Genomic DNA, 60,948 nt, shown 5'->3' on the forward strand with positions numbered 1-60,948 from the left:
AATAATAGCCTCGGGCCTTGCTCTCACCCCCCCCACACACACACGCACGCACGCACGCAAACACACACACACACCCGCACACACGCACACACACACACGCACACACACACACACACACGCACACACACATACACATACACACACACACACCCGCACACACGCACACACACACACGCACACACACATACACATACACACACACACACCCGCACACACGCACACACACACACACACATACATACACACACACACACAGGGGACTTTGCATCCCTTCGTTCTGCCCTTAGAGAGCTTAACTTTTTAAATATTGGAACAGCGGCTGAGCAGATTTGAAATAAACTGATCAGTGAAGGAGGGAAGCGATGGTTTGATCCCCCGATGGTTCATTTGTTCATTTTCATCTTCACTTCCATGAGAACAATTCTGCACAAACGCAGGTTCTGAGAACAAGCTCTCGTGGGACTCTGAAGATCTATGTAACGTGAGGAGTTCACATTCAAACATATTCATGACATTTACATCGCAGAGCTTCAACAGGAAGTGAAAACACATTCAACATTTACGTAATTCACTGTAACAAAGTACACATCATGCTTTCATAGACAGCGGTGAAGACAAACGGTACTTGTGAGGACCTCTGACGTAATGTTGGCAGCTTTTAGAGGGCACAGAAATAGATGCACGGACAACAGACACACACACACACACACACACACACACACACAGATGTGCACGCTCCACTTAGCTGATAAGGGGCCAGGCTGGTTGCAGGCTTTATTAAATCAAAGTTAAGTCATGTTGCTCTTAGGCTACGGCATCACATGTGTGTGTGTGTGTGTGTGTGTGTGTGTGAGAGAGTGGGGGGGGGGGGCGGTTGTTAAAGAGTTGGAAGAGCAGTCGCTGTAGAACCAGCATTGATGTCGGGGAAGCCCGGCGGCGCTTTCTGCTCAAACACCGGAGAGGGCCGACCCGCGCCAGCCGGCAATGGCGCCTGGGCGCCAGGATTTCCCTGCGCTTCCTGTTTCTGACTTTGAGGAATGTATTTTTTTTTTTTTTTTACGGTGAGCGAACTCCCAGCGCTCCCTTTCACCTCACCACAGACACCTGCCTCAGCAGAACTCGGCGAGGGGGAGAACTTCCCAGGCATCTTCTCCACTTCCTGTCTCTGACTTCCCGTCTCTTCGTGCTCCCGCTGGAAGCAGCAGGAGATGGAAACGAGTCGGTCCTCTTGTACCAGCATCACGGCCAAAGCGATGTCATGAAGGTCATCCAGATGACCTGAAGGCCCGGGGGCTGCCCCCCCCCCCCACCCCCCTGTGTTATGGGGTCATGGTTTTGGTGGCCCTCGTACAGGACACCACCAGGATGCATTTCGGGCCTTCGGCCTTCGAGTATTTGGACTTCTGGACGGAGAGGACGGAGTTCCAAAAGGGCTTGGAGCAGGTTGACGACACTCGGGGAGGAAACAGGAGGAGGCTGGCGGGGGGGGGGGGGGGTCTCGGGCGGAGTGATGGTGCGACGTGCTTCTATAAAAAGAGGAGCGAGGGCGCCGCGGGCTTCATGTAGCATTAATTGCTGCCTCCACAGGGCCTGCAGACTGCTTGCATCAAAGAAACCAGAGCTGAACTTTATGAAATTTTTATTCAATGTGTTCACTCGCACCCCCCCCACCCAGCCCCCTCTCCTTCTCTTTCTTCCTTTTCCTAATCCCCACCTTACCCCCCCTTGTTTCTTTATAGCTCCGCCACCAAACAGACAAGAAAGACTTGTCTGTGCCGTGTTTTTAACGGCTCCACTTCCTTCCTGCCCAGAAGCACTGCAGCATCTCGTTAGTTCTCTCACAGCGAACATCTCCCCTCCATCTGCCAGGAGCAAAACCTGATCCGGGAGGGGACGGGGGGGACTACATGAAGAAGTTTGGTGGGTGAGACCCTAGGTGAGTCACTGTGATATCATTTAGCTACAGTTATTACACAGAGGAAAGAGATGAGAGGATCCTCTCTCTCTCCGTGGACAACGTGCACAGAAGGGCTCAAGTTTCATCAGAACACTCGACACTAGAGTACCAGAGTACAAGAGTACACAAGCCAAGTACAAGAGTACAAGAGACAAGTACCAGAGTACAAGAGTACAAGTACAAGAGTACAAGTAGAGAAGACCTGTAGTATCAGACAAGTGAGCATCATTCTGCATTGATGCTCGTTACCTTCCCTTTTACACACACACTCACTCAGAACAGCAAGTGCCCCCCCTCCCCCTCCCCGCCACACAGGTATGAATCACTGCACCTGATTTCTTTGGTTCGGGGTTTAAATCATTCTAGAGCCGTAATGTATCAGGACGTATCCCCACTCGGACAGATATTGAGGAAACAGAAGGCATTGAGCTGCTCCTCGTGGGGGTGTGACACCTTTTATTTACCTGTCGGTGAATGTGGGACGAGTACAACTCATTGGAAACAACACAGCGGGGTGCAAACAAAGAGAAACATCCAGCAAAATAAATTAGATCAAAAGGAATATTCTGCTTTCTTCACATGCTGTCAGATTATGAGGCAAACAAATATCAGCTATGTGCATTTCTCTCTTCTTTACACAGTAAGTTACATTTAAAGAAATAATCGATAGAGCTGCTTCACCCCATGAACTTGTAAAAGCCTCTGATTACATCAGTGACATGTTCCGTATGCTGGAGGACGGCCAGGGAGAGGTGGAGCTCTACCGCCCCCCTCTGGCAGAAACATGCAAGCCCCCCCCCCCTCACCCAGTGACAATGACAGAAATAAATCACATGGCTCGGTTTTACCCGACTGAACTATTAGCCCTATTAGAGTTTGGAAGTCAGAAACAAGATCTACCAGCAGGCACAGAGACGGAAGGGAGAAACATCACAACGAAGCAAACAGCCGCCGTGCGGCTTGTGTTTGACCCTCTTATTATTTATTCTTTCCAGTAGATCTCTAAAAAACAAACACGATGAACACACTCGCTCTCCCACTCAGAAAATCAGCTTCTAGATAAAATAAAGTTAAACCCTCCACTTCCTGAGAGTGAACATGCGGAGTCACTCACCAGTTCTTACACGTTTTCGGTACTTGAGCGAACAGTTTAACCACCTAGTGGCCGAACCCTCTCATTACATCAAGTATTGACGACGGGGGGGAGATTTAATCACAACTTTTTGGAAGTTTTTTTTGTCTCCGTGGCATCACGGAGTCATAAATGAACAAACATAGTTTAGTAGGTACAACATAAGTCTACAGACTCAACATTTGGGGGGGGGGTAAGACAGCAGAAACACAGTTCACTCCTAAATCAGACAGCACGATATGCTTTTTTTTCCTTTCTTTTTTTAGACAGTATTGCAGAATTTATTTTCTGAATAATAAACCTATAGATCCTTAACGACAAAGACAAGTTCCGTGTGAAGCTGGCCACCCCCAGCAGTACAGTACCACCACCCCCCCACCCCCCCACGGGACAGGACGGGTGGTGGTACGGTGCGCCGCCGCCCCCCCCCCCCCCCCCTCCCGTCGCTTCGTCCAATGTTCCCTTCTCTGCCGCATCGCCGTCAGTTGTCCACCAGGGAGCGCTGTAGAGCCTCCTGGATCATCGTGTGCTCGTCTGTGGAGTAATCCTGCAGAGACAGGCCGAGAGTTAGAGCCCAGAAAGACACACGTGTGACCGGAAGGGGGGGGGGGGGGGGGGGGACTCACAACAAAGGTGTCGTAGGAGAACGTGTGTCGGATCTTCAGGTGCTGGAAAAAGTCTGCACTCCTGTAGCTCGGGTCGCCCCAGGGCATCGAGGCACAGATGGGACACACCTGGACGGATTCAGAGAGAGAGACAATGCGTCCAGGTACAAATCTTTGAGTTGGTGAATCTCACTGCGATACAACAGAGACTCGGATGAAAAGGAGGAGTTATTTTAGAAAGATTATTCACGGAGGAATGAAACACTTTCAATAAAACAAAGCTCTGCACTAACGTTCATTTGTTGTGCTACATGAGGGAGATCAATCCACCAGTATCCCACAATATAGACGACGTGTCGCTAAGAGAAAGAGTTTGCCCCCCCCCGCTGGGGGCCAAACGTTATCCGGTTGAAGTCATTAATCATGTTTTCTAGATTGTGTGGTTTTGTTGCATCCTCCTTCCTACCACTTGTCGTGCGTCCCGCGCGTGCTGAGAGGTGCAGTGTTCCACCAGGCCGTCCTGGTCCAGGTTCTGGCAGTTGCAGTACGGGCAGGTGAAGGTGAAGCGGTTCGGTACGGGACTGAGGAGACAGAGGCGGGGAAAACACTGTTGACAAACTGATTCTGTGTTTGTTCGTCTTTATAACGATTTGAGACAAAAGGGAGCAGGAAAAACAGGTTAAAAAGCATTTCAAGGCAGGCGGAGGAGCTACAGCTGGACAGAACAACGCTCACGAGGTCTGAGGCTCGGAATATTTGTAGCTCGATCACATGACTCTCACGGACAGTTCACCGATGGCGGGTTAGTTTTTAGGTACCATGGAAACACAAAATCTACATTTGAAGAAACATTTTGCAGCCAAATCAAATAGTAGAATAACCGGATACTCAACCTTTAGTTTCTCTATTGACACTTGACTTCTTTTTGCAGTTTATCTGAAGGCAATAAAACAGCTCACAGACAATTCCAATCCCTCCTCGGCATTGTGAGGGTTGGTTTATGGCGTTTTGTCACACCTTCAACCTACAGACATAACTCAGAGTTCCACTTGTCGTGTTTTTCCTTCTTTGCAGTTAATGATTCGGAGAACAACGCACAGATAATTACCTCCTAAGCCGCAAGGATCCATTACCGCTGCTTTCTCATGGGTTTCCCCCCGCAGGGCCGAGCCTGCCACCATATCACATTTGCGTTGTGCAATTATTGCAGACCGTTTAATGCCACGGATAACATAATGACAATATAATATCATAGTAATACGAGGACGCGCTTCCAAAGAACAAAGAGCGTTTTAGTCGTCAAAAAAAATGTGTCCAAAATAAAAGCAACAAAAATAATAAGGGACACTTTGTGCGATGGGGTCGGGTTCGAGAAAATGGGTCCAGCGGGGCGGTTCAACCCGGGGCTTCGACCGCCGGCATGGCGACGCGCTCCGTGGCTGCAGGGAGAGACGGAGCGGCTCGGTGCCGTTAACAAGCGCCGGCCCAAAGAGGCGAACGAGGAGTCCGCAGGAACCGACAGTAGCTCGGGTTAACGACCGGCCGGAGGGTTGTTGTTGTTGTTTCAGGTGAGATTTTAGCTAACTTGCGTGGCCGGTTTTTGTTGCCACTGTTTGTAAACAAAGTTGACGTACCGGATCGTTATTGTCTCTCTTCCCTCATTCGGCTTCAAGCCAAAATGTTCCCACACCGCAGATGAAGATTGCGGCTTCGTAACGAAATCCATTTGGACTTCAGTAGAGGTAACAAAAAATAACCCTCCATAACAAAGCAGACAAAAGGGAAGCACGATCGACTAAAATGTTGGTGACGTTCATGTATGTGTAAAATGAATATTGCACTACCAAAAATCTTCGCACTCATTTTCCTATATTGTGCTATAAGGTATTGCATATGGCGACAGGCCTAGTCGAGCCTCCTGCTCATAAACAACGTGGCATACGCAAGGTCAAGTGTGAGCTATTCCACCGAGTTCAGCAGATGGCTCCTGTGCTTTCGTTCAGGTGTTGGGTTCTCCACACACACACACACACACACACACACACACACACACACACACACACACACACACACACACACACACACACACACACACACACACACACACACACACACACACACACACACACACACACACACACACACACACACACACAATGTGGGTGAGATTTGACTGTCACCTGATGATGGCGGGCTGGCTCTGGGCGGTGGTCCTCACTCCCTCCTCAATGTATTCCTGGAATTTTGAGCAGGCAGCCGTGTGGCCTCTCATTTGAGAAAGGCGGACCTGAACAGCGGGAGAACGCATCGGTAACTGCTGGTGCACAAACCCCCCCCAAAAATATGTAATTCCTCTGAAAACACTGCAACCGTGTCAAATGTAGTTGTGATATGCCCCCCCCCCTCTGCACATTGACCCACGCCACAGCGCCTACCTGTGCTCCACAGCCTTTGCAGGCGGCCACAGACGATTGGATCTTGAGCTCGAGCTCGGCGGCTCGGGTCCAGGGGCCCAGCCCGGCCCGGCACACGGCGCACACCGGCTTCTGGGGGCGCAAGCACTCCTGCAAACAACTGTGGCAAAACCTGGGGATCAAAGGGGAATAACCTGTCATGATGAACCAGGTGATCGAAGGGAGTTAGAAATGTTTGCTAAAACTTAGTTCAATAGCCAAAGAGGTCATTTAGAAATAGGACCGATTTATAATAGAATATGATAAACAAATAAAGAGCAAGTACAATTTGATTTTAAACAATTGCTTTGGAGACCAGGAGCAATCAAAGGTCTGCTTACTGGCAAAAAAACTGATAAAACATAGAACAGGTGTTGTCATTCACTAGATGCGCCTGTAAAGCTTCCTGTAAATCCGATGGAAAGTCCCCCTCCCTCCCCCGCTCGGGAAGGCGCAGGGACTTGTAGTCTTTCAGAGCGGGTGGACGAGTCCCAGCAGCGGATGTGTGGACTACAACTCCCAGGAGAGGCCGCCTCTTTGATGTAAACAAAACTGAAACTGGTTCGGCGAGCCGACATTGTGTTTCTTGTAAATGTCCAAAAGGGGGAAACAGGAATTCGGGGTCACAACAGAAACGGGCCGGCGCCTCGTCGCCGTTTAGCGTCTCCGGCGGCACGACGCGTTCAGCAAAACGAGCCCCCCCCTCCTCCACCTCCGCCGCCCCCCCGGTGGGTTAATTGTCCCACGGAACTATCACGTCGCTCCTGGTGAGATGTGGGTCAAAGGAGGCTGGACGGTCGACGCATCAAACGGCGCAAATACTCACGTATGGCTGCATTGCGTCGTCACGGGACTGTCGAAGATTTCGAGACAAACCGGACAAACGAATTCCGACATGTCGCCGGTACCGTCGGAGACGTTCTTCTTGTGCTGTGCAGCACTAAACCCTCCGAGCGTCGCCATTTCTTTTCTTCACTGAGACAGTGCCCCACGCCTCCCCTCCTCCTCCCCCCCAGTCGTTCTTCTTCTTCTTCTTCTTCTTTAGGGTTTATCGGCAGCTTGCATCCTTTTATGTTGCACTACCGCCATCTTCCGGATTTATTTCTCTGCTACATCATATCCTTATTTCATATTCTTTTCACCAGACCTGTTCTTACTAAAAAATTTAAAATAGTTTCTCTACATTGTTCATTCTCCCCACTCTCTAGTACTTCCTTCACTCCTGTCCCTTTTACTCCAGCCTTTCCTAACTCTTCCATCATCTTTTTCCTATGTACTTCATACTGTTTACAATTCATTAACACATGCTCTATTGTTTCTGCAACCGGACAAATAACACAAAAACCCGTTGGGTGCTTCCTTATAATATGAAGTGTGCTGTTCAAATTACTGTGCCCTATCCTTAACCTGCTCATAACAATTTCTTCTCTTCTATTTCCTCCCCTTTTCTTCACAACCCCAATTTTATTTTGAATAGTGTACAAATGTCTTCCTTTATTTTCCCTATCCCACTGCTGTTGCCAATTTCTAATGGTTTCTTTCCATATTACACTCTTTCCCTCAGATTTTGACAGCTTAATATTTGCCTCAATAAACTCTTTTTTAACAGCTTGTTTGGCTAACTTGTCGACTCTCTCATTTCCCACAACGCCAATATGAGCAGGAATCCAAGCCATTTGAATTTCGTAACTTTTTCCTTTTATTCTAGTATATATTGTCAATATAGCATACAATAAATCCTGATGGCTCTTAGACACCCCAGTCATGAGACTGTATAAAGCTGACATTGAATCACTGCCAATTAAAGCTTTTTTTATTTTGTTTTCCTCAATCCATTCTAGTGCCATCAATATAGCATATAACTCAACTGCATACACACTCAGGTCATTTGTGGTTCGTCTACTTATCTCATCTCTTTGATTCAAAATGTAAACTGCAGATCCGGTCTTTCCCGTTCCTGGATCCTTTGATCCATCTGTATAGATCTGAACATATTCTTTATATTTAACCTCTAAATGTCTATAACATTCCGCTACCAAATCAATATTCTTCCTTTCTTTTTTTGCCCAATTTAATTTAAAATCAACCGTCATTGTTTCTAACTTCCATACCGGAGTGTCAGGCCATATTACAGTTGAGCAGAATTCCTTTTCAAATACTCCCAATTCTCTAGCTGCTTGATCCCCTATCCACCCAAAACTGAGCTTTTGTACTCTCTCCCTTTCCCAATTATCTTGTAATATTCTTTTAGTTGGATGACTATCTCCATGTCCTTTTAGATTAACCCAATAATTTACCATCAATTGTTTTCGTCTCATGCTCAATGGCATTTCTCCCGCTTCCACCTGTAGAGCACACACTGGCGACGTCTTAACTGCTCCTAAACATAATCTCAATGCTTTTGCCTGTATTACATCAAGCCTCCTAAGTAAAGTTTTGGTCGCTGATCCATACACCATACTTCCATAATCCATTCTTGGTCTTATTAACCTCACATATATGTATTTCAATGAGTTATAATCTGCTCCCCATTCTGTTCCTGTTAAACATCTCATTATATTTATTACTTTCTTACACTTATCTTCTATATTTTTAATATGCTCTTTCCATGTTAACCTTGTGTCAAATTGTACTCCTAAAAAACGGAATGTTTTACCTCTCTCTAAATTACTTCCATATAGTTTAACATTTATATTTTCCTTGATTTTCTTCCTTGTAAAAAACATCACTTTAGTTTTCTCTATAGAAAATTTAACACCCCACTTTGTTCCCCACTTTTCAACCTGTTGGACCCCTTCTTGTATCTTTTTAACTATATGTTCGATATTTCTTCCTTTTTTCCATATTGCCCCGTCATCCGCGAATAGCGATCTTCCCATATCCATTGGTATGTCTACATATATATCATTAATCATTATTGAAAACAATGTGGGACTTACAACACTCCCCTGAGGTGTTCCGTTCTCTACACCCTGCTCCCTTGACAAGTCTTCCCCTACTTTAACCTGGATTGTTCTTCCTTCCAGGAAATCCTTAATCCAGTTCAGAAGATTTCCTCTAATTCCCATATTATATAATTTAATCATTAATCCCTCTCTCCATAACATATCATATGCTTTTTCTACGTCAAAAAATACTGCTACTGTTGTCTCTTTGTTTACTTGTGCTTTTCTTATGTTGTCTTCTAAACACAGTATTGCATCCATAGTATTTCTACCTTTTCTAAACCCACTTTGACATTCAGCCATCATACCCCTTTTTTCCATAATATACATTAGCCTCTCATTTATCATTCTTTCCATTAATTTACAACTATGCGAGGTCAGGGCAATAGGCCTATAGCTTGCTGGTTTACTAGCGTCCTTCCCAGGTTTCCTTATCGGAACTATAATTGCCTTCTTCCAGCTCTTTGGTAATTTACCTTTCTCCCACACTTTGTTATACAGCATCAACAATTTTTCTTTCCCCTTTTCACTTAAACATTTCAACATGCTATAGCAAATGTCATCTTTTCCTGGCGCCGTCTTCCCAGCTTTGGCCATTGCCCGATTTAGTTCTCCCATATTAAATAATACATTTAGCTCATCCTCTACTTTTCCCATCTCTGCAAGTGCCTCTACATTTTCAGATTTAGTTTTTTCTCTGCCTCTCTTCTCTTCCTCAGACATATTATGAGAGCTGTGCACCTCGGCAAATGTATTTGCTAACATCTCAGCTTTTTCTTTATTCGTCACTGCAATTTCATTTCCACTACTCAAAACTGGATAATTCCATTCTCTTCTTTCACCACCCATCTTCTTTATCATTGTCCACACCTCTCCAATCTGAGTTGTACTCCCAATTGTACTACAATACTTCCTCCAATGCGTTCTTTTTGCATGTCTAATTGTTTTCCTTACTATTGCCTGAGCATACTTATATTGAATCATATGCATAAAATTATGCGTTCTTTTCATTACTTTAAATGCTTTATTTCTATTTCTAACTGCTTCTTTACATTCCTCATTCCACCATGGTACTATTTTCCTCTTCACATTACCTTTACTTTTTGGAATTGTTTCCATTGCTGCCCTTATTATACCTTCTTTAATTTTACTTTCCAGTGTCTCTATATCATCATTATATTCAATCTGGTTCAGGTACCTGTCACTTTCCTGCTGGAATTTTTCCCAATTAGCCTTCTCAAAAACCCATCTTCCTCCTCTATTTCCTACACTTTGAGATACTGCCATATTAAGTTCACACAGTACTGGATAGTGATCACTACCTATTGTTCCTTCTTTATACACACTCCATTTACATATCGCTGCCATCCTACTAGATACCATTGTTAGATCCAGTGCAGATTCCTTCCCAGTCTTAACCTCTATCCTCGTTTTACTTCCATCATTTAAACACACTAAGTTTTTCTCATCCAATAGTTCTTCGATTACTTGTCCATTACTGTCCATTTTCTCACTACCCCACAATGTATTATGTGCATTGAAATCCCCACACCATACAATATTATTATTATCTTGTCCCTCTATTTCCTCTAATTTGATTAATTCTAACTTCCTACATGGATTGTAATAATTTATAATTACCATTTTTTCCCTTTCCCCCCACGTTTCTACTACTACATACTCTTGCTCCTTACCTATACCTAACACTCTATACGGCATCCCTTGCCTTATAAATGTTATACATCCCCCTCCACCACCATTTTCCCTATCTTGTCTAACTGATATGTATCCATATATTATAAACTCCAAATTTGGCTTTAACCAGGATTCCTGGACACACATTACATCTGGTTTTTCTTTTCTACTCCCAACAAATTGCTTAAACTCCTGCCCATTCGCGATCAAGCTTCTTGCATTCCACTGTAGGATTAACATTACTAAAATGATTAGCCCACCCATGCTGTCTCTTGACTCGACTGTACACTAAGTTCATCCCTCACTTCTTCCCACTTTAATCCTGCCATATCTAAATGGTGTATTGCTGCTTTAACAATAATCTGAATTCTTTCCGTTTTAGACTTAACTTCAGCCGTAGCATTTATCACCCCTGCTATGAATGTCACTATTTTCTTCTTCTCTTCCCATTTCTCCTTCTTTTCTTGATGATCTTCTCGTACTACCCTTTTTTCAGCTCCTTCGCTCTGATTATTCTTTTCCTTTTCCACTCTTTTAGCAGCTTCAGCATATGAGACGTTTCCCTGTGTTTTTATCTGTTGTACTTTAACTTCCTTCTTCATCACTTCACACCCCCAAAAGGCCACACTATGATCCCCTCCACAATTACAACACTTTGGTCTTACGTCTCCACACTTTCCATATTCATGATCCCCAGTGCATCTAGCACACCTTCTCTTTCCTTTACAGACATTAGCCATGTGCCCAAATTCTTGACAGTTATAGCATCTCAATGGTTTAGGCACATACTCCCTTATGGTGTATCTCAAAAATCCATAGTATACCTCTTTTGGTACCTCCTTTGTTTCAAAGTCAATCAACACAGACTCGGTTTCCGTTTTTTCAACCCCCCTTGTCATTCTTACTGCACTTTTTACTGATCTATTCTTCAATTTCAGATTCTCTACAAACTCTTTCATACTCACAGTAAGTGGGATTCCATATATCACTCCCTTACTTCCTCCACTTCTTTTCTCCCCCACTCTTACTACTTTTTCTATTTTTACTTTTCCTATACACTTCATCTTCTTTGCTTTTTCCATTTGCTCTTCATTATTACATCCTACAAGTAGATTTCCATCTCCCAGAATCCTTGCATACTTCACCTCTCCTACTTTTTCCCTTATTATCTTAGTTAGCTTAAGCGGGTCCATTTTTTTAACTCCTTCTCCCTCAAGTCGCACCACTACATTAAGCATTCCTGCTTTAGGGGCTTTCCTTTTATCTTCTTCGCTTTCCGTCCCATTAGAACTAGCACAATCTTTTTTCTTCTTTCTTTTACGACTAACCTCCTTTTCCCTACGCACTTTCCCTACCTCCTCCCAATCACTTTCCCTCCTCCCATCACTTCCATTTTCCTCCATTCCACTATACTCCATACTATCCTCCTCCTGTCTCCCCTGATGCAGCTCCATTTAAGTTTTTATTTATTTATTTTTAATTCAATCAAGAGGCTGCGGGTGTGAGATAGTACCGCTACCGGACCTATACAGGCCGTCGGCCGATACTATCCCACCCCACTTCCTACTCGATTTAACTCACCCACACCGTACACGTATACACTTTGTGTTCCAGCCAGCAAATAGCTGCTTCCTTCCTCTCGCTGTTTTTCCGCCTCAAACACAGCCCAAACCGTAAACTCGCCGCTTGCAACTTCTCGCTTCCGCGATGACGTACTTCCACCCTCCAGCCTCCGCGCGCGACCCAGTCTAACTGCCGCGTGACCCCCCCCAGTCGTTCCTGTCGTGACGTCATCAGGTTCTGGTCCGTTTTTTAAATCATTGTATTAAAAGGGTTTGCGAACGACTTGCAAAAGTGTACATACGAGTACCCAAAAACCAATGTCGACATTTTAAATAAATAATTGTAGTCTCCGGATATTCTGGGATGTAACGTCAAGTCAGTAGTTGGCCTCTGTGGCTCCTCCCCCTCTGACCCAAACCGCACGTGGGCCCTCCGCTGGTGACGAGCTGTCAGAACGCAGGCGCATGCGCGTCGAGACGATGGGAATTTCCAACAGCTGAGGAGGCGTAGCTAGCCGCGGCTAGCACTTGTTAAAGGTAAGATGTGCTCGTCGTGGCTCAAGTAAACATCGCGGTATCTTAGACAATAAATACATTTGGTGTCGCAAGAGTGGCGCCACAATGACGGTACATTCTTAAAATCATTTAATTTAAAATCGCCAACGATTTCGATCCAGCGATGGACCGCCCTGCTAGCTACTGTATCTGTTTAGCTAGCCAGCTGCGCTGAGATGGGCGTTCACTGCTTAGCCGACACTATGTCGCGGGGGGGCAGAAACGGAACCGGGATACGTGGGTTTGAGATCCGTGAAGCTCTTCATGAGCTGTGCTGGTCGCGACGGAGCGACTCTGTTGCGGTCGATGCTCAACGGCAACTCATGGTGATGTGTTAGCTTAGGCGCGTAGCCTGCTAGCTCGCTAACTGTTAAACGGGTGTGTGTGTGTGTGTGTGGGTGCGCGCGCGCGCCTTTGTACCTGCTACCATGGTTCACGTGCATGTTGTACCGCTGGCTCACACATTCACTGGCGACAACACTGAGCCCTGATGTACAGCGTAGTCCCTCTAGTCGTTTTGTATCAGCCTGATAATTCACCAAACTATTAGCTGTACAACAGACATACAAAAACCCACATCAGTGCACGTTCTAATAAAGAGTGATGCTCACACACACCCACACACGCACGCACGCACTCTTCCTGTGTGAGCCTCAGAGAATGCTCTGTCTGATTGTTATTGCATTTACATTTTTCACCAATTCAACAGCGAGTGTATATATAGAATATATGATTGAAAGTTCTCTTCTTCGTGTGTGTCTTAGAAATGAGAGATTTCCAATATGGTGCTCTCCTGTGTCTTTGCAGCTTGGGGGGGGGGGACAGCTCAGAAGAATCCAACTATCACAGAAGCGGGTCGCGGTGAATGACCTTGAACTCTGCACACGCTGAAACCGAGCGTGAAGCAGAAGCTCCTCCAGGCCTCCTCCTGCAACGACGCCGCGCTTCCAGGACGACGCCAGAGATGACCGCAAGAAGGCGCCCCGACGGGCTGCAGCCCAGCTACGCCAACTGAGAGCACCACAACCACGGCGTCTCCTGTTCAAAGGATGTGCGTCTGATTGGATGACAGCGCTCAGTCCTCTTCCCTCTCTCCGAAACGTTATTAAGGTTGCGCTTGTGCCAAACATTCGCAGTGAATCATGGCGACCAAAAATGGTGCTTGAATGTGGCGCCCTGGTGCCGAGTATGCTAAACGGGGTGCGGCTCTCTCAGAAAAGTAGAACGGCCGACTGACAGTCCGCTGGGGATAATGGATGCCAAGCTGAAGGAGGACCTGTTTCGGAGGTACGTGACGCTGCTGGAGAGGCGCCTGGAGGTTGGCGGGGAGTACGCGGCGAACGGGTCCGCACCGGCGGGGGGGGACCGAGGGAGGCACAAGGACAGCGAGGCCCTGCTCTCCACAGCGACGGCTCTGCTGGGGGCCTACCAGCCGGACCCGGGGCAGCGCTTCCGGATGGTGCGCTTCTACGAAGTGGTGGAGAGTTCCCTCCGCTGTCAGAGGGGGGGCAGCATCAAGAGCCTGGAGAGAGCCTACAACACGCTGGAAACCATATGCACCAACCTCCTGCTCTTCCCCTGGAAGAAGGAGTTCCGATGCATCAAGGTGAGTTGGGTTTATTCTGAGTGAACCTGGAAGTACCTGAACAACAAGTGTTTTTTGTTGGGGTCTGATTTAATTAGTAGTTTGGACTGCATCTTTTACTTGGATAAAACAAGTGGCTTCCCTTCAGACGTCCACCTGATTCTCCACACTAGTTTGTGCAAACCTTTCCATCTTAACGAGCTCCCCCCCTGAAGGGCCTCCGCTGTAGAGGCTGCACCACCGGGTCGCAAAGACTGCAGCAATATTCAGAAGCTGCTTTAAATATAATTTCAGGCCCGTGTGTTGGAGTTTACTCTTGCCGTAGTTGCCTGTAAATCTAATGAGTGATTGGATTGGAAACGTCATTCCGTCCCTGTGTTTTATCAGTGAGGTCATCTGTGAAGCTTTTTTAAACATTTCCGTATGCGTATGATATCAAAGGAGTATCACGCTGAGCTGTTTCTAATGAACCCTTGTCCCCTCCAGACCTTCACCGGCCCATACGTGTACCATCTGCAGTCGGCCATCTCTGACGGAGAACTCCGAACTCTGATGCGCACCATCGGCTACGCCTGTGACCACGACGCCCAGTTCCGCTTGCAGGAGCACCCGGGGGGCTCCAACCACCTGCGGCAGCTGGCCTTCGAGCTCTTCCTGGCCCAGGCCGAGTGTCGCCTCCTGGGGGAGGTGGTGGCTTTGGCCCGCGGCTCCGCCTCCGAGCTGGAGGCCCTGGAGCTCCGCAGGGGGTGCAGGGACGACGCGGCCGGCTGCGCCGAGGCGCTCCGCCGCCGCGACAGCCTCGGGGCGGACATGTCCCGGCTGTCCGTGCGGCCGCCGGACATCGAGAGGCCTCATGGCCACCACCTGCGGCGAGGCAGCCGGCCGTCCAAGTCCGTGGACGTGACGGACGGGGCCGGCCACTGGCACGCCGCCATGACCAAGCCCGTCCTGAAGGCCTCGCTGAGCCTGCGCAAGGAGCCTCTGTTCGTGGACGCGGAGGAGGACATGAAGGACGAGATCATCCGGCCCTGCACCTCGGCGTCGCTCTTCTCGGTGGCCGCCGCGCCCTCCTACAGCCCCGTCGCCGATTTCTTCCCCATCCAGTCGCCTCCCCCGCCCGACGCTTACACGTCCTACCACCTGTCCTCGTTGGACGAGATAGACCTGTACACGGAGCGGGGCGTGGGGGCCGGGGGCAGGCAGACCCCCTCCCGCCCTCCGTCCAGGGAGCCCCGTGACGCGAGGGACGCGTGGCTGCTCAAGGCTCACGGCGGCGTGAAGTGCCAGGGCTGCGGGCTGGGCTGCTCCTCCGTGGCCGCCTGCCCGAGGTGCGACACCGTCCTCTGCCCCGCCTGCCACGACGTGGACCCCTCCCCCTGCTGCGGCCTGCAGGACTACCACGCCAAACCCCCGCGGCCCCTCGACGGCTACATCCCCGTCAAGGAGAAGCTCTCAGTCTACTCCAACGCTCAGTCCCACCTCCACCCGCACCCCCTCACGCTGACCCACTCGCACTCCCACCCGCACCCCCACCCCCAGATGGCGGAGAAGCCCCTCATGTCCGCTAAGCTTTTCGCGAGCAAGTCCGTCGCCCTGACGACGCCGAAGGGCGGCGGCGAGCGGCTGAGCCTGGGCGGGTCGCGGTGCGGCTTCTGCAACAAGCCGGCGGCGTCGCACACCTGCGTGAACTGCTCCAAGGTGTCATGTGACTCGTGCATGGGCCTCTACGGGAAGGACATCTGCACGCGGAAGAACCCCCAGCACAGCTTCGTGCCCAACCACCAGCTCAACTTCAAATCCGGCACCATGTCTCACATGGTGTACCGATGAGTGTGCCCCCCCACCGCTACGTAGACTCGCTTCAGCTCTTGCCAATCAAAGCAGCTCATTTCCTCTCCTCCCTTTTATCCGCGGCGGCGGTTCTGCTCTCAAACTTTGTACATTTCCTCTCGCTACGGCCACAGAGAGCCCCCCCCCGACCCCCCCCCCCCTCGCTGCCTTGTAAAAGTCCAGGCCTTTTTACGATCTATTTCTTCTCCCTTTTGACCTACCTGCTATTCAGTATTCACGTGATGTTGTAGTGCTTCCCCCACTTCCTTCTTCGAAAGGGAAACTGGATGAAAGGGAGTTTTACTTCCTTCTCGTTCTGAATGAATTCCGTCCGTATGAATATGTGTGTGTGTGTGTGTGTGTGTGTGTGTGCGTGGAAAGGACCTCCCAGCTTGCATTGTGACACGGGAGGTCTTTTCAAACTTAAACCAATAGGAGAAAAAACAGAGAACCTACACTGGAAGTCAATAGTTTATATTTTTAATCTCTAATCTCTATTCTCTCGAACAATGTGAGACTGTTAAATGGGCATGAGGTCTGGCTTTGGGCCTTCTTTGTGGGGTGGGGGGGTGGTTGTAAACTTGTCTGTGGGGTGGGGACATATTGCCATATATTCTATTTAAAAATGATTATGCCTTGTAAAATAACCCTGGTGTTTCCTGGTCATGTGACAGGTTGAACTGCTGCTGGTGACTTGAGACACTGAAGATGACTTGGGTTTGGTGAACAGCCTGTTTTAGTTGTGTCGGTCCATGCCCCCCCCCCCCAACCCTTCATTACACTCCTTCCATGACGCCGTCGTGCGCGTCAGTCAGTCGGTCGGTCTCGGTGGAGTCGCAGGATCAGCTGACTTGGATTCTCTGACTCGGTTGGTTGGTTTCTACCTCAAACAGCTTCAGCTCCTCAGCATGGCGAGGCCCCCCCCCCACTCCCCCCTAAACGTATTTATTCACCTTACAGGTTAACTTCCTGTTCTTAAAGCAACCTATGATATCGATCCCGGGACAGGAAGTAGTGTTTTCATGCGACTCAGGAAGTGTTGCAGTTTATTTATTGTCTTCTCGTGCTCATTCCAAAGAGTCTGAAATCGACTGATCGATGAGCGAATGAAATCCCACAGAAGCTCCTCTTCATCACTTGAGTTTTACCAGGAAAAGGCATTAAAGTAACTGGAACAGTAAAGGGAAACACACATGGGGGGGGCGCTACTTAACAGTTAACGGTATTATATAATGGAGGCATTACAACCGTAAAACACTACACACACACTTTTATACCTTCACCACGGACTGAGCTCACCAAGCATTCAACGTTTCTGCTGGTGGGGGTTTATTATTATTATTATTTATAACTGATCATTTGTTCCTCTGGATGATTTAAAGCTTCCCTTGCCGTCCTTCCTTCCGTCTGTACATCAACTGGGGGGATTGCGTCGCTTATGTGGTGCCCCCCCCCCCCCTCCTCCCCATCCTACCAGCAACAGAGACGACTCCACGAGTGTCGATCTGCGTTGGAGGAGTGAATGTTTTGCCAAATGAAGAACAAACACCTAAGAGGAGATGTGCAGTTCGCTGCTGGGGGGGGCGGGCTAAGCAGTTGTCTGTCACCTCTGTGCGCACACTACTGATGTTGGGGGGGTAACGTGAGTGCGGTAGGGTCATGGAGCGCATTGAGCCCTTTACACCCCCCCCCCCCCCTCCCCGTGTGGTTTGTGTATTTGGGGAGCCTGTCTCATGCTGTCCTTGGCATGCCCCCCCCCTCCCCCCCCCCATGTCATTGGTTCATTGCACAATATGAAGGGGTGTGGACCTTAGGAACAAAATGTGGGTATATAGAGGGGGGGGGATAGCCAAACTTAATTGGTTTAAAAAAATGAATATATATATATAAATATACATATATTGAAACGTAAATGAGATTTTATAAAATAATTTAAAGAATAAAATTCTGGGAAAAAACGTTTTCTGTGTTTCTGTCTTTTTGAACCACTACAGACGTCTTAACATCACGTCCGAGGTGTGACGTCTTTGGTCTCCAGAGGACAGGGCGGCGTCCTGTGGTTCTGTCCTGTGTGTCCAGTAGATGGGGACAAACATCCATAAATAGAGAGACGGCAGCACGTGGACCAAAGAGATAAAACCTCTTTACTACATCACAATCCCAATGGGGTTTTATTAGTAAATGAATTGGTTTTGCTTTAAAATACATTCTGTATTTATTTTGGATTATGTCCCTCATCTGAGACTAATGTTGACTTGTCATCTACGGAGTAAAGAGACAAACTAGAAGCATCATCGGTGCTCTACATCACGTCTTACTGCATGTAACACCATTACTAAACCAGTTCCCCCCCATGGACGAGCTTTAGTGAGATGGAAGAATAGTTTTGAGGAAAATACAGGACATTCCAAAGACACCTGCTCCCATAGACGTCTATGAGGAAATGACTCTACTTCTGTGTAGTGACCAGCAGGGGGCGACTCCTCTGCTCCCATAGACTTCTATGAGGAAATGACTCTACTTCTCTCTTGATTTATTCCCTCAGTAAACATTGTAAACATAAGTTTATGGTCTCAGTCTCTAGTTTCAAGTCTTCTTCAATGCAGCATGATGTTTAGTGAATGATGGTCCATTTAGAGTCAAACAGACTATGAAGCAGGGGATGCTCTAAGGCGGGGCTGCATGCTGATTGACAGGTCAGAGAGGTGTGTACATTGTCTCTACATCCTCCTCAGCCCTAATATGTTCACTTCTGTTTATTGGTCATCCAAAAAACACTTGATACGAATGTAAATTAACAGGTTGCTTTATGTTTAGTTAGCGACCACTTCCTGTAAAAACAAGTTTTCAGTCTGTGCTGTTCAGCGTGTGTCAATCTGACCTCCTTTCAGGCATCAACACGAACACACTGAAGGAAACCAGCTTTCTGAGTCTTGTTTTGTGTAGTGCTCCACTTAGCCTTGACATCCTTTTGACTGCTTATCCTGCAACACCATTTCCTCCTTTTTGGTCAAATTGGTAAAATCCCAAGGACGGCCTTGGGCCGCTGTTATTGCAGAAGAAACAGTCGAGCACGTAAGTGCTTGGTAGGAGGAACACGACATGCTCAAACGGCCCTGAGCGCGCACACACACACACACACACACACACATAAAACCCAAGTTAACATTTCATTGTGCTGCACACAGTTCTCTGCTGTGATGATACGAGGGACCCTTCAGTGTAACAACCTGCCCTGAGACCACTGAAGACCATCAGCCTCATTGTGGAAACTGAAATGATGATCAATCAAGTATAACTGCAGAATGCAGCAGCTCGACTGGTCTTCAACCTTCCGAAATACTCCCACACCACTTCTCCGTTCTCTTCACTGGTTACCAGTGGCTGCCTCATCCAGTTCAAAACATTGGTACTGACGTACCATGCTGTGAATGGATCGGGACCAGTCTACATCCAGGACATGGTGAAACCCTACATCCCAACCCGCACACTACGATCTGCATCTGCCAAGCTGCTTGTTCCTCCCTCACTGAGAGAAAAGCACTCAGGCGCTTCGCTGTCCTGGCTCCCAGATGGTGGAATGAGCTCTCTGATGACATCAGGACCGCAGAGAGCCTCTACATCTTCTGCTCTTGTGATCTTGTGTGGTTAGATTTAGGAAACGTTTAGAATTAGTCAGCGAGGTCAAAGGTGGACATAAGACAAGGTGTCTCCGCAGCGCTCTGAGACACGAACGCACGTCTCCTGGGTGAAGGTCCTTGTTGTGTCTCACTGTCCAGCAGGACTTTCACCCTTAAATAACCAAAGCTGATCGCTATGTAGGAGACTTTATTTATTGTATTTGAGTAAGTAAGCGCTCATAAACCTTCAGATTGATGTTGTATGTCGGATCTGTGTTTCGATGGAAACGCTTCTTTAAGTGTGGAAGGATTTCATTCGTTTTGTAGATAACAGCAAAGACGTGAAATGACCTGAACGTTCAGAAGCATCAGATAGGAGGAGGCTTATGGATGCAGGACATCATCCAGCAGTCTGTGGAAGCACTTTGACACCAATCAAGCTGAATCTGATTATGTGTTCACATTCATGTATTCATTGCGTGTTCACAACAATCTAAGGTTGAGTTACAATAAGTAGGTAAACTAATGACATTACGTGGGAATGTCTGGAATGTGACTTCACAGAAACTCTGCATTAGTTCTGTTGAATGTTCTCGTGTGTCCTCCCTAACAAACGGTCCTCACACACCTCCTCTAGCTCCGGACAAAGGAAGGAGGATACATGAAGGTCGTGTGGAGGAAGGGAACACGAGGAACCAATAGGAAGCTTTCCTCTGAAGTATCTTCATGTTGTCTGTGTGACGAATAGAGACAAAGAATGAGACATGTCCATGAGATAGAAATCCATTTGTTTGGTTTCAACAGCTGGTGGTTGTCAGATTTAATACTTTAGAAACCTCCCCCAAAAAATCAATTCCATTCTACAAACCCTTCAACAACCAAATGTTCAATTAGAATGAAGAGCTCCAGCGTGTTTCATTTAATCAAATTAACCTCCATTCATTGAGAATAAGTCAGTTTAGTCCATATAAACGATGGCGTCTCTTTGGATTCCTCTTGTCGAAACGCTTCCACACTCACACACATCCGATTCTACGTTAAACGCCATAATAATAATAATAATAATAATTATCATCCCACGCTGTGCACAAATGAAGATATTTACACAAAATGCTCCAGTAAAGAAGCTCGTTATGAATGTACTTGTTGAGAGGACCAGTCCGGACTCTGTGATGATGATATAAGTTATGAGTCTCACACACACACACACACACACACACACACACTGGGACGTACGGCAGCATGAAAACGACTGGATTAAACGTTGAAAGAAGGAGACAAAGATAAGCCATATGCTCCGTGAACAATCTGACACGGTATACGATAAGATATATACAGTACATATACTATGATATAGTGTGTGATGTCATGTCATCTGATACAGTGTATTATCCCGTTATATGGTACAGTATAAAACAGCATATCTCTGCTGTGTCTTGTAATCTCTTATAGTGTAATATATAGAATCATTTTGTATCGTCGCGTATATGTCGTTCATTTCATTGTTCTGCACAGAACGTTTCCTGAGATGAAGAGTTATGACGTAGTGCTTCTATTAATATGCACCTGTCATGAGGTGCAAACTCTCACCACCTTGTTTTCAGTTTTGTTCTAAAATAAAACTAAATGACAAATAGCAGCATTTTTTTAATGGTCACTTTCAGGACTAAAGTCTATCTTTTTATCCCCCCCCGCCCCCCTGTGGGTGTGGGAGTCGTGAATTAACTTGAGATGTTTATGTTCCTTTGCTTCATGCTGCTTTTGGAACAGTGTTTTTAATATGAAGGGAAAAGGCCTTGAGGGACCTTACACGGTTCCTTCTTCCCGCCACACGCCAGCAGCGGCGTCTCTGCTGGGAATTCATCTTTAGTTCAAAACGCAACGATGTGAGCGTTACGCTTCAGCCGTGTGTGTAAATCCACAACTCAGTAAGACACCAGAAAACGCTGCTACTTGTTGGAGGCACCTTCTCAGACGCACTGACTCAATGCAGAAGGTCAACGTGATGACGTAGTTATTCAAGGACCACGCTGCCTCTCCTGCTTTCACCTCGAGAAGAAGCCAAGCGGGACGGCTTCATCTGCCCTCTGTGTGAATTACACAAACAACAACAACTCAAGACTCTGGGGGGGGGGGGGGGGGGGGGCAAGGGGTCACACGACTGTAACCGGGTGGGAAGCCAGAGCACTTATGAGGCCGAGAGTCAGCACCGGTGCCTCCAGCTTCTCGCTGTGAATGAAGCGTCTGTGTTCACATTTTCCACTGCTCTCCTTGAGTAGAAGTTGTGAGGCTAAAATCAACAAAGGACCACATGAACATTTGTGGTTTCATCAAAGTGAGACGGGGTGAACCATTGAGACACAACATCAGATCGGTCCTGGTCGGGCCCTAAGGGCCGTGTTGCTCTACCAAATCGAAATCTTTACTTTGCCCTTTTTAGGGCTTGGACCCCCTGCAGAGCAGAACAGCGAGGAACCAGTTCTTTAAGGCCACTTGTCACGAACTGTCACAACACACCGAGGTCATTAACAACATTTCGGTAACAAATCATCATCCTCGGCTTAAGAAGCCTTGTAGTACTTTTGGTGTAATTATACATGTGAGGATATTATGCCGAATCGTTGTGATAACACAATGCCGTGTAAATACCACACCAGGAGCACATTAAAAGGAGGGTAAAGAGGTTTCTTTCTTCTAAATAGGAAAAAAGTACTCAATTATAAAAAATAAGTATCCCCCTAATTCATGAGTCATGAAACTAATGAATGTCATTAGTGCTGCAAATTGGCTTTTGTGCCCATTTGAATAAGAGCATCACTACGACATCAAGCGGCTGATTCCATCAGGAAGAGAAAGACAAACACAACCAGAACCACTGATGGCGCTGGAAAGCTGCACCTGGTGTGTGTGTGGTGCTGGATCGACCCAATCATGGTACCCAGAGGATACCTGCTCCCAGCTGTGAAGGACTGGATGGAGACCTTCTGTACCTCTCTGTAGACACGCTGACCCTCTTCTCCGACGTATTACCCAGAAACCCACAGTGACTGTGCGTCACTGAGCGGCGACTCGGCGTTTCTGGGCGTCTCTTTCTCTTCCTCAGAGTTGAAGCGAGTGAAGCTTTTGATTTGGCCCCCCAGGTGTGACGCATTAAAGGGAATTAGTGATGAACGCCTCATGAAGGGGTCCTACGTGACAAAGCCCCCATTTACGCATAGTAACAGAAATGCACTGATTACCTCATTATTTCATCCTCTGAGACATCAGGACAATTAGGATATGATTAGTGTTCTTCTCCAGCTACATCTTCAGTATGTTAACTTACATCCTCTAGTCATTCCTTATAACCATTATAAGAACTTTCATTACATAAAAAGTTTGTTATCAGAAACCATTATTTGAATAAATACTGTATTTATGTCATTACACAGAGCCTCATCTTCCACACAGTTTATTACACACCGGTACTCAATGGAATCTTTTTCACCCCTTCAGAATTATTGATGCAAAGTCATAAAAGATGAGATAGCGACATTATTAAATCTATTTATTACTCCTAACAAACTAATAAGTCGAGTCTGACGGCTGAAGGTCAGAAGCAGCGGCAGAATTGGTGATTATGGATTAGGATTAAAAATTAAGATTCAATGTCATTCAGCTCGTTATGTAATGCAATGGGCAGATTATCGATGACGGGAACGCTATCGCTTCTTCTTTCACGTGCACCGACGTCACCCACCTCAAGTGTGTGTGTGTGTGTGTGTGTAGGGTTGTTTCCAAATAAGGTTTCAACAAAAGTGATGACAAAATCCTCAGGCTTCATTCTGTGGGAAAATAACACATTCCAGAGTTTATGTGAATCTAATCGGGCCTCAGAAGTCTAAACCAGACAAACATTCAGTCCTTAAGTCCTGCTCTCTGTTTTACGCCCCCCCGGGGGAGAGATTATTCTTGAAAGACCACCGAAGCCTCATATTTGCTTGCGATTATGTTGTGAATGGCTTTCTGCACACACTGAGGACTGCTGACTGGTGGGATCTTCTGATGGCTCCATTACAGAAGATCACTGCGTCTCCACGTGTGTCCTCATGCAAACAGCTCCGCCTTGGACTGAATACATGGATATTCTTCAGCTCTTTGATTCATGAAGTTGTATTTGCAGTAACATTACGTACCTCCTTGCTCTATTAAAACTACAAAAACTGTCAAAGAAGGCAAAGACCAATCATGTTTATATTCTCCTTCACGGAATCCTGAATTATATTTATTCCTCATCCCATCAAACCCGGAACCAAGGGTGTGTCCTTGGATGGGACACTTCATACAATCCTCAACAAAAAGATATTACCAAAAGATGTAAACATTTGTCACAATGCATCTGAAACTTCACAAACAACAATAACAATTTGAATGTTATGATATTTCAAAATCTCTATATATAGATCAGATTTTATATATATTTATATATACATTTATATCAACATAGATGTACAACCCTCCACATTCGGCCTTGTTTTCTGTCTCGGGCAGCAAAGTGTGTGTGTTTGCATCTGTGTGTGCCAGCGTGATAAGTGCAATCTGACATCTCCTGAGGACGGTTCTCTAGGAACCGGGATTCCAGTCGCACCCTCAGTGTCTATGGGGGGGGGGGGGGGGCTCGTTCAGGATACGCGTGGCGTTAATCACAGAATGCAGACCCACCGTCGGCTGGGAGGATAAATCCAGTAAAGGATTGTCCCCCACTTTCAATATGTGAAGCATTTCTGCTGCTGCAGCCCCACGTCTCCAAGACCAAGACTCAAGACTCTGCTTCTTGGCGGCTGAGATTCATAAATGTAAAAGACGGCTCATATAATGTTCAACTAAAGTGATCATTTCTCTTCCGCTTCTGATCACCTCAATAACGAATGCTTCACATCTCCAATTCAACTCTCGGACAACAAGACTCACAAGTACATTCCATCATCAGTTGGGAGGTAGAACCCGGGACCTTCATTGAAGCTGCATGTGCACCGTAACAAAGCGGCGCTTTAGTGGCTTTCATGGCTCTGGGACATGTGACTTCGTTCAAAGTCTCGCTTACCTTTCAGCGGAGCTACAGGGACCCTGTTCTGCACTAAAACCCTGTAGTAGGAAACGCTATGAGGAACCCTTTCAAAGCCACCAAGTCCTAGATGGACCCCCCATCTTAAGAAACCAGGGCTTTCCCCATCCCCTATATACACTTTGAGGCTTTTATTCAGTATAATAGATGAATCTTATTTGGCATCTTTACATACACATATCATCGACATACATGCAAACCAACATCTACATTAATATCCCTGAACTCTGACTGAAGTAAGAAGAGCCAGTGGAGAGGACGCGGGTCGGAATGGCTTGTGACTCAGAAGATATACTCCCTGGTTCTTGCAAGTGTTCCTTCAGTAGAAAAAGGAGACTTCTGAGTCAGATTTTCACAGTAATGATTTTCTTTTCTTTCTTTACTTCTGTCCAGTCTTTGATATGTGTGTTTAATGGTAAGCTGCATAGTGGCACAACCAGGGAACCGAGCGTTTTGTGTGAAACCTTTGGATCCAGCGGGACATTTGAACTTCACCCACGCTCCAGCTCATCCTCCTGTCCCGCCCTTCACAGATCAGAGCCGGGGGGTAAAATGACAAGAGCTTCTCCTGGGAGAAGCACGGTACCGTGCAGCAGATGCTATATACAGAGATGAAACCGGTACTGTCTCAACACGTCTTGAAAAAGATCAATGGCTGCGTACATCAGTGAAAAGGCGTGTTTGTGTTCTCTTTTAAAGGGGGGGGGGGGCTTTCTGGAGGTCACATCTCAGTGAACCTCTGGTCAACGATCGACAGCTCCGCCTTAATGTGGACAAAAAGGGGCGCGGAATTTGGTCTGCTGGATTTGTTCGGACATTGAATTCACAAAATATGCTCCATTGACTTTACATCTCTGTGAAGGATGACCATGCAATCGGCCGTGTGTGTGTGTGTGTGTGTGTGTGTGTCTGTCCAACGCTCATCGCTAACCTTTATGCTCAAGGACCTGTAGTGGTTGCAGTGACTCACTTTTGCCAAATTACCTTTCATCCCGTAAAAAGGTATGTAGAAAACTTCAAAAGTAACAGGATGCAAGAGTCGTGGCCTGTGAGACGAGTTAATACGAGGCCGGAGTCATTTTGGGGGACTCAGGACCACACGACTCGTATACAGTGGCATTGCAAGAGGTAGTGTTCATATTACTAAGACTTACTCCTAAACCACCGTCCTCTCCCAACTCTGCTCACCAGATCCTACAGAAAGGTTAACTTGACTCTGTTCGCTGGGCATTTTTGATCCAAATGGTGTGGAGAGGCTTTGATGCAGAGCCTGATGTCTCTCATGTAGAAATCCCTCCCCCTTCCAAAAGCGAGCGGCCGTGTCCATGCATAGGAACATAGTTCAGTCTTTTTGCTGCTGTTTGTGTGTCACACTGATGAGAGAATGTCCTGGTTGTGGACATCCTTCCTCTTGGCACTAATAACTGATGACCCACGTCTCACATGGCATATTGTTTTTTAAAAGGTAAACAGATTTAAAAGAGAAGATAAATGGACAATTGAATCTACACAAAGACACATTTCCTCTGCAGTCGAGGATCTTTTATCTGCTCTCTCGGTTTTTTTAATAAGAATAATGAATCCTTACTCTCTATTCCTCTAATGCTCATTTTTACTTGATACATTTTGGACCATCGTTTGAATAACTGAAACGGCTTTTTGCATCGTGGATGCATGGATGCAATCGACGATGCATTTTTGTGTTGCAGTTACTTTAGTTACTTCTATCAGCTCTTTGCTGCTGATTCCATACGCTGACCTTAGGCATGCATCCAGTACCCCACAAATACACTCACAATAAATATATGGACTTAATAATGAGACATTAGAAAGTTGAGATGTGATTGACTGATCTAGTATTACAGATTGGATGTTTGACCTGCTTTTCCAGTATTGGATTTTTACTTTGTGGTCCTTTTTTTGGCAGTTTTTTGGCACATATTTGAGGCATGAGGCAACTCTGACCTTAGAAGTTATAACATTTCTTTCTTCTTTTAACCCTTCGAACCCCAAAACCCGCCAGCGGGAGCTAAAACCTAATCAATCGACAACACTACACCTGTTATCCGAGCTAGAAGGTGTAAAAAATAAGCGCTTAAAAAATCTTCCTTGGAAAAAACCTTTTTGCTTTCAATAGATTCTGTTAGAAAACATAAATTCTGAGCTCCTAACAGCAAATACGAAGCTGTAACTGACTGATTTGAGACCAACAGTCATTTGAAAAAAGAATCTCTGAATTTTGCTGAACAGCAGAGAGGCTGGAAGAGGGTTTTAAGAAAGTGAATTGATCAATGAGTTCATGGCCAGTCTCCAGGTTCTTCAACCTCAGTAACACCTGTTGTCACTTTGGAGAAACGATGCATGTATAGTTTCCAGCTTTACATGGTTTGCAATATTAGATTATCAAAGATTTTCACATTTTTATGCCACGATAATCTCTTATGTTTGAGTTTGTGGTTGTGTTGTTTCCATTAGAGGAGCAGGACTTTTATCGAAGGGTGAAAATCCAAGAGCAAAACACCACAAACTGCACAAGATTAGAAGGTTAATCAAAAACCGTTTTGGTGTTTCAATGCGTTTCAGCAAGTAGCGTCTTTCAACCTCCATTCTTCATTTGTCTTTTTCATCTACAGGAAGTCGCTCTGCGCCTCGTTGGAGAGCTGGCTGACGGCCACCTCGCTGTGGGTGGATCCTTTGAGTATCCTGGCCGTCTGCTTGGGGCTGTACGCCGGGAAGTTCTCCCCCCCGCCGGCTCTCTCGGGGCAGGGGCAGTGTCTGCAGGCCCCGTGGTTCTCCTGCAGCCCGTTGGACATCCTGGTGGAGTTGCACTCCTCCAAGTGATGGGACTGCCTGAAAGATCCCTTCTGCGGCGAGCCAGGCGGACCAAGACCACCGCAGATGGTGGTCCGGCAGAGGGCCACGTCCCGACACAGGGACTTGCGGAAGTTGGGCTTGAAGACCAGGTAGACGATGGGGTTGTACAGGGTGGAGGACTTGGCGAAGATGGCCGCCAGAGCGAAGGCCATGGGCGGCACGGCCGTCGGGTCGCCGAACGCCGCCCACATGGACACGAGCGCGTACGGACTCCACGCCACCAGGAAGCCGATGCAAACTGCCACGGAGAGCTGGAAAGGAGGACACAATATAAGGTCAAAACAAAGGTGTTTCAGGTGCAACTGTTCTCCCTGACAAGCGTCCAGCAGCCTCCTGGCGCACAGAGGATCGAGCAGCTGACAGCGGACGAAGGGCAATTTGGTCGGACAGAAGGTCTGGTGAAAACCTTTTAAGTTCTTTGCAAGATGTATTCGGCTCATCTTATTGAATACGGGTCTCCAACCTTTTAAGCCTTACGGGTAAATGTTAGACATGTAAGACAATATTTGGCGGACCGGTCTTGGAGATGTGGCGGATTAACATGACGAAATAACTGGCCGACGGGGGGTGGTAGTTGTTGCAGACGAACCAATACGGATAGGCGGGGGTAGTTGGATGTCAGTAGTCGCAAAGGTACCAAAAGGCCCCTAAGGTACCGGTCAGCAGCACCATGCGAGTCATGGGTGGACCCTGTGCACTACACAGCTCTCTCCTCTGGTACCTCACCAGGCCTCAGCTTCATTTCCACTCCTTCACTACAAAAGGGGGCGTGAACTGCTCAACTAGCACCGGACTTTGACAGGGAACGCCGATGCTTTCCGTATCGCTGACGTTTCTACGTTCTAACTCCTTTAAAAAGCCGGCGGTTTGTCCTGAGAAGACACCACGCGCGAAGGGAAGCACCCACCTTGATGATCAGCGACTGTGCGCTGGCGATCTTGTTCTGCGGGGACACGTGCTGCTGCACGGCCTGCCGGGACCCCCGCACGGTAAGCAGGATGAAGGTGTAGGAGAGGAAGATGATGGTGCAGGGCACGACGTAGCAGAAGAAGAAGAGGCAGATGATGTAGCTCATGGCCGCTGCGCCTTTGCTTGGCGCTTCCCAGCTGATGCAGCACGCCGTGCCGTAGGGCTCGGCGCCGTACTCGCCCCAGCCCGACAGCGGGCCCACCGCGAAGACGCCCGCGTAGCACCACACGCCGGCCACCAGCAGGCAGGCGTGGCAGAAGGAGAACCTGTTGCCTGGTGGGTGGGGGTGGTGGGGGTGGGAGGAGGGACAGGAGGCAGAGGATGGAGAGTTTTTGTGGGGGGGAGTGATTAACCGACAGATGAGGACGTAGACAGACACAACGGCGTAGCAACAATATGCTTCTTGAAGCATATTAAGACAGTTACCTGGTGCTGATTACAGGCAACGTTGGGGGGGGGGGGGATGGGGGGGACGAGCGGGAGGGGTGATACTGTACAGTAAGTGATAAACAGCTTAATTTCCTCGGGTTTAAAAGGTGTGTTTGACAATGAAAAGACAATATCTGCATTAAAAATTACAGCTAGAAGCGTTTCAGTTCAGCATCTTCGATTCATTATGTAGTAAGTCATTATTTACCTTGTTTAAATGTTTAATCTATTTGCTTCTTCTTAACTTTTTATTTAATTTTTATATAATTCTTGTGTAGTTAATCTTCATCTGTGAAAACGTTGTGTAAGAATCCTCATTAAATCCTGACAGCAATCCCAAAAAAATCTGTTATCTTTGGACCGTAATAAAACTGTCAAATCATTTTATTCTGCCCGGGCGTAATGGGGGGGGGGCTCGTGGGGGCTCGTGGGGGGTCGTCTGGGGGCAGCGGATCGTCCTTCAGCCCGTGTGGGAAGGGGGGGGGGGCAATTACACGTTCATTTAGCGTTTAATGAACCGTCCTTCCACTCATCGCTCATCTTCAGACCGGCGACGGAACTGACAAGAGCACTATGATGATTGGGGGGTGGGGCAGTAATCGAGTGAGAGGGGGTGGGGGGGACAGAGGGATGTCGCCGGTGGTCGTGGAGGATGATGCTGTGGGGGAGGGGGGGGGGTGTGCAGAAGGCTTTTACCCAGGGAAGTCGATCAGACTCTCGTGGCGCGTGAAGGATCGACGCTGAACTCAATTTCTGGCAAAAGCCGCCCAAAGTGCGCCCCCCCATCTTAAAGAGGGATGCTCAGAGGGAGGTGTGTGCTCAGTAAAAATACAGAACCAGTGTGTGTGTGGGGGGGGGGGCATGATGGAGACAGTTGTTCACTCACCGTGGGCTGTGAATTAAATTAAGTGCTGCTGTTAGATCGTCAAGTGGGGGGGGCTGAGTTATTTAAAAGCAGTACCCACGTGAGGAGAGTCACTCATAAGACGCAGGAAGGAATAAGGACCCCCCCCCGCCCCCCCGGCCCCGGTGTTTATTGCATCAGAGTAGCTCGCATGTCCTTCTCTCTTCTTCTAAGGGTTAATTAAAGGTTCTTCATTGAGTTGCGTGGTTCTGATGCTTCTGATGCTTCTGGTCTTGTCTTTGTGTACCTCTGATTCATCGAGGGGACAAAAGGTGATGACAGATGTTTTGTCACAATCTTCACCAGCACAGACACATGTCCCCGAGCCATCAACACTTCAACACATCAAGACCGGACTTCAGCCTGGTGGATTCAAACATCTCTCATTCTGGTTCTTATCTTCTCATTCTGGTTCTTATCTTCTCATTCTGTTCAGACTCAGACAGAAAAAGGCAGTTGAATACGTCTGAGTGTAAACTACATCTACAGAAGCTGTTTGATACTAAATGTGAGTTTCTACTTCAGATATTAGTGAGTTTTGGTGAGATTTACAGGTATCTGTTTGGGTTTGTCTCCCCACATTGAATTCAATGACCTCTCTGTGATTTCTCCACACGCAGAAACTAAGCCTTGTGTCAGCACCTCGTGATCATCCTGTTTTTGTGTTACTCTCCATGCCGATGTGATCCTGTATCACTCCATTACTCCTGTTCATGCAGAAAAGCTGTTCTTCATCATGAAACCACTCATCCATGTGTTGCAGATTGCTGATGTGAGGAAACAGGTGGAGGCCTTTTGATTTCCCTCGTCTGCACAAGCTGCTGCTCCCCGAGTTACTGCTTCAATCTGGTTGTTCTTGATGGGTTTTTTTTAACGGATATAAAATGTTCAAAGCTTTTGGTCTCCGTCCAAACGGAGCAGATGAACAGATGGTTCCTGCCAGACAATTCCTTTCTGTCTGCTGAGGACTGGAAGGAACCTCAGAGTCTGTTGGGACTGAACTGCAGCTCCTTGAAGCTGCATCTTCTCCAATGTCCACCTGGCCGAGGAGAACCCATGAGACCAGCTGCTCTAGACACGTTCAGATGCTCTGGAGGACAACGCAGTGGTCACCATGTGATCAGATATCCTCCATCCTCACACTGTTCTCCACCTCTCAGGTGACAAAGACCCTCTTTGGATGCTCCTCTGGCCTTCAGCCCCTTGTGTTATTTCTGCTGATTGTTCTACGCCGGCTCGGTGGAGCACATTTTAAACTTAACGAGGCCGCCCGACAAAGTAAAGATGAAATAAGAAAACAGCGAACGGCGTCCTGGTTTCACAGCAGCGTGTTCAGAGGCGTGTTCTGCAAGGCGAGCACATGCTGCACGGCGCCGCTCCCCGAGGCGTCATTATTTACGCTCATTTGCATTTGAAACACTGGGTGTCATGTGATTTTTTCACACTGTGCGTTCAAGCCACTGCAGCTCGGATCAGACACCTGATTCCATTCAGAGGCCGCTGTGTGTGTGTGTGGGGGGGGGGGGGGGGGGTGCATGAAGGATTTAATTGTCAATTCCATCTGCCTCTCACTCCGAACACCTGCATTTACTGGGTAAACATTTGCATCAATGATTAACCCCCCCCCCGTCGCAGGAGATAAACAATGTTACCTCCATTAGATGAATAAAACCACCATGCTGTCATTTGAATCTAAATATATTCAGACAGACGCTGTGATGCTTTAATGGGATTCTGTATTTCAACAGTGACGTCATGAAACGTTTGATGTCTTTTCCATCTGTATTTTAATATGTAGATTTAAATATGTCAAACAGCGTCCATGATAATAAAATGGTGTGTGTGTGTGTGTGTGTGTGTGTGTGTGTGTGTGTGTGTGTGTGTGTGTGTCATACCTGGCTAACAAAGCTGATTCCAAATTTAATTTTGACTCAATTCATGGAAATGTGACTGAAAATGAAATTTCAGTCAGAACACTTTGTTGAGGCTCATTCGTCCCACTTTAACTTTCTTCTATTCCTCTACTAATGTTCAACATTCACACAATGAGGACATGAGGACAGTCGAAGATGAACATGTCTGTGAGTCAAATTAAACTATTAAGCAGAAACAGCTGATACCAATCAAATTTCATATTCCTTTATCCAATGTAATTTATTAATCATGTGAAGAATTGCTTTAACGAATCCCATTTTCAAAGAAAGACAAAATGTGGATTTGGTTCAATGATGAAATTGCAAGTGAATTGTGAGCATTAAAGGACAGATTCCTTAAAATAAACTTCATGTCAAAGTGGGTAGAGCTAATGGGAATTAGAAGAGAATCTTCAATGGCAAAAAGATGCAAGCATCGAGATCATTACCAACGTGCTGATGTGGAGTAAAAGGAGGTCATGTGCACGACGAGCGCAGCACGAACACGAAACCTTCGTCCCAGGGGATCACTAATGAGTCATAACTGCTCTGAGTGGATGTTCGTACAAACATCAGTAGATACCTGCAGGAGATGTATCGGTGTTGATTGGAGACACCAATCTAATCTTTTGTACGTTTGCTTAAAGTTTAAAACCTCTGCTTTGTCTTTTTTTGTTTTTGAAACCTTTGATCAACGTTAATCGGGTGCAGTGCTAATCATTAAGAACATGTGACTCATTAATAAAAGTCCATTTGAGGGCTGTGAAGCTTCAAAGCTTCATTCATTCACCTTCAAATTGTTGTTGAGTCGTTTTTAATCCGAGTATTTCTGCGGGAATGCAGTAAAGATTAGCTAATAAAACCAGTATTAAAGTCCTTTGATGCAAACATTTTACTCCAAAGCAAAGTCAGACTTTTGAGGGAAAAGATTCATGTCATCAATTCCAAAGTGTTTTTATCCAAAGAAATGATTGACGGCTGACGACGTTGATCCGTATGCATCAGAGTTTGTCCTTTCAGTAAAAACATGGACTGACTCACAGCAAAAGGAAGCTTGTTTCTTCATGCATATGTATATATATATATATATACACATATAAAACAACTTTCATTTACAGGCAACGGGAGACAACACTTTCATTTGTGAAAAAAAAACACATGAAGTGATTTATACCCTGAAAGTCCAGACCAGGTCGTCTCAATGCGGCCTTAAAGCGTCCAAACACGTGCTACACGTTTCAGGGGAATACATTAAACGAGGCAGGAAGTGGATTAAAATAGCGTATTTGCATATCCTGCTGTTTCGGAGGTTAAAGCACGGCTTTGAAAGTGAACATTTCGCTGCGTGGCCACTTTGACTTTGGAACAAGCCCTTGAGTTTCAACCTTTCTCTCTTTTTGCTTTTTAATGAATGAATCCACAGTAGAACACTAACACGGATTCATTAATTGGTTTTACACCCTAAATAATGAATGAGCTTGTTCAATTCATAATTATAAGTAACCTGCAGCCTTGAGTTAGGAGGCTTTTAACTTAGAATACATAGTTGAGGGGAATAAGCTGCTTAAGTTTAATCAACATGTTTTAATGAAGGTACCATTAAAAACATTTCAAGTTGTACAAACATGAAATGATAAGTCTTTATCTTTTGAATCTAATTTATACATTAAAGTTAGGAAGACATAATAACTCGACTAACTCGTTGAATGAATCTTTTTAAGGAAGACACGTGAAATTGTTAATTCTAATTAGAATATTTAATTAGAAAAATTGAACCAGTTAATTTGCCCATAAAGACGGTTGACTCCAGCACAATGGGGGGGGGGGGGGGGGGTCTTACCGTAGTGGGGGCAGCAGACCTTGAGCCAGCAGACGCAGGAGAGCATGGTGAGGTTGGTCAGGCTGCTCAGGCCGAACAGAACGCCGCAGAAGGCGTAGGCCATGCAGGTCGTCCTGTTGAACAGCCACCTGCAGGGAGGGGGGGGGGGGGGGGCATTTGTCACTTCCTCTGCAGGATCCTGCAGGGGGGGGGGGGGGGGCGGAAGGTGTGACTCACATGTGAGCGAAGGACGAGGGGATGGCCAGGGGGAACAGGGTGAGGGTCATCCCCAGGTCACTGATGGCCAGGTTGACCACGAAGAACTCGGCCGGCTTCAGGGAGGACTTCTTCCTGTAGGCCACGAAGAGCAGGATCCCGTTCCCCAGCATGGAGAGCACACCTGGGGGGGGGGGGGGGGGGGGGGGTCAAGTGAGGAGAGGCCGTAAAAACCTTGAGAGAAAGGAAACCCACGGACAGGGATGTCTTACCGAAGACGGTGTAGAGGGTTCCCATGAGGAAGTCATTCCCTTTGGATATTCTGGACACCAGCAGAAATGCTTCAGAGGCATTTCCCATCTTGAGAGACAAAGAGACAAAATAGAAAAGCGGGAGGCGTTAGATTAAGGCTCATGTTTACGCCGACCCGCGCTGACATCAGACCTGAAAGAGGAACCTACAGCTTCTCAAAGCCCGGAGAAACGTAGAGAAGAACCTAATGTAGAAGGAGAGCCACTCACAGCGCAATTCAATCCGGAGAGAATTGTTGAAGTTTGAACACTGCTTTATTATAACATGCAAAAATACTGATATTTCAATGTGTTTGGGGCTTGGACTCCATCCTGCCGTAGGATAGACCAGGGGCCGCAATGCTGAGCCGAGCTATATCCCCCCCCCTTCGGGAGTCCAAATGGTGGTGGTAGAGAATAAGTTGCTCCAATTTCCTGTGCCAGGTACTGCTGTAGATTGGAGGTGTCAGGGGTGGTGGCGGGCAGTGTTGTGCCTGAACGTGTTCATTGAACTCGTTTTCGGAAAAAACACCAGCCTCCAGTGTCATCAAAAAAAAAGAAATGCATGGAGGCGACAGCTGCGTGTAGCAAAGAGGCGGCATATAATAATTTAAATGAGTTTTATGAAGTTACTGACAAGGTCGGTGAGGATGGGAGGAATCTGACCTTTCTTTGCAAACATTTGCACCTTAATGATAACTGTCGTGTTTTTATTCCTTATTTAAAAAAGACCATTCAAGCAGCATGTGTTTGAGAATGTACTGTAGGGGTGAACGTTGCAGCTGCTACTAGTGTGGAGTGAATGACAGCAACATTAAAGCAACAAAGGGGAAACGCTGTCCCCTCAATGCTAATGTGAACCCTGGTTGGATAAGGATTCAAAATTGGATATGAAGATGAAATCTGATGCATAGCTTCAGTGTTAAAACTGATGAATAATTTTGAAAAATAATATCTCGCAGCAACGTATGGAAAAAAAGAACTGAACTAGTTCATTTTTTGGAACTGTGAACTTAGTTCAAAAATGTTGAAGTTTAAACTATGAACTGAACTAGTTCATTTTAAAATTTGTGAACTAGACTTTGAACTAGTTCATGTAGAAAGGGAACTTTCCCAACACTGGTGGCGCGTCGCCTTTGGTGCGCGCTGAAATGACAACTGACAGCAAAGAGAGGGAGAACAGTCTTTTAACGTTTGCCAGCACTGATGCAATTGGTTTACGGTAACATCACCCACGTCTGGTTGGCTGGTACTACCTGACCCCGCCCCTAATCAGCTGTCCGTGTGCCCCCATGGAGAGAGGAAGCCTACTGGGAATAGCAACGCCTGTCCAGTCTTCCTGACTGAATTTTCACCTAAGCTTCATATAAACGTGATCATGTCCCCCCCGAAGCACAGCTTCAGAATGCATAGATGCGGGGGGGGGGGGGGGGGGGGGACTCTACTGAAGGCACCTTTTTAGTTTCATGATCCTTCACTTAAAGTAAATTTAAAAAACAATAAAAAACAATAACTGGAAATCACCACGCAGCACTCGCTCTGTCGCTGGCTCTTTGTGAAAAAACACTCCAGTGCTCGTCCTTCACTCTGCCCCCCCCCCCCCCCCCCCCAGCATGGTTGAAGAGAAGGGGAGAATGTATATATAATAGCTTTTCTATTTGCCCTGTGAAGTGGGGGGGGGGGGGGCTCCTGGTAAAATCCCTATTAGCATAAATGCAGGAGATTATCTTAAAACAGAACCACAGGTGAGGGAATACTATTTAAATGTTTCTCTACGTGGGGGTTCTTTTAGAATTGAACGTGGGGTCTGTGGATGTCAGCGGATAAAACCCTGCATGTACGTACATGCAGGGTTTTATCCGCTGACATGCGGGGGGGGGGGGGGGGGGGGAATGTGTGTGTGAAGCAAAAAGTCATCGAGGCATTTAACAAGTTCAAATTAAAAGAATTTGCAGTAAAAGTGTGCTGAAAAAATTAACATAATGAAGGAAAGTTATTCCAGGAGGGTTTATAAGTGTATTAGTCATTATTATTAAAATCATGTACAAATTGAAATGCACCACAACAGTTGATGAACTTGTTTCCCATCGGTACAGCGTTTTTTATCAATGAGATTTCCATAAGGTGTAAACAATAACACCAATAAATCCTCCCGATGGCATACGAGACGCAGGTAAGCAACAATTAAAGAGAGTTAAACTTTGGGTTTAGGTGTGATTCATATATTTTAACGTTGATCGTTGTCCTCGAGCTTCAGGGCTGGACTGGGACAAAAAAAGGGCCCTGGCATTTTTGCTCAGACCGGCCCACCACAATCGGTCGGACACAACCACCAGGAATCAGGAATCAGGAAACGTTTATTGCCATAACATGTTGGACATACATGGAAATTGTCATGGCGGTTGGTGCATGACAGAAGACACTACAATAATGACGACATAGGGCAAATAAGATACAAATAAAATAATAAGATACAAATAAAATAAAAGTATAATAAAATATATGCTATGGGTTAGTACGCTACAGTGAATGAATGAACATGGGAGTCAGAGTCAGTCAGGGGGGGCCCCGAGCTCTGTTGATGAGCCCGACTGCCAAAGGGAAGAAACTGTTCGTTTGGCGGGACGTCCTAGTCCTGATGGACTTCAGCCTACTGCCGGATGGAAGGGGCACAAACAGTTCTTGTCCAGGGTGAGAGGGGTCGGCTACAATCTTTCTGGCCCGCTTCAAAGACCTGGAAGCGAACAAGTCCTGGAGAGACGGAAAACCAGTACACTATCCTAGCTTTCCCTGTAGATATGCATATCTACTGTTCCGTTCCCAAAAACCCATACAAAGCTGAGAACTACTGTGCCATGGACGGTAATGTCGGTGATCAGACAGTTGATGGACCCCATTGACTTCCATAGTAGGAAAAAATACTATGGAAGTCAACGGGGTCCCTCAACTGTCTGATTACCGACATTCTTCAAAAAATATATCAGAAGTTTATCAGAATAAAGAAATTCATACACGTTTGTAACAACTTGGGGGTGAGTAATTGATGACACAATTTTCATTTCTGGGTGAACTATCCCTTTAAAGAGCACAAACCCCTCTTTAATATGACACCAAACAAAATTGTTGAGATACTTCGCATAAAAAACCTATACAAACAAATGACTCACACAAAACGTCCTGATTATGTATTTACAATTTAGAGTATTCACTTGCCGTAATATTGCATATTGATGATATTGGAAATTCAGAAGCATTAGAAAATATCTAGTTAGTTGAATATACAGCTTTCAAAATGCAAATCGGGTTTTTAATCCCCAAATAACATACGTTAGCTACCTATTCTAACGTGTAACTCATTGTGGGAAAGTAATAATTAAAATAATCAAATGGCATCATTTAAGTTTTTTTCTAGAGAAGAAGGGCCGTCGACGGCTGTTCTGAGTTTTAAATGGTTACATTAGAATATCCCTAATTGCAATTGAATAAGTGAACTCTCAACTCTGCTAGCTACAAAAACAGTGCAAAATAGCTTATGCCGCGTTATTTGACTTTAGCTAACTGAGTGGCCATTGCAGTAACTTTTAAGTGACAATTTGACAAATGACAACCTGACACTCAGACTTTATAATAGCAACAACCGACAACGATTATGTTTGTTGCCTTATTATAATATTCATTAATTGAGGTAACTGTTAAATGGTCATCATCTTGGTTGTAGCCAGGCCCACACACACTGTCCTCATAGCACCGCCCTGATTAACACTCCCTCCCTGTTCATGGAGCTACCTGCTTGCTTACCGTTTCAATGACACTCTCCTGCTCACTCTGCCCCTCCTGGACTTCACTGTCACACTGACACCTGCTGCACCTTCTCCTCTGCTGCCTGCGAGCCGGCTAGTCACCTCTCCTCCTCCATGTGCTGTGTTCACCTGCTGTTTCTGCAACATGTCGTCAGGTTCTGTAGTAGTTTTGCAAACTGAAGCTACAGCACTAAACATGTTGGTTATTTTTGAACATGTTGAGGCATCAACCTCTAGATTTTTTTTTTGGCCCGCAATTTCTCCACACCCCCCTTGCTCCTACGTTTTTGTTTCTCCATCCTGATCCACACATTTCTTTCTGGCTCTGAGCCACTGACGCATCTGACTGACACACTGAGAGGGAGGGGTGGAGCCTGCTAAGAGATGATTGGGCCAGCCCAGTGTCAGTGTGTTGCTCCTGAAAGGTGCTGTAGGACACATTGTCTTAAATGATGTCTGCATTTTAATTGTATCACGTATCAAGAAGAAAAGTTATAATGTTGGAAAGTGGTTAAATTTGTTATCACAGCGAGAAATTATTTTAAGCAATGATTTATTAATTAGCCTCAACTGATTGACTTAAGCGACTGAATCCCTTTGAAACTTGAAACGCTTCAATAAAAATTATTTGATTCTCCAACAAACAGATTTAATTTTCCAAAGAACTGACTGAGATTTGTGATATGGGATTCTCGCCAAATCGTATAATTCCACGTTATCTGTCTCCTCTCAGCAGCGTCAGAGAACGCCTCAAAGGTGCATCCTCTGCAGTGACCAGCAGGGGGCGACTCCTCTGCTCCCATAGACATCTATGAGAAAATAACTACTTCTGTCTTGATTTATTCTCTCAGTAAACATTAGTTTATCTTTATCAATCTGTAGCTTCTTCAATGCAGCACGATGTTCATTTAGTGAATGATGGTCCATTTAGAGTAAAGATCACATGCTTTAGGGCGGGGCAACTCTGAGATCAAGAGAGAGAGGAAGAGGAGGAAAGTGTTGGTGCACAAAGTGACTGTCAGGCTGAAGGTTAATGGTGGAATTGGAGGTAATCGTTGTACGGGACGTCTGTGACAACTTAAGCTTCACTGTCAAACCGGTGGAACGTACATGGTACATCTACACACACATGCAGTAAAAACAGAAAGCGAGGGAAAGTGATTGAGGAGAGCGAAGGAGACGCTGTAAAAAGCATGGGAATTGGAATTAGGCAGGATGAGGGAATGGTGATGGAAATCCGACAGTTTAATGATGGAGATTACCCATAAATCAGATTTCAGTTTCCAGTGATTCTGTAAAATATCCACATGCACTCACTTTTCATTGAATACCCTTGTACTGTGGGCTCGTACTCTGTGCAATGAAAATATGGTTGAATCCAATTTAAATTGAAACGATGCTTTCCTTCTTAGCACTTAAGGGGACTATATTTAAGATTTAATTATATACCAGCCAAAGGTTTGGACACATTTAAAAACGTTTCGCATTCAATCCTATGAGAAAGTTTGTCCAAATGCTTGACTGGTGTACATATTCCGACTCGACGTCACAGTCTGACTGGTGTTCAATGCCAACACTCGTCAGTGATTGCAGAGCAATTCAACTGGAACCCACAATTACCTTCACACAACTCAATGTTGTTAGTTGTACTGCTAATTACAGCCCATTAACAATATGACATTCAATATGTTCATCACATTTACTGTTGCAAACCGTTGGGCCAGAACAAACAAGCTTAGCGGTATATTCATAGCACACAAACACACAGCATGTGACCAAAAACAACAACAAAGCGACTTACAATAAGTCCATTTCGACGAAGGATGAAAACTCAGAAGAACAAGAAACAACAAAGTGCTGTTTCAATAAATCAGCCCATTTACAACTACTACTAAAAGCACCAGTGCTTTGCCCTCAAGTCCCAAAAAATGCAATGCTAATTGCAGCCTGCAGGTTTGACAAACTTTTAGTTTTTGCTTTGAGACAAAGTGCAGTCTGGGAAAATGTAAGTTGTTTAGGGAACTAAATTAATTGTCAGGGATCGCGTGCTGGTGCAGGCGGAAGCAGGACTCAAATGCAGGTTCTTCTGACGTGCTCTTTATTCAAAACAAAAACTCACCAGAGACTGTGCACCAACGACGAGTGACATTTAGACAATGACGCGACCAGGGACAACAGGCACACGGGGCTTAAATACACTAGGGAGGTGCAGGTGATTGGACACAGGTGGAAACACTCAGGCAATCACAGGACAAGGCAGGAAGTGAAGTTAACCCAAGACCACAAGGAACATGAAACTTCAAACTAAAACAGGAAGAGAGACCAAACCGTGACATTAATTGTGGTATTGTTTTTAAAAAGACACATTATTTGTAACATATATTTGTAATTTATATATAATTTATGATCTAACAAATAGAATTAACTGTAAGCGGTGTTTAAACAGAAACTAGAAGGAAACATTTTCTCTCCATCTCTGAAATGCTGCTGCAATCATCTTGTCCTTTTCATTAAAAAACACACAGACACACACACACACACACACACACACACACCACATAAATTTTAAAATTCAGGTTCGACACCGCAGAGAAGTCTCATTACGCTGCTGCACGTTTGGAATCTCAATTACGGATTCGGTCGCGTGTCATTTCTCTGCCGCATTAAATGCTGTGTGAACATCCAATTTGTTTCCCAGGAGGCCTCACGTGTCTCCGCTCAGCGAGGCCTGAGCGGTTCGTGCAGGAGCAGAAATGTAGATTGTCAGGATGGACCACGGACCCTGTTCATGAGACGGAGGCACTGGTTTGTTTGGATTGGTTCGTGTTTCCGGTTGTTCCAGGTTGGCAGCCTGAGGTCCTGCTGCGGTGTCTGAACCACTTTGTACTAAATGAACTGTATTCTTATTGCTCTTAATGATTAGATTTAGATTTTAGATTCAATCCTGCTCAATCAAAACACATTTGAACTATTTTCCTGCCTCATACTATAATCCAAAATTTGGATTATCGATAAGCAGCTCTGTTGCCTTGTATTTCACTTTGAGTCGATAAGTTCTGCATCTTGCTTCCTACACAAGAAGCTCACAATTAAAAAAATGGGACATTTACAATACAATGTTTTATCTCAATATCTCAATTTTAAGCTCGGTTGGGTGTTTAAAGACCACCGTGAGGGGAAAAACCCCGACGATAAGCTTTCGGCTTACCATCAAAATCAGATGATTTTCAAAACACTGCAGGTCCTGTGAAAAAAAATCAAAATCCAATCTCCGCGTCAGGATGTGTGTCCAATGCACGAAGCAGAGCAGCTGCGTATCAAAAGAAAGGAGTGCAGGTGTGACATCCCTCCAGGCCGCGAAGAACGAGATTCCTCCTTCAAGATCGAAAAAATCAAGAGTTAGACTCTCGAATAATGAGCCGAAACAGTCGCCATGGCGACCTAGACCGTCAGGAGGGGGGTGAGGGGGGGCACCACGTGATTGACCCGACCCACATCTTCTCTAAAAGGTGCAAATGAATAAATAAATAAATAATAGTAGCAGCAGGCGGTGGAGAGAGCAAATTACAGGAATACTTTTCTTTTCTCCATCGTGGTAGAAAGACAAAATAAACAAAAACACAAATCGACGTAAACAACCAGAAAGAATCTTCAGCAGCCAATTGTAATAAATAAGCATAATTATGTAAACAGGACGTGAGTCGTTATACTGTTTTATTCTGGATATTACTGACAAGACCAAGAATCTCTCCCTTTGTCTCTGTTTCTCTGGCCCTCTTTTTCTTTCTTATTTTTCTCACCTTCACCGTCTCCTTCTAAGGATCACAGCTCGTCCATAAGCCTTCATCAGAGACCCACAAATAGATGCTGACTCGTGGGTTTTTCTCACACACTCTCCAGAGGAAGTTGTCTCGGCGATGAAATGCGACACGAGCTCATTGTGTCACAGCTGGACTTCAGCTTCTACATTTCAGATGACGGAGTGGAATACGAGCCCCAGTTATGACCCGCTCCCTTCATTCCTCTTTTGTATTTCACTCGTCACTCCCTCCCCTGAGCAGCCGATGCCCCCCCCCTTTAAACCCCTCTAAACCTATGCTCACTATGTCCGCTGCAGTTGCCCGGGTGCCACGACCCCGTCGACCCCGTCGACCCCGTCATCTTCGTCCTCCACCAGCTTCTCTCAGTATCCTGGAAAGTTTCTTCTTCTTCAGTTTCATCCTTGATTTGACATCCAGATGATGTCATGTGACGGTTCATTTGTGAACCCATGGCATCACTTCCACAATCCGTCAGAATGAGTCGATCACAAAACAACACGTCCTACTTTCCATCTCAGCTGTTCTAAACATATTGAATATCTGAAAAGTTGGGACAGATGTGTCACAGCAGAATTTTAAATTTGACATTTTATGAAAAATAGGGATGAGCTGCTCAATTGATTTAGCTTATTCAGTTATTTCTAATTCAATTAGGTTGTGTTGCTCACATCCAAACAAATAAAAAATAAATTAACATAAGATTAACACCAGCCAAGTTGGTTTTCCGTATGGAGAATGTCATCCATCACGGTCAAAAACAAGAAGCACAAGAGCGATGAAACCGAACATTTGCTTAAAAGTTTGCACCTCAAACATGTTGACAATTCTAGAAATGTCAAATTTAGTCACCAAACATCAGACAACATCTCTCATCAAAGTCTCCAGTCCTTCTTGTTCTGCCTGAAATCTTCCCCGTTCAGCGTCTATTTACTTTTATGAAGCGTCATCAGCGGTTTTGGTTCATCAGAAATCAACTTTGCTCGTTTTTCCATTAAAAAAAACAAAGAGTGGGGCGGAGGGTTAACTCGCTTTCACAGCTGCACAATTACTCTATGTTTTTGTAACTTCTGTTTTTGAAGGAGTCTGCTGGGCACATGCATCGCCCCCCCCCCCCCTCACTAGGCTTCTATTCAGGGATGAGGAGGCGTGTAATGGATCTTTGTGCTCGTCTGGGTGAATAATCCCGCGAGGCCTTCAGAGAGGTTGATGTGGGAGTCGAGGAGATCCAGAAGCTAACCCCGGACTTATAGAACTCCCCATGAGAGCCCCCTCTCTGCTGGTTAATCCTCTAAAATGGACAACATCTGTGTACAATGTAGTTTTAAGAGTTTGAAGCAAAAACCCAAAACCCATTACAGACATACGGACATTATTCTCAGCAGACTATTTTAGAAATTAATTAAAACATGTCTTGAGGGTGTCTTTTGAAATATTTCGTACCAGATTAAAGTTAGACGGTATTTGCATGTCAGGAGAAGTGCTCAACTGTTAAACCAGAGAAACCAGAGAAACATTTTCACATTTTTCTGATTAAAGGTGTCCAGAGTATACAGAAAGTGCAGTAATGTGACAGGTGTGCAACACACTCAACCTCGCCGCTGCTCGTCCGCTCATCAGACATTTGGAGTTGTCCAAAGCGCTTCGCATTAAGAGTCCAGGCTCTGGAACAATTTTGCCATTTCAGCCAAGTCTCTGCTGGACAGCTGCCTCAACGGCGCCAGCAGACCGGGTTTGTTTGTTTTGGCTTTTTGGGGGATTTATATTGCACTAATCTCCCCTGATGCAGAATGCACCAGCAAATTACACCAACATACAAATGCACGTATGTTGATCTGCGCAGAGCAGCTGTTGGAGGAGAGATATATGAGAGGATAATAAAAACCCTGCAGCTGATGTGGAAACTATGACTGAGGTTGGTATTGGTGATCTTCTTAGTCGAGAGGAAAAGAGGGAGATATCTGGGCCTCTCGCCTGTGCTCACGTGACTGGTTGTAGCCCAGACAGCGCTCTTATTTTCTCAGCTGCCATGATGGGAACTCAAAAAACAAAAAACGCTTCCTGTAACTGGGTTCAGCAGCAGCCTGCCGAGGAAGTATCAGCAAGTTCTACGAGTTCAGATCAGAAGCTTTCTAAAACCACTACTGATTTAACCTCTGTACTGCTGTGTACTTGAGAGTAGGTTAGCCTTTGTGATGAAGTTACTGGGATGACCTCTGTCCTACAGGGTTAACTTGCAGTCGTATCAGCTGGTGTGTGTTCCTGAACTTGTGTGTCCTCTGGCGATGGCGCCTTGGGAACTGCAAAGTTCTTGGAAGTTGTAAAAAGTTCCTCAGTTCCTCAGGCAGTGTATGACTGAATCATCTTCTATTTAAAGTGTGATTCTCGAACAGTTGGTACCGTGTGTGTAAATTCTTATTAGGTATGAAAACATGACATTCCACTTGTCATTGCCCTTGAATATCGCTGTGACCATTTTTTAATATCAACCCTGATGTCCTGTTTTCTGCTGGATGTGGATTAACTTTCAACTTCCATCACTTGAATGGTATTTAAGTCACAGTTTACAATGAAACAGTTTGGTATATGCTACTCCTACTTTCTTTCCGTATGACGCTGTAATATTTGCAAGGTGTTTTAATATTGTTCGATTTCCCACACCGTCACATAGATGGAACACGTGCATAATAGATACTGCAGGCATATTAAATGTCTCAAAGGTACGCCATGAATCTTCTGGGGACGATTATCCTGATCGCCGTGAGACCAAGTCCTTCCCAGAGTGGATTTAATAACTTGTTTTAAATAATACATCTAAAACGTTGACATGAGAGGGAGAGATATGTTAAATCAACCGGTCACCTCCAAGCAATTGTGCAAATATGAATAGAGTGCAGCGGAGGAATATTGATTATTTTGATACAGAGTGAAAACGTCAACTCAATAATGCCCTGCCGTAAAAACACATGTTCATTATGTTGAGGTTGATGCATGTCAATGCTGCTGACATTTCATGCTGCAGTTTTAAACTACAACTAGCAAAAAATGTTATTGAATAATCTGGTGTTTAATCACTCAACTCATTGATTCATCTTTCCATTCTTATGTGCTTCATTAACAGACTTTCATATAATAGCATAAGACTTCATAGCATCCGGCCTGCGGTATGAGCCCTGAAACTGAATCTTTGCTAAATTACTAATTAAATGGTGACTTTTATTCATAGGAAGTGGCCATAACATTTTTGGTAAACATATACAAACTTGTGTATATAAACCGCACATGTATTTACCAGCCACTAAACCTATCCTAGACTTAATAGGTGGAAAGATTTAAAAGCAGATATTTTGAGGTGAAAGAAGAGACTTAAACCTCATGAGTCAAAGCTAGTGTCTCTTTGGAACATTTTGTCTGGTCTTTCTAGACTTGGCTGTCCTTCAAAGTCGCCATAAAACAATGACAACTCACTCTTATAGAGGATTGTGTCTTTATGCAAAACGTTTTTATAGCCACTTGCTCAATTAATTCATCTGTGCTGAATGCCAATGAATTTAAAAAAGCGGGTATCTGCTATTGGAATGAGTAACACCCTTGAACCGCTAAAAATAAAGAGATTAGGGCTTCATCTTTACAGAAGTAAAGAGATTGCTCGTTGCGACCGCTAACGCTATTCAAACCGAACCCATCTCACAGCAGGTTGTGGCCTCACTTGTCGCAGTGTAGTGTTAAAGAAAGGGCCGCCCAGTTAGCTAACCGGAATGATAAATCTACTTCAATACTATAAGTAACAGAAGAACTCACAGCGTCTAACGCTCCTTCTCCATCACTACCCATTTCTCTGGAGAATGTGGCAGGTGTTTAGCTACCTAGCTGCTTAGCTACCTGGATGCTTAGCTGCTTAGCTACCTAACTTCTTAGCTACCTGGATGCTAAGCTACTTAGCTACCTAGCTACCTAAATGCTTAGCTACCTGGATGCTTATCTACTTAGCTACCTGGATGCTTAGCTACTTAGCTACCTAGATACCTAGCTGCTTAGCTACCTGGATGCTTTGCTACCTAGCTACTTAGCTGCTTAGCAACTTGGATGCTTAGCTACATAGCTACCTAGCTGCTTAGCTATTTAGCTACCTAGCTACCTAGCAAGCTTGACGACTAGCACTTTAGTGAGGTGCAGCAAACTACGATGGCCAACTTCCTTTGTACTAGTCACATGGCCACCGAAATGAGCTCCACGTCCCTCTTACTTACTAAAAGAAAACCCAGCTCTGAGATGTTGACGTTGGAAGGGAAGCGGTGATGGTGAATAAGTTTCACCGTCAGACTTAAACTCACTTCAACTTATCTTGCGTACACAGTACAGTGGTGTTTGTTTTTCTGCCCACGGCTATTCTGTTTTTAGATTACATCCAGTGCAAGAACACCTTTCACATTAATTCCAAAATGATGTTTCTCCTCCCACATCATACTGTTTTTTACAGAGGTAAATCAATGAATAAATTAAAGCATGTAATCTATCCTGACAATAATTGAAACTGCTAAGCACTAAGAGGAATGTGCCTCAAGGTTTTTACACATGCACATTGGCACAATTACACTTTGTCAGCCAGCACCATTTCTCTTTGATGATGTCGGCCTGGTGGTCAGCCCTACACGCGGGAAAAAAAGCCAAAAAACATCAGGCATTGGATAGATTTCCGTGGACTTTTGTTGGCACTAAAAGCTAAAAGATGTCGTGTTTGGTGGTGATTCTCTCTGACAGAAGAGTCTCCCTCGCCACATCGCGTGAAGCTATTTGATTGTCAATATTGCAAACGTTGAATAATTTAGGTTGATGACAACATTTGTACCTCCAGGTTTCAGTTTGTCGGGTCACAGAGAAGGGGAGGGGGGGGGGGGCGCAGCACTAAGTCTGTCAGCTTTAATTAGTGCAGGGGTACGTATGTCACTGAATAAGCATCGTTCCCCATTTACATCTCATCTCGCCTTTTATTTTCCTTCGATTCTTTTCATCCCTTATACCTCACAATGCCTCTTTGTTGTTGTTTTTAATCTCTGAAATTGTTCTTGGTTTGTGGCGCAGATGCCAGATAGTGTTGTGCGCGTGGGACAGACTTTACAGACCTGTCTGTAATAATGTTTGTACCTCCATCTGGTACAGACAAATTGAACAAAAACAATTTCAGTGATTCAGCCCCTTTTTCTCCTTTTTCATATGCTTCATTATGTCGTCTCTATTTATATTTTACATCATAATATGTCACCTCCTGAAAGTCACTGAATTAAACATCAGTTAAAATCAAGATCAATAAAACACACAAAACTCACCATCATTGAGAAAGCACAGCGACGCTAGCGGCTTCGTCAGGCTCTTAAGTGCAGTGGTGAGAGATGACTTCCCACATGCAAACACATAGTGACGCGTGGTGTTTACCATCTTTGTGGAGCTCATTACACATTCCAGCGGGGATGCTGTTATTTATACGCAGGTATTTAGTCACAAAACAAACGGTTGTTTTGTCGTCATTTCTTTGTTAGGTCTTCATGACCGAAAGTCATACCAATAATACCAATAATTGTCAAGATATGTCACTGTGAACAACAGATGTAAACCTCATGACAACACAGGATTGATGTTAGAAAGATGTTAGTACGATCTATCCTCTGGGGACCATGCGATTCTTCAGAAAGCAATCATGACAATCCATCAAGGAGTTTGCATTTAGTATTGAGATTTCAAAAGCAATTCTCTATTTAAGCTATTTATTTATCCTTTATTATCATTTTGAATTTCTATTACACTTTATACTTGTGTAATTTATATATCATTCATAATTAAACCAGCAGTTTTAGAAGTTATTTAGGAGTCAAAAATGTGAGGAGGGACTTATTTGAAATAGGCTTCGATAGGACACGTTCGCACCTCTCTGGCAGACACCTTTTTATATCCATTTTAGATGGGAGCTAATCAGATGCAGGCCAGTCAGAATTGCTCAGTCAGATAAACTCGGTCAGATTAGCTCGGTCAGATCAACTCTTTAATCAATCAAGCTTTTAACCATTGTCTTAATGAGATTAGGACTGTCGCTGTCCACTGACCAGTGGTGCTGAATGAAGCCTGAGGTTACATATTGTATAAATTGTATGTATTTCAATAAGTCTGCAAGGCTTTAGCCACAAAGAAAGAAACCAACAAAGAAAAAAAAAACAAGACAGCGGCACGGAGAGAAGAAGTCAGCGGGTTTTTACTGTGTGCGTGCGTTTGTTGGTGATGTGCAGCTCATGGAGATGAGTCAAGGTTCTCCAGGCAGCACAAACAAAAAGCTGATTCCTGCTTTTGCTGCACTTCTGTCGACCCCTTGAAGACTTTGAAAGGTCATCTGTTTAAAAGTGGCCTCCGGTTACTAGCGATGAAAAGTCTCTATTCATTCATCCGACATCATCTGGGTTTCTTCCTCTGCAGAACAAACCGATTGGCTTTTGAGGAATACCACATGAGCCACATGAAGTAAGAAATGGTCTCTAGAGTTCACGTGAAATGGACGCAGTCGCAGCCTTTGAGCTGTTGCTTTTGACTTTAAATGAGATGATAGTCTGACAAACCTCTGATATTACAACTTACGTTGGAGGCGCTATAAAGTGAGGACACGTCAGTGAACACTGGTCTCTGTGCTCATCCATCACGGCGAGTCTCGTCTGGGCTCGCCTACGCGCCGACACAGGGTTACGGCCGCTGTTTTGGGATTCACGGTTCCGAAGTTGTGTGTCAAGGAAGCGGTGGCATTCTGAGACGAGGTCTCAGGTGATGCGTCATCCGGAGCAGCGGATCGGAGCGCGGCAACAGCAAAAAATAACAGAGGGGTGTGATTCTAACCATGAGTGATGGTCAGGTTGGCCGTGGCGTGTGTGTGTGTGTGTCACCTGCTGCCAGCACGCACAACAGAGTATGTCAGATTCTCCTGCAGCCACCATCGCATTTCATGACGCTGAAGGAATCAGAATGGGATAAAGCCTGGAGACGAGTTCTGACGGGAGAAACACATAGACAAACGCTGCTTACCCCCCCACCCTTTATGAATACATCACATCGCCACGGGTAGATTCAATAAGCTGTGGCTAATCAACGATAAGGCGTAAACCTTGAGGTGCAGCTGTCGTCTGTTGACGAGCGAGGAGAAACAAAGAAGTGTTGTTGCAGTAACACGGCGGCCGTTCTTCTCCACCTCATGAACTGATTTAGTTAAACTGATTCATATCTAGATTTGACAGTAACGTGATTAAGTCTATCGGTAATATTTTGCATTACAGTGGCCTGTTGTATTAGATGTACTTAATAGACCACTGAAGAGTTTCAGCCTCCTCAGCTCTCACACAAAAAAAGTCCAATTGTAAGAGGACCTTTGCATTGGTGCGAGCCGTCAGTCACTCGGTGACCACAAAGGAAGCGAGTCCCCGGAGGCCAGAGCAGAGGACCATTACGCACACCCCCTCGAGGCCGCTGGCCCATTCAATCACACTCTCCCCTCAAGGTCCTTGTCTCTGGTAATCGTTCCCTCCCGTTAGTCAAGGTCTCCCTACAAAGATGCTACAATGACGGCCTTCACACCTTCGTACCGCTATAGTAAAAACGACAAAAAGACAGGAAATATGAAGCCATTTTCAAACTGCAAAGGAAAAAAGTGAACATGTACATTTGGATTGTGGTATTTAAGGAGCCGGGTCTTGCTCCTGAGTTGCACCTTGCGAGGGGGGGTGCAGGGGTCAGGTAGTATTGAGGAATTAGATCTGCACATCTGATGTCATGGACAATTTGTACAGGGGAGCTTTAAAACATTCCATCTTAAAACGTTAGCTGTTAGCTGTTGCTGCTGTTCTAGAAAGGATCTTAAGTAAAGCAATAAGGTACTTGAGGCAGTTCATTATTGCTTTATTGTCAATTATGTTACAGTTCAAGGGCAAATCCTTGAACTACAACATTATTGACGATTAACTGCTGCCTCGAGTGCCTTATTGCTTTTAAGATACGGTTACCAGCCTCATTATAAATAGTCAGTGAATAGCTGCCTTTCAGCACAAAATAGTTGTTGCCACCAAACGTTGTGTATCACATTTGAGACAAACAACAACATCACGTTAGTTAGCCTAGCACAAGTACACATGTACTGTTCTTTATGGCTCAATACAGTTCACTCTGTCACTCACTCCCAAACAATAGGAAGGCTTGATTTCATCTACCCATATTATAATCTAACATAAGCTCTAGTATTTAAGATTTCAAGAATGTAATAAAGGATGTAGCCAGGAGTGAGTACGCTCTCAAGGCGAAGTCGTCCACTTGTCCCCCGCTGGACTCTTAGAAGATCTTTTCTCTTTAGCATTGCTCTCATCTCGCCTGACACAACTGGCATCGAGGCTCCTCACTCGGGGCAATCTTCTAAAGGTCTGTGTGAAGTGACCTGGCCTTTAATCAAGCCGCTCTCATTCATCTTCTTCATTTAATGAAGGGATGAGGGACACTTTCAGCTCCACCCTCCACTCCCATTCTCTTGTTGGTATTCACATGTTGTATTAACCTTTTCCAGGGCTGGACTGGGACAAAAAAAGGGCCCCGGCATTTTTGCTCACCAACCAGTACACTATCCTTGCGGTCCCTGTAGATCTGCATATCTACTGTTCCGGTCCTAAAAACCCATACAAAGCTGAGAACTACTGTAAGTGCCATGGACGTTAATGTCGGTAATCAGACAGTTGATGAACCCCATTGACTTCCATAATAGGAAAAAATACTATGGAAGTCAATGGGGTCCACAATTTGACAAATGACAATTTTTTTGGCCCGCAATTTCTCCGCACCCCCCTTGCTCCTACGTTTCTGTTTCTCCAGAAACAAGAAAAGATTTCATTCTGGCTCTGAGCCACTGATGCATCTGACTGACACACGGAGAGGGAGGGGTGGAGACTGCTAAAAGATGATGTCAGTATGTAAAATGAACCAATGGGCCGCTGTCCCTGCTTTATGTGCGTAGGCCCACCAGGCAATTGCCCGGTATGCCAGATTAAGAGTCCAGCCCTGACCTTTTCAGTCTAGTAAATGACATCTATTCCTACACCTGCGAGAAGGCCCACATTTGAATGCGATGCCCCTCCATCCCTTCATCATCTTCATCATCACACTTCTTTTCTGTTGGCAGAGCAGCATTTTACAGCAGCTACTCTTTGTGAACCCTATTTTCATAGCACCAAACTTTGAGGGAAAAAGAAAAGACGAGAGACATTCTGCTGCTTCTCATGTCACTCACACTGCAGAGACAATCCGCTGCGTGCAGGTGGACATTTACTAACCGCGCCCAAAGACAGGGGGATCGTCCGTGTCAATCGCAAATTACATCACAAATAAACCTCTTACCAATCGAGAAAAGCATTCAACATTTTCCAAATTCCTCTCTAATTTGATGATCTCTGCTCCTCTTGCCTGCGCAGTGACTCGTGGTCTCGTCGGCGCTGTGGAGGTGTTGAGAGAGCTGTGGCTTGAGATGTGTGTCGGACCGACGTGAGAGGCACAGGGCCCGAGGGACAAAGGAAGCCACGCAGGAGGTGAGGGGAGGAGACGGCGAGAGACGGCGAGAGACGGCGAGAGACGGCGAGAGACGTGGCCTCTACTGTCGACTTCACACCCAAATCCACGGAGATGTCAGACAGCTTGTGTGCATGGGACACGGAGAAGGTATTCCTGATTATGTGTGTTTCATCTTTCCACTAAAGGTGGTCTTCTGCGATGTCGGACTGAATCGGGGGAGGACGGAGAAGCAGTATGGATAGCAACAGGAACACTTTGTTGCTATGGAAGCCGTCCCCACGCAATTATTGCAAATTGATTTTTGATGTGCCATGGATTTACCTATATACTGCACATTTTTGAGGTGCTGATGTGGACACAGCAAAGACTCTTTGTATCAATCTCTTGTAGATAATTTTAAAATAATATTTTATGTAAATCCATCCAAACCTTGACCTTAGTTATGTAACACCGCTCTCGTGGTTGATAAGTCAAAGCAGAGCATGTGAAAGAATATCATCGCATAGCATGTGGAAAGATAATTATACTGTGAAATGTTGTAATATGTGAACAATAGTCACAGTATAAAACATATTACAAGCTAGTTATGGCTTTGCATGTAGATATAAAAAGTAAATCGGAAAAATGTCATATTTCAGTTTTAGTGAGGGTTTGTAGCACCAAAGATCCTCATCATTCATTAAACCCCTGAGACCTCTCCCTTCAGTCCTCTCTGAACTCGAGCTATTGGACCACACAAGTCCACACAGAGCCACTGGAAGCCAAAATGACACATAAAGCACAATTAATGAGGCCGACACTCACTCACAAAACCTCAGCTTAAGTCTCTCAAACTCTCATGTGGGGCTTTTTTCCACGTTGAATTCAAAATTTGTAATGTTCTCTCCATAATACTCGGGACTGACATGAAGCCACTAATTCACCATTTTAAAAACCAGGAGGTTCAAATTTAAACCATATGTAATCATGCTTTTGTCTCAAGAGAGATTTTGCCAGAAAAGATATACAAATGTCATCCATGAACGTACGCTTCACAAAGGTTGTTGCATAGTAAGTCTCAAAAGTGAAATCGCCCAAACAAAGTCATAATATAGGATGTCACTAAAGTCTTAAGTCGTGGTATAAAAATAAACTGTCTCGTGTTTTAATGCCTCTTTTAACGCCATGTTTCAGTTAACATCCACATCTTTCCACAATTTCATTCCACAAAATTGTCTTGATTAATGGATTGATTTCTTTCGCCGTGGTGAAATTGGATGTTTGCGAGCGTCAGCCTGTCAGAGTGACTTTTGACTGCTAAATTCAGTTCAGTTCAATCCCAGAAGTGGATGTTTGTGCCAAAACCTCGCTCAAGGCAGTCATGAGATATTGAGACGATTGGAATGAAGTTACCAGCGGTACGGTCCCAGCCAAAACACTACACAGTAAAAATAAGTGTGTCCAGCATCCTCTGCCCCTCATTTTGGGCCACTGGTGGATACGAATACCGAAGAGAACGGGGGACTTCCGTTTATTTGGGTGGCGACACCCAGAAGTCGTTATTCTTCTCCATCTTCGTCAGTGTGAAGATTGAGGTAACACAAGGTCTACTGTCCGCAAATGTTCCCGTTACAGTTATTTTTGAGTGTGAGTCTTGTGAGTCACAAGGTCAAAGAACTCGGTTGTTTCAAAGAAGGAAGAATTGGACTCTAGTCAAAGAGGAATCAACTTGTACAAGTCCATGAAGTTGAGCAACGAAACCTCTGACAGTTTATTTTTCTGTTTGTTTTTCATAACCTCAAAACTGGAATGGAATCGTGGTGAAGCGAGGACTGCTGTTTTTTTAACAATCACTTGAAAGACAAATTGGTCTCGAAGGACATGAAGACTCGTCAGATTCTACGCTATTCTTCAGCTGTAAAGGATGCGTGCTGCTCTTTAAGTTCGGAGTGGTATCCTCCATGAGGCCTGTCCTATGCCCCGGGCTCCTTCATGAGAGATGCTTGATGCCAACTTATCCCAGGAGAATCGTCTCTTCAAGGTTTCTGAGTAAGACAAAGTCGTTGGCCCGCTCTGATTAAACGTGCACAGGTACTCTCTCAACTCATTTCCAGATCCTCGATCAATAGCGAACGAAAAAACATCTTTGTGAGGAGGTCATTTGATTCACACCCTTGTAACACCAGAGAATTTTATGCTTAAAGTGTATCCCCTGACTGCACATGCCAGCTCTATTAATCCAGGGATACACACCTTAAGAGGTCTAAACCTTCCTGTGGGTGCAGAAGGACAGATAATTGGTCCCCGTCACAGTGTTTGGAAATGCCGTGTGGTCATTCACACCCGCACACCATAATCCCCTTTTTCTCCTCTAACCTGTCGCCTTCCCACCGGGATTCAAACCTTTGATCGACCAAATCTCGTCACCACCGCACCATTTCGCTCCAGTTGCCGATTACTGTTTCGGACAATGCTTTGTGTCACAAGCGGGTTGGCGATTGGAGCGATGCGTGCATTGTCGAGTGTCCAGTGCTGTTGCACACCAAAGGGAGGTGATTGAGGGTGGACGGGGGTTCGGTTGTTGGAAGAGAACGCATGGGAAGGCCCAGGTGATCAACTAGATCAGCTAACGCCTGGTGCCTGCCGATGAGGGAAAGGACATGCACATGTGACTCAGATCTCTTGTAGTGCATCGACCAAACCGTACAACAACACAAGGAGAAATAGTTGGAGCAGTATCATAGCGCACAGCAGAAAAGCGCATTGCATGGTGAAGCTGGAAAGGTTCACAGAGTAAAGGGCAGATCCCTGGGAGATGTGCAACGACCACTGCTGTGTTGTTGGAATGAATAAAACCCATCATCGGTTATCCTCCGCGTTTAGACGGTAATGGACTCTAAAGGGTCGTAAAACACATCTTGTTCAGTCTCAATAGCAAGCCGCGTTCTATGCAGCCAAGCGGCTCAAAGTAAATGACAGATTATCTATACAGTCTTGCCCACTGTGAGGATGACTGTGGCTCAGTGGCCGAGTGGAGTGGCCCTTCAATCAGAGGTTCTGTCACCGTGTCCATGTCCGCGTCTCTTCAGTTAAGTCACTCAACCCCGATTAAAGTTTGGGACAGCCAGAACAAAAAAAAAGACTTGTTGTGGACAGAAAGTGAGGTTAACACTCACTCTCTTACTCCCACACACACACCAATAATGAGGGATGCAAGCTCTATAATAACTGGTGCTTCAGCCTGAAGATGTTCATGTAACAGCAGAGTACTGATTAAGCTTGTAAGGCTCAACTTTAACTTTAATAACAAGGCGCAAAATCCAGACAATGCATCTAATTCAGAGGTTTTCATTTCATTAAAAAGGTCTGTCCATTGTCAGAAGGAAAAGAGACCAATGGAAGCCACTGAATGTAATCAAAACAGACCACAAATGAAATACACTCAAGTGTACTGTATATGCAAAGGATGTGACACATCCAGCTCTACTTCAGTTCAGATTCACTCATCATAATCTCCTTGAAGAAAACCAGCCATCACTTTCCATTTTTCATATGATTGTGTGTTTGTGGGCCATCGGCAGTGATTGCATCCAACAACAAGCTCCAGTACTTTGGTCCTTGAAACAGCCGCTCCGACTCCTTATTTTAATATTCTGTCACACTTGGGATCGACAGTATTTCACTCTTCAAATTATGCATTTTGCCAAATATAAAGATGAACTCCAGCAAGCTAAAATAACAGCACAATTATGCAGACACTCATGCCAACACATTGTTGGGGTTTTCTAACGTAACACTTACCTTTTTGTGTTGTTTGGACCAGCAGACAATGCTGTTTTTTTGTAATTAGCGGCTTTATGTTATAGTGCTAAAGAAGGTGAGACATTTTAATCACATTTTGCTGACTAAAGCTAAAAATAGACTCACAAAGATCACTCTCCTTCCGTAAGGAAGTAATTATTGAAAATCTCTATTGCCTCTCAACAAGGGGGCGGCTGAACCAGCTCCCCCCAGCTAACGGTGCTAGCGATGCTAACAATGCTAACGATGCTAACAGCGCTAACACTGAGTTAGTCCATCATTAAGGTGAGTTATTTATAACTTGAACCAAATGAACTTGGTATGGTTTGTTTCTTAAGTCGCTGGAATGTGTGTGTGTGTGTGTGTTGACGGATGTGTATGTGAGACCATCTACGCAAACTAAATTAACTAATAATTAAATATGATATTGTAAATATCTAACAAAATGAATAATATTTAACCCCTTTTCATGACAACAAACATTGATCAGGAGCCGAGAAGGGAGCAAGGAGGTAGCAGCGTAATATCTGCAGCACAACATGTGATGTAACGCACACACACACACACACACACACACACACACACACACACACTGTGGGCAGTCTGCTTGTAAATCAACACGTCCCAAAGTCAAAGCTCAACAGGAGGTCTCCTTCATATCTTGATCTATGTTATTACTCTGCAAATGTGATTAATCGTGGATTCACCCGCACTGCCAAAGCGCCGATGGACTTCCTGACGCCCCCACCCCCCCCCAGGAGAATACCGCTCTGTGGCCCAGGGGGAGTAACCGGGTCACATCACTCAGCCCGGAGCCTTGGAGCGGCAAATAAGGTCGATACACGTTTTGTTGCACCTGTGCAAAGGACACATGGCTACGTAGTGAATGCAGGGTTGCAGTGCATTATTGGCATTATGGATTAATCATTTACTCCATTAAATGTAATGGAGTAAATGGTTAATCCATAAATAATTTAATTAACCTGACAGTTATTTTCTTAGTAATTTAGTCTACTAAATAAAGAAAATGACCCATCGGACCTTAAGGATCTAAAAATATTGCTCTAAAAAAGTATTGTTCGGTTCAATTTATAAACGATAATTATAATTTATGAAGGAAAACACCTACACAGAATCCACAATCAGCAATTATTTGTTCCTTCTGGCAGAGAAATTTCCCTTTGTCGATCGACTAATTGTTTCTGTGTCTTGTTCATATCTCTTGTTTTATCAGAGCAGAGATATTCAGTGCAGTAGAAATGGTTTGTGGTGAACTTCTTGTCCGTCGGCTAACTGAATAATTCACAGTTTGTGCACTAGAAAGATCTGCTTTAAACCCGCTGAGATCTGAAACATCACACAACTCAGCGAGGTGTCATCTGCTGACTTTCTGTGCCGCAAACAAACGCTGGAATGACACGTACAAACAATCACACACACCTGACGCACACCTCACCACGGGGTTCTTCTATGTCAGCCAGCGGGGCACCCGGACACATCACAGAAGTCTTATGTAACGCTGGTACGCCTTGATATTGGATTTGTGATTATTACTTGAGGGCCGGTGGAGAGCGGCGGCAGCAGAGGATGTTTGATGACTTTTGGGACGTCACGTGGCCTCGCGCAATGTATACCTTGCATGAAGCTTTAGTTCTGACCAGGCCGAATTAAATTAGGGAACTTAAGTCCTCAAAGGCACCGTCATGTGACTTTGAGACGCAGGGACCACGCTGCTCTGCTCAACACTTTGAGCAAAGGAGAATTCATTGGGTGAATCAAATTGTTCAGGCAGAAATTGAGTTGGCTAATCAATTAAGAATTTTAATAATAAATAACTACCATTATATTGAGAGATATCCCTGAAATTCTCAAAAAGCTACACTGTTGCCTCATAGCTCTATGATGAAATATGTCGATGCCGATCCAGAGGCTCTCTGCTCGTGTGAAGTGGAAGTAATTATCATTAAGGGGTAACAATCCACGCGCATCCAGGGAGACGACACATCACCTGATGCAGAGAGGCTCATAAGCCAATATCCTGACATGCATTTCCACTTCCTGTGAGGACTCACACTTCGGCATCTACTTTCCTTCATCAATGAGGGGTTAAAGCTGCACTTAGAGTCCAGAGTGCCGTCCCATGCAGGCCGCTGAAGTGTGTGGGGGCCGTTACGTCGGGGGGCCCACGCAGTAAACACGGATTAAAGTTCACTCCATACATCTCCGCTTGACCTTTCCCCGCGTGGTGCTTAATAGAGGCTGAAGCTGGAGGGCTTTCAACAACTCATCACCACGGTCTGGTCCAGTCACATGACACCGGTCAGGCCCGGACAGACATTCAATGGCGTTAAACTAAAGAGCACAGGGTGACTGCATGCAGAAAGCAGGTCCGACCACATTCACTACACAGTGAAACTAGAGCCTGGGATGACGCGACCTATTTGGATCCAGACATCTTTTGATGAGCTGAAGCTCGCGTGGAACAGAAAACATCTCAGAACACCGAGTGGACCGCCGAGGTCCCACTGCGTGCAGGGAGGAAGGACCCCTACCTTAATGAAGGGTACGCCAGAGCGGGCTGTGGCTCATCGGGGTCCAGTCCAGAGGGGTCCCACAGCAACCGGGGAGGGGAGAGGGGAGGGGGCGGGGGAATGGGGGGGAGGCAACACTGGTGTGCGCCGTAAACGCAATGAAGCGCTCCCTCTCACACCCACAGCCAGGACAGCTGTGTGAGGGGAGATCCGAGAGAGGCGACGACGGATAGAGGCAGACTGCTCTCCCTCCCTCCCTCTCTCCCTCCCTCCCTCCCTCTCTAAACCTCTGTTGCTCTGCTCCCTCCCATTCTTCACACTGCATCTCTGTATCAGACACACACAAACACACACACACACACTTCTTTCAGTCACATTTCTCTGCTCACAGCATGCTCTAAATTGTAGATCCCTGCAGGCAGAATATCTCTCAAAGGAGATATATATATATATATACATACATAATTTTTCTCAGAATGTCTGTTTAACAAGCAAGAGTGCTTTTACTCTCATATTCTTCCCTCAACCGTAGAAACACAATGCCCTCCTTTAAACAGTGTTTGTGCTCGCTGCACAATCGTGAATGGACACTTGCATTCAATTCGTGCACATCTTACAGGAGAAGGAAAGAAAGGAAGGAGTGAAGAGGGGAAAGATAACGGCAAAGAGGCAAACGGCATGATTCTGCAGGGTGGGGGTTAGAGACTTGGGCACGGGTCTGGCTTTGAAGTGCAAATGAAAGCAGAATGTCATGGCTAATCTCTGCAAGCGAGCACAGGTTTCTTTCCTCCTGTGCGCGTGTCACCAGCGAGTGCCAAGCATCGCTCTCTCGTCCGTTCAGAGGAAACAAAAGACTTCAAATGATCATTCGCCGCGGGGATGCACGCGGAGGAAACTGATGGAGCTTAAAACAATGCGGTTAATATATGCTGCGTCATGCAAGGGGTAGCACCATCACATCCATTGTACATTTTTGGATGTTGAAATATGTCTTTATTCAGTGCAGAGCTGCGCAAGTGGAATAATCAAGAGAAAAAAAACAAGGGATTATTAAAATGTCCACAATGGTCAGTTTGATGTGATAATTGTAGTAAGCAGCATGTGAGCGAAAAAAGACACACGCACACTCACACAGACACACAAACACACGCCTCGGGTATTAAGCATTAATCACAAGTTGCAAGCTCATCAGGAGTTCACACTGTGACATCATGAGGATGTTTGTGTTCTCAGTGTCACAGTTATAGGTCGTCTGCTTGGTGTAGAGTTGCCTTCACAAGTTTCTACATTCCAAAACAATTACTCTAATCAATTACTGTATTCATGGAAAAACTGCTTAGAATTTAAACAATACAATATATTAAACAACAAATGCAAATCAGCAGGAAATAAAGCAAAATAAATGATGAACAGATAACACATTATGGATTCTACCACATCTCAGGAGCAAGAAGGACGGTTTGAAGCCTAAATCTGAGTCAAACAGAACTCCTGGATTTCTTTACTTAATGATCACTGAATAAAGGACCAGAGGCACTCTCAATGGGACCAATCAGCATCTGGATGACAGAACAAAAACCCTTTCTGATTAAGCAGATTACCGATTGAGCAGTAAAACCACAGCTGGAAGGCTTCTTGGGGCATTTGATCTCAGTGCAATTATGGGGTAAGCAGCAATGAAAAGAGACCCAGGGGCATTAGATTATTTGCAAGCGCAAATCGGAGAATCTATAAACAAAACTGAATTTGGAACTAAAATGGATATAGCAAAGTAAAGAGTCCCACTTTGTCTTGATTAAATCATCTTTCCGATTATCAGATCAAATTAAATTAGATGTTTACCTTCCCATTGAGCACAAGTTGTTATTTCAACGTTGAAATATGGTTGAAATCGGGTTGAAATGAGGTCTGAACGTCTAAGACCTCATTTCAACGTCTTTTCAACCGGCCAAAAAGTGCGTGAAACATCAACGTGCTAGAAACGGGTAAATTTATTGATTATGTGTCATGTTGTAACGTAAGGTTGAAAGAGACGATAATATCATTAACATTATCATAATAATGAATGAACTGGTCGGCGAAATTTGGTCTACGCAAAGACGTGATTTCAACGCATTTAAGATTTTTCTTAAAACGTCATGAATATGGAAATACAGAGTGTGTGTCTGTTACGCCGCCACCCCGGCTCGGGAGAGCAGGTGGGGCGTAACAAGATGCTTTAAGGACAAAATAATGCGGGCCGTTTCAAACATTAGTTGAAAACACGTAACTCTGATCCCATCTGTAACGCGCATGCGCAAGTTCTTAGACGCTTGCACCGGGGGCAGCGCGAGGTGAAGTGTGTCCGGGAGCAGAGCGACGTGAACGGGCTGATACAACCACGGCTACCGGCCCCAATACTCTGTATGTACGTGAGTGTTTGAATGAAGAACACCTGGAACCAGTTATTTTACTGCTGCCCACTCCATACGGGAAAGACTGTTATTTTGGTAAGCTAGTTAGCGTTAGCGCAGATAGTTTGCTAGTTAGCATGCTAGCTTGGAGCATGCTAGCTCGGAGCATGCTAGCGTTCAACATGAACTGGACCAAAAGTAAACATCATAGAGTGTTTTCCGTGTGTTTGGTGTTGCTTATGCGTTAGGTTGTTGCTGTACTCATATCATAGTATTGCCGTTCCCATGTCATGTAGAAAATACACGTTTTTAAAACAACGCGGCCTAAATACAGATTGCAGTGAATTCAACAAGTTGTTGCCTGTAAACAAGCTAGCCAACACATCGTAAGTTACTGCATGCTTAAAACAACATTGTAAAGTATGGTACTGTATAATATACCTGGAAATGTTACTCCAGAAACGCCATAAATTGTTTATAAAGGTTCTAAAACACCTGCTGCTGTTTTCATTACTGGACAGTCACTTTTTTATTACTGTCATAAACCCAAATTACACACTTTGCCTTTTCCCTAAAGTCTTTGTTCTTCCCTC

General features: G+C 45.2%; 3 protein-coding genes across 5 annotated transcripts; 1 reads left to right on the forward strand and 2 right to left on the reverse strand.

Moving 5' to 3' along the window:
* Window positions 1-2,387: 2,387 nt before the first annotated feature.
* rnf114 (ring finger protein 114) lies at window positions 2,388-7,163 on the reverse strand. 2 transcript variants are annotated; one of them, XM_037479253.2, is made up of 6 exons: window positions 6,974-7,163; window positions 6,130-6,280; window positions 5,875-5,981; window positions 4,161-4,275; window positions 3,716-3,823; window positions 2,388-3,636 (listed from the first exon to the last, which is right to left on the reverse strand). In XM_037479253.2, the coding sequence occupies exons 1-6, from the start codon at window positions 7,108-7,110 to the stop codon at window positions 3,571-3,573; spliced, it is 684 nt and encodes a 227-aa protein (XP_037335150.2). In that variant the 5' UTR covers window positions 7,111-7,163; the 3' UTR covers window positions 2,388-3,570. The 2 variants fall into 2 exon arrangements, with proteins under 2 accessions (XP_037335150.2, XP_062418264.1); XM_062562280.1 differs by having other exon boundaries at window positions 5,875-6,011.
* A 5,383-nt stretch (window positions 7,164-12,546) lies between these two features.
* spata2 (spermatogenesis associated 2) lies at window positions 12,547-18,293 on the forward strand. 2 transcript variants are annotated; one of them, XM_062562275.1, is made up of 3 exons: window positions 12,547-12,886; window positions 13,669-14,510; window positions 14,976-18,293. In XM_062562275.1, the coding sequence occupies exons 2-3, from the start codon at window positions 14,157-14,159 to the stop codon at window positions 16,317-16,319; spliced, it is 1,698 nt and encodes a 565-aa protein (XP_062418259.1). In that variant the 5' UTR covers window positions 12,547-12,886; window positions 13,669-14,156; the 3' UTR covers window positions 16,320-18,293. The 2 variants fall into 2 exon arrangements, with proteins under 2 accessions (XP_062418259.1, XP_037335148.2); XM_037479251.2 differs by having other exon boundaries at window positions 13,712-14,510.
* A 6,293-nt stretch (window positions 18,294-24,586) lies between these two features.
* opn7b (opsin 7, group member b) lies at window positions 24,587-58,058 on the reverse strand. The gene is made up of 6 exons (XM_037480759.2): window positions 57,984-58,058; window positions 34,440-34,527; window positions 34,189-34,351; window positions 33,973-34,100; window positions 28,825-29,159; window positions 24,587-28,168 (listed from the first exon to the last, which is right to left on the reverse strand). The coding sequence occupies exons 2-6, from the start codon at window positions 34,525-34,527 to the stop codon at window positions 27,671-27,673; spliced, it is 1,212 nt and encodes a 403-aa protein (XP_037336656.1). The 5' UTR covers window positions 57,984-58,058; the 3' UTR covers window positions 24,587-27,670.
* Window positions 58,059-60,948: the final 2,890 nt, after the last annotated feature.

This window comes from Pungitius pungitius, chromosome 1, assembly GCF_949316345.1.
Source record: "Pungitius pungitius chromosome 1, fPunPun2.1, whole genome shotgun sequence".
Classification (NCBI taxonomy): domain Eukaryota; kingdom Metazoa; phylum Chordata; class Actinopteri; order Perciformes; family Gasterosteidae; genus Pungitius; species Pungitius pungitius.

Excerpts from the sequence above, each read along its gene's own strand:
- rnf114 (XM_062562280.1), bottom strand. The coding sequence starts at position 7,110 with ATGGCGACGCTCGGAGGGTTTAGTGCTGCACAGCACAAGAAGAACGTC. Across the intron at positions 6,281-6,973 it reads ACGACGCAATGCAGCCATAC|GTTTTGCCACAGTTGTTTGC; the intron begins GTGAGTATTTGC and ends TTTGATCCCCAG. Across the intron at positions 4,276-5,874 it reads AGCCAGCCCGCCATCATCAG|TCCCGTACCGAACCGCTTCA; the intron begins GTGACAGTCAAA and ends CTGTCTCCTCAG.
- opn7b (XM_037480759.2), bottom strand. The coding sequence starts at position 34,527 with ATGGGAAATGCCTCTGAAGCATTTCTGCTGGTGTCCAGAATATCCAAA. Across the intron at positions 34,352-34,439 it reads AACCCTCTACACCGTCTTCG|GTGTGCTCTCCATGCTGGGG; the intron begins GTAAGACATCCC and ends CCCCCCCCCCAG. Across the intron at positions 28,169-28,824 it reads CACAGTCGCTGATCATCAAG|CTCTCCGTGGCAGTTTGCAT; the intron begins GTGGGTGCTTCC and ends CCTCCTTTCCAG.
- spata2 (XM_062562275.1), top strand. The coding sequence starts at position 14,157 with ATGGATGCCAAGCTGAAGGAGGACCTGTTTCGGAGGTACGTGACGCTG. Across the intron at positions 14,511-14,975 it reads AGGAGTTCCGATGCATCAAG|ACCTTCACCGGCCCATACGT; the intron begins GTGAGTTGGGTT and ends TGTCCCCTCCAG.